Consider the following 50,814-nt stretch of genomic DNA (forward strand, 5'->3'; position numbering starts at 1 on the left):
GTGTTGTGTAGAGGGTGGTGGGCGTTGTCCAGTATGGACAGCAGTTTGTCCAGGGTCCTTCTCTCTGCCACTGTCACCAGAGAGTCCAGCTCTGTGCCCACCACTGAGCCAGCCCTCCTCACCAGTCTGTCCAGTCGAGCAGCGTCCCTCTTCTTGCTGCTTCCTCCCCAGCAAACCACAGCATAGAAGAGGACGCTGGCCACCACAGACTGGTAAAACATGTTTTTTGCCCGGGTATCGCTACTGATTTCATGAATCGATTCGACTGTGATAAACTTAATTTTGCTTAGTAATGAAAGAGATTTCCACTAGTGCTGTCATTGGTGTCAGAGATTTATCTTTAGTTGGCACAACTTGCGTATGGCTTTGCTTTTGTGCAGCTCTTCTCTGACGTCATACACTTTTTAAATTCAATCAGCATTCAGTGCTCCCGTTGTTGGAGTTTCTGCCAAGTTTTGGATCTCTCTCTGACGTATGGACTAATTTTGCTCTGGGTCCTGGTGTTCATGTGGATGTTGTTGCAGACCAAGCACACACCCCCATGACAATGGCAAGGGGGTGTTCTTTGAATCCTGGTGCCATATGTTCACCAGCTATGCAACGCACAAACTCCCAGCCTTTCACGTGATGTAAAGAAAGATAAAGAAATACATTGATCCGTGATCCAGTTCCATGTATTGACCAGCGCGTTCTCTCCCCACGTGGCTGCCCGTGACCCTCTGGTTCACCCCTTTTCCTTTCTTGGACCTCGTTTGATTGATAGTGACCTAGTGACCACTGCGGAACAGGACCACTGGACCTCAAGAGCTGCAGTTTTGGAGATGCTCTGACCCGGTTGGTCCTTGTCAGAGTCGCTCATATCCTGTCACTTACAGTGTTGCTGCCTAATATATTTCAGTGCCATGATAACCAGATAATCAGTGTTATTCATATGAACAGTGTTTATAACCAGTGGTCATAATTACATGTTATGGCTAATTGGTGAAAAAGCGTGTATTTAGAAGGCGCTATAAAAGTATAAAGAATGAAATATTATCCTTTCAAGTCTGACAAAATCATTAAAATATCTGCACAGTCGAGGGGAATGTGTCCTCATTTGATAGCTGCCAGACTTCTCCAGCATCAAGGAGTTTAAATTTTCACCTAGCCTGCTGATTTTTGTGTCTGCTCTGACTTTTCTAATGGATGCGTCTGCATTGCTTGGTGCGTATTGTTTACCTGAAGATAGCCAGGGCTCTCGGTCAGGTTTCAGTTTCAGTTCTCCTCAAGTTTTAAAGTAAGTTGACATCAAACACCTCAGATGGATATCAGAAAACGGAGCAGATTGTCTTTTCATTATTATTTGTTGTGAATAGTTCCCTTTAGAAGTTATTTTATAAGCTATTTATATCACCCTGTTTCCATCTGTCAAGAGGAAAGACAAGAGAGATGAGAGAGCCAAGTATTTATTTTTTTTCCTCTCTGTCTCCCATCATCCCCTGAATCATCACAGAGATTTTATTTTAAGCGACTGTAAAATGTTTTGATGTCAAGGACAGGTGCTGCATCCTTCATGATCTTATTTATTAAGATTTTATTATAATATTTGCGCATTTTGAAGACTGGATTTCCTTCAGTCGCTCGACTTGTGTGGCTAAAGAGGAATTTAAAGGGATGGGATGTGTGAAATCAGCAAGAGTTAAATTGTGAACAGGTTGGAAATTAAAAATGTGCACTTCCATTTTGGACGGACATGCAGATATCACAGACAACTGATTTTTTATATTGTTTTCTTGGTGTTGCAGGGCGTCGGGCGCGATGGCTAATGCCTCCCCAGACCTGGACAACGCGGAAGCCCAGCGCCAGCTCAACAACAACAACCGACCAATCAGCTCTGGGTTCTGGGAGACAGAGTGTACTAGCTCCAAGCTGTTTGAGTGCTCCCGCATCAAGGCCCTGGCAGGTCAGGGGTCCCACACAGATTAATGCACAGCTTTACCCACATCTACACACACCACAAAGACATCTGCAAGTGTATTAGTCCAGTTCTTTGTTGATTTAGTGATAATAATTATACTACTCCTCCAAAAACACACAATACATAGCTTATATTAAGTCTAAAAGAGGAATTTGTAGTTAATTATATTTAGGATCATACTTGATTTAGTTTCTTAGGAATCAAATTGTTTCGTTTGTTTCTCGGGTTCCCCTCAGATGAACGAGATGCAGTGCAGAAGAAGACTTTTACTAAGTGGGTTAACTCCCACCTGGCCAGAGTCTCCTGTCGCATCTCCGACCTCTACAACGATCTAAGGGATGGCTACATGCTCACCAGACTGCTGGAGGTCCTCAGTGGAGAGCTTCTGGTGGGAACCCTTTCTCGCTGGCAAATTATGATGGGCTCTGTGTCAGTTTTTATAATCTCCTTTAACTGAGATGTCTCAGGATGGTGAAAGCGCCGTATGCAGCCTTTCTGAACATCAATAAGTGATGATACATTTTGCTGTTACCTAACTCATTACTTCACTAGATGTATGGTTGCACATTTATGTAAATGTTATAGGGCTAGTGACTGCTTCTCTGGAAGATTTTTATGTTTACTTTGCAATATATTGTTAACTACAGATTTGTCTGTGTCTTATTTGCTGCAGGTGTAAATACAGGGTAGAAAGAATTAGCTTTTTTTTTTAGAATTAGTCCTTTGAAGCACAGTTTAGAACAGTCTTTTAAAAAGTAGAACTGGATGATATGTTAATTTGTTTTCTTCTCTACAGTAATGAGAAAAAATGTATCTCCTGTTTAGTCTCCTTTTAAAGTTTGCAGTTGTAATTTGATCCTCTGTCCTCCCTCAGCCGCGGCCTACACGGGGTCGTATGCGGATCCACTGCCTGGAGAACGTTGACAAAGCCCTGCAGTTCCTCAAAGAGCAGAGAGTTCACCTGGAAAATGTTGGTTCCCATGACATTGTGGATGGAAACCACCGCCTCACCCTGGGCCTTATCTGGACCATCATCCTACGCTTCCAGGTAAACATAAAGCATGTGTGAGACAGCTATATATTAGATGACATTTTAATGATTAGGAGTGAGTCGCATCCAAAGGTAAAAACTAAATATGTTGTTTGTTTTATGAACAAAAAAGGATTTTCTTTTGTGTTGGTGTTTATTTTTGTGGATACCCAGGCTTTAAGTGCGCTGAGATGCTGGCACAGGTTGCCCGTGTTTTCTTAGTGAAGCACAAGGTTGCTGTGATCAGCAGTGGCATCATTAAGGACGAGCTGCCAGCGGTTCAGTTTGGGAAAGGCTGTCACAGCGGCTACGTCATCCGTGTGCGACCGCGACAGCCGTGTGTAGTGGATAAAGTCTGAATGTCACTCAGTGGCCTAGAGGTAGCGGTCTGCTCTTCAACAAGGACGGAGACACACACACACACACAAATCACACACAAATACCCACGGCACGCATGGTCCGTCCCACACAATCTGTCTCTCTGTCTGTCCGTCCATCTTATATAGTCAAACACAACTACGATATCTGTTCATATATTCCTGCTGCTCACACGCCCTCACTCACACGCACACACTTTTCGAGGCTTTTGCAGCAGTGATACAGGATCAGTTCCCTCCATGTAAGTACAGCAGAAGCCCACAGCTTCTCTCTATAACGCCTCGGTGCTACAGTGTGGCCTTGGCTCAAAATGCTTATATAGCACTATTGCTTCTGTAACATTCACGGTGGACAGTCGCCTACTAGCTGTCTCTTGGGGCTCTGTATTGTCATGCTAGGCTGGGCTACCTACCACAGAAGCACTTTTAACAGCACTGCTAACAGAATTATGTTGTAGTATGTGTGACCCAGAGCTGAGGAAGAATGTTCTGTGTATCATTACTGAAATGAATGGATGTGATGTTTGGAATTATTGACGTTTATGGTCATTTAGTCCTAAGACCACACCTTGCATAGATTGTCACAAATGCAGGGTAATCTTAATGACATGCTATTGGGTCATTTTTTTAGCAGACTTTGTAGAAAGTGGTGAAGTTCCTCCAAATTATAGCTGCAGTTCAGTGACACTTAAGAGAATAACACACTTGATAGCCTTGTCTGTTTATGTTTTTGTTGCAGCCTAAACAACTGTAACTGTACAGTTAAGAGTGGAGTAGTGTGAGCTGACTACTAGATCTGTGACCATTACAGTAGCTGTGAGCTTGGCTGTCGTCATGTTCTCCCTGGAGACACCAGTCGAAGGCCTCTTCAATTTTGCATGAGCTGAGAAAGGAGAGCAGTGGAGGACACTGGCGTTTAGGAGTGTGTGTGTGTGTGTGAGAGGGAGAGAGATATAGTAATTATGAAAAAGTAGAGGTACAGGGTGGTTGGATGATGGGAAACAGCATGGGTGCTACCTAACTGTGACCTTCAGTCAATTTTAACCATCAGTGATGTGTGCTCAGTCAAGTTTCTGACCAAATAAAAATCTGATTCATTGGTTTACAAAAAAATTGGGGCAAACTTTACGTCTGGATTGGCTTCCAGTTATTTTTTTTCTGTCCATCCTCATCTCTCTTCCCCCTTTCCTCCCTTCCTCTGTGGTGAAAGTGAGAGTTTGCTTTGCCCAGTCAGCAGGTAGGGCCAAACCACTGCAGTGACTGCACACAGGCAGAAAGAGGGGGAGAGACAGAAAGAGAGAGGGGGAGAGAGGGAGTAAAGAAGGGAGAGGATTGACAGGCAAAGGAAGAGGTAAACCTAATGTATTTACAGGACCATATACAAATAATAACAGACTGTTATTATTTGCAGCAACTTCAGTTATAGTGTTATATATGGTTGGCTGGGTGTCCTTGTGTTGTGTGCATTGTGTGTGCGTTTGCTTACACTGCCAGCTCATTTGTTGTGTATCTGAATGGAGACACGTTGATCAAGCTTTTCTGTATATTTGATATACTTAATTAGATGTAGGTTTAGTTAGAGATATTCAGTTTCAGTTGTTTACTGGGAGCAGATAACATTTTAGTGTTGGAAATCGCTATTTCTGACCAAAAACATATTCCTTTCTCACTCTTATTTATGTATCAGCTCCATAAGTATTTGGACATGGACACAAGTTTTATCATCTTATCTCTGTGTGCAACCACAGTCGATCTGAAACGAATAAAGAAATTAAAGAAAGAAAATTGTGATCAGTGCACAAATATTTATGGACCCGACTGTCAGGCTGTTTCTAAGAGTAATATTCACTCAGGATAGACAAAATCCCAAACCTCATCTGTGAACATATTCTTCTTCATGCACAAACACATGTTTATCTTTTGGACGAGGTTTCATGCAGAGACTTTATGTTTGTGTCTCTTTTAATATTCACGTCTGTGTGTGTGTCTGTGTATGTGTCTGTGTATGTGTCTGTGTGCAATGTTGTGCCTAGCGACGTAGGCAGCAGCTGATTCCAGGGTGTCATGTCCCCAATTACCTTAGATCATGTCACTGTGATGTGATTGGTTGAATGGCTGTCGCTGTCACCTATCATCAGGCGTTGTAATGACTCTACATGTCGTTCTCTGGAGACACACAGTCCAGTGTGTGTGTGTGTGTGTGTGTTTTTTTACACTGAAATTCTCAACTCATATTGCTCTTGTCTCTTTTTCCTTCATGTTTTTTTTTTTTTCTTCCTGTATTGGTCCAGTTTAGTTTTCATGAATACAGTCAGGACAAGGTGACGTAAACATGAGTGTGTGCAGTGATTTTAGTTTTCAATAAACATCAACGATTCTTCCCAAAAATAAAGCAGCACGCTGTCTAACAGAAACAGAAGATGCAAGGTCTCACATTATCTCCCCAAAAACACTGAACACTGTTGTGTTGCTCTGTTCTCGTTCAGATCCAGGTGATCAAAATAGAGACGGAGGACAACAGAGAAACTCGCTCTGCCAAGGATGCGCTGTTGCTTTGGTGCCAGATGAAGACTGCAGGGTGAGCAGTGACATTAAAAATACAGGAAACTCTACAGGATCCTTCACCAAGTCAGTGTGTTTGTAAGTTGTGGCTTCTTCTTGTTCATTTAAGAAACATTTTTTCACGTTGCAGGTATCCCGAGGTCAACATCCAGAACTTCACCACCTGCTGGAGAGATGGCCTTGCTTTCAACGCCCTCATACACAGACACAGGTAGGACACGTCTGCACACGTGGTATACTAATGTGTTAAAAATATATATATATTATTATTATTATAAGATTGCAGCAAGTGTTCAGCCTTTATTTTTAGTAGTATTTCTCAGTTTTCTAGGGTTTAAAGAAATGTGACTTTGATGTATAAACATGACCAAAACTATACAATATGCAGTTTTAGTATTGTAGCCACACACACGACAGATTCTGTTTCATCATCTTGTGGCATCCTCTCCAGACCTGACCTGATAGAGTTCCACAAGCTGACGCGATCCAATGCAACTCACAACCTCCAGCAAGCCTTCAATGTCGCAGAGCAGCACTTGGGTCTCACCAAACTCCTGGACCCCGAAGGTGGTGGCCCTACCTCATTGCATAAATATCCATAATAGTTCATAAAAAGGTGAGAAGTTTTGAAGATGTTAATGTCTATGCTCTTTGTTTCAGATGTGAACACAGAGAACCCAGATGAAAAGTCCATCATTACATACGTGGTCTCCTACTACCACTACTTCTCCAAGATGAAGGCTCTTATTGTGGAGGGGAAGAGGGTTGGCAAGGTAACAAATGCGCTCTTCAATTATGCATAGGGACACTGCATCAGTATGATAAAAGCTTACAGACCAGACAAATTTCCTCTCTGAATCTTCCCCAAACCTTCTTCCATCATGTCTCAGGTGCTAGACAACTGTGTGGAGGCAGAGAAGATCGTCAACCGCTACGAGGCTCTGGCGTCAGAGCTGCTGGAGTGGATAGAGAAGACCATCGCTGTCATCAGCAACCAGAAGTTCGCCAACTCGCTAACAGGAGTTCAGCAGCAGCTGCAGGCCTTCACAACCTACTGCACTATAGAGAAGCCCATCAAGTACGTTTGGATATAGAGCTAGTATATGTAATTCAGAAGAGATATTGTCATGTGTTTGTGTGCCATCTGCTGAAGTGTACATGCACATAGAAATATATAAGGAACTCTTACAGTCGCATTAGGAGCAAAACAAGTTGTAGAACAGGTCTGGTGAGGTCTGTGTGAACATGCAAACATTCATGAAACACATTCAACTACAGACTCACGGAGCCTTGAGCTTTTTGTCCAGCATCATCAGGATCAGCGTTACAAACAGCCCAGTACTAAACCCATGATCCCACAGTCATGGGAGTATACTGGCAGCTACGATGATACCCACAGACACACACACACGTACTATAATATCAATAGGCCTGGTTACACTCTGCATTACTGTCCAGTTGACTGGCTCTGGGTGAGTCAAGTGTTTGTGTCCAGCAGTTGACTTATGACCTATGACTAAAATGCACACACACACACACATAATTCTGATTTTTTTTTCTTTATTTCACATATTTATATTCAACGCTTTTTTAAATAAAAGACAGCAGCAGAGGGACATCCATGCGGTCACACAGTCGACTCTCGGTGAGTGATTAATAGCTGTCAGAGACGTCAGAGTAGCAGAGAGGTCACCCTTTAAACAGAGTCCTCAGACCGAGCTGTCAGCAAGCATTCATGCTGTTTGAGAGTCCTTGATCAACCCCGACCAACTTTCTATCTGCAGCTTCGGTGTTTGACCTCTGTTTTTCTTTGAACAAAGTTGGAAGAACTTTTACCGTGTACTCTACTGGAGAGTGCTCTTGAAAGTTATTGTGACGCAGGATCAGTAAATAACTGTTTCTCCCCCAGGTTCCAGGAGAAGGGGAATCTCGAGGTCCTTCTCTTCACCATCCAAAGCAAACTCAGAGCCAATAACCAGAAACCCTACGTGCCTCATGAGGGGAAGCTCATCTCAGACATTAACAAGGTCATACACCCAGCAGCTGTGTTGTTTTTATTTTAAATACAGCATGTCATCTTCATTCCTTTACGTTACAGCTATTAAACACATTTTAATTATTGTCTAGGCCTGGGAGAGGCTGGAGAAGGCGGAGCATGAGAGAGGTGTGGCTCTGCGTAAGGAGCTGATTCGTCAGGAGAAGCTGGAACTGTTAGCTCAGCGCTTTGATCACAAAACCACCATGAGGCAAGCGTGGCTCAACGAGAATCAGAGGCTTGTATCACAGGTACTCGTGTGTGAATGCATCCAGTACCTGAACCCATCTAACCTCATAAAACTTCTTCTGTTGAAGGTTGTATAAGCAAATGTGCTTTTCTGTGACTGACTGAAAAAAGAGATGCACCTTATTTCAGTTCATTTTTAGAAATTCTATTAAATGTTTTATGTAAACTCAAATGTTGAAGTCACATTGTACACATATATCATCTCTGCCGTCATAGTTTCTTTGTTTGATCTTCATCAGTTTTGTGTCTCTCCTAGACTCAGCTGAACACTTTCCACCTTTTTCTCTGCTTTCAGGACAACTTTGGCTACGACCTACCAGCAGTCGAGGCAGCAATGAAGAAACACGAGGCCATTGAAGCGGACATCGCCTCGTACGAAGAGCGAATCGGCGTGGTTGTTGAACTTGCTGTGGAGATGGAGACGGAGGGCTACTACGACATCCGACGTATCTTGGCTCGTAAAGAGAACATCCTGGGTCAGTGGAGTCTGCTGAAGGAGCTGGTGGCTGGGAGGAGGACCCGGCTGGAGAAGAATCTGGCCTTGCAGAAGACTTTTCAGGACATGGTGTACATGATTGACTGGATGGAAGACACACAGGTACTAGAGTGTGTGAAAGAGAGAGAGAATAAGACACAGTAGATGTGGAGAAATGTGGAAAAGGAGTCAAAGGAGAAAGGCAGAGAAGATTTATGATGTCCATTGTATCCTGTTATACCTTCTTTCCCATCCATATCCTTCTTCTTGTCAGGTCCAGCTGCTGTCAAAGGACTTTGGGAAGCATCTCCTGGAGGTGGACGACCTGCTGCAGAAACACAGTCTGCAGGAAGCCGATATCACTGTGCAAGCTGAGAGAGTCGAGACGCTCAACACTGCTGCACTCAAATTCACCACAATAGAGGGTACACAGTCACACACACACTTGTGTATAGTGTTTTATGCTTCTCGAGGATAATGTGATGCCAGGAGTCTTAACTAAGTTCCAGTCTTTTTAGGGTTATCTGTTATGGATTGTATTGCACGGTGTTCACAGTAAGAGTCAACAGGATTATGATCAAGAGGGAGCAGTTGTTTCTGAACTTTTCCCGGGTGCTTGTTGTCAGTCATGACAAGGCAATGATCCATTATTGACTTAATTAAGTCAACTGAAGATGTGTTTAACCTTGGCATAACAGGAAAATTGATTTTTAGAACTTGATATCGGTAAGGTGATCTGCTCAGTGTGCCAGTGTGTGTTTATTTAAGCAAGCTGTATCTGCTGCGTTTTATTTTTATGTTCATCAAGCTCATTTTCTGTCTTCCAGGTTACCAACCATGTGACCCGCAGGTGATCTGTAACCGTGTCAACCACGTGTCTTCCTGTCTGGAGGAGCTGAAACAGCTGGCAGCTAAAAGACGAGCTGAGCTTGAGGAATCAAGACAACTGTGGGCCTTTTTTCAGGTAGGATGTGCCGAGAGTTCAAGGCAAGAGGCGCTATTTTGTCACTTTAATTATTCCTTGCAAGTAAAGAGGCCAGTGTGTTTTCTTGTGTTGCTTGCTGAATGCTTCTGACAACTGTGAATGGCTTTTTTACGGCTGGTGCATGAATTCAGTTTTAAACATAAATATCTACAAACCAGTGGTTGTTATATTTTTGTTACTTTAGGACTTTCCCTTGTAACACAAATTCAATAGTGGCACTTTTTACAAAATGTTCTGCAGTGCTCATCGCCTCATAGCTGAGAGTTTGTTTTCACTGCATATGTGTACTTAAATATTCATGAATAACACGCCTACTGTATTTCAGTGGGAGAGAATAGTAGGGTGGGTCACGATAAGCTACTCTAGCAAATTTGTCCTAGTGCTGTGAGTGGAAGCCGTTGTTTGATTAACCCTAACTCCAACAGAAGTTCCTCATACAATTAATATAATTTTTATTGGATCAACCTTTTGAATCACGTGTGTTATCCTATTTAAATAATAGTTTTAAAACTTGTTTTCCTGTTTGTTGTCCCATCAGGAGCTGGAGGAGTCGGAGGCCTGGATCAGAGAGAAAAGCTCCATCCTCGGTGCTCAGGGTTATGGGAAGGACCTGAGCAGTGTGCTGAGGTTACTACAAAAACACAAGACTCTGGCCGGGGAACTGCTGGCTCACCGCTCGCTGCTGCAGGTGTGTGTTTTTGTCTGTGTATGTGAATCAGCACCTGGAGTTTCTGTTCTGAACTTCCTGTACTTCAGTGAATCCAGAGCCTCCCTAAAAGAAAATGTTTTCGTAATAAAAGTTCTGAATACTGCAAATACAGCTTTTTGTCCAGAAATACAGTATATGTGGTTGTTTTTGAAACAATCTGCTTTTAAATTCTAATTATTAAAAACTACAGTTCTTTTAAACAATTGCTCTCATATTTGATTTCATAGATCTGGTCTCATGTTTTATGAACTCAAACTTGTTTTGATCCATTATCCAAGACTTTCATATCTCCTGGAGAACGATCCTGATATTATTGCGTTGTTTGACTTGTGGTGACATTTTGCAGCATGGTTTTACAGCAGTGTGTTGATACACACTCACTAGGCAGTTCGTTTGATGCACTAGTGACAATGATTGCATTCTAATATAACAGTCCTGCAGTAAATCTTAGCTTTATAAGTGCATTTTTAACAGCACCACAAACTACATCCTCCGGTTGAATCACCACCTTTCTGATGCTGTTTCAACATCAACTGAACGTTATCACAGTCAAGAAGGAGGAGGACTGTTATATTCGAACAAATTTTTACTTTTGTACCTAATGTTTTGTTGATTTTTGAAAGTTCTGAAGCCCATGAAAATGTTGAGAGGATGTGTTATAGACAACACATCCTAAAATCTGCAAATTAAAAATAAAAAACCCTGCTCCTCCAGAACACCATGAAGCGAGGGAAGCAGATTCTGAGCGATAAGAGCTTCGGCACGGCGGGAATCCAGGAACGCATTATGGAGGTTAAAGGCGAGTGGAAGAGTCTGGAGGACCAGGCTGCGCAACGTCTTGGCCACCTGCAGGAGGCACTCAACTTCTTCCAGTTCTCCACGGAGATGGATGACCTGGTGGCCTGGCTGCAGGACGCTTACCGCCTGGTCTCCAGCGAAGACTTCGGACACGATGAGTACTCCACTCAGTCCCTGCTGAAGAAACACCGAGGGGTCAGTGAGGCTGTTGACAAACATCGCTTGCATGTGGTGACTCTGCGCAAACACATGGTGGCGCTGCCACTGCAATACCGTGAACAGGAGGTGGGTAAAGATATAACAATCTAAAAGCATAAAAATGTTCAAGTTTCTCAATATCAATGTGTTTGGCCTCTCTTTGTGACTTCTCCTCTCTGCAGGAGGTGCAGATGCGTATGGGAGAGGTGGAGCAGCTGTACACAGAGGTTGCTGAAGTCGCCGTGCTCAGACAACAGTGGCTTCACGACGCCCTCGCAGTCTACCGCATGTTCAGTGAAGTCAACGCCTGCGAACTATGGATCGATGAGAAGGAGCAGTGGCTGGACAAGATGGAGATCCCTGAGAGACTGGAGGACGTGGAGGTGGTGGCCCACAGGTAAGGAGGTGGAAAGGAAGAACAATGGAATGATACAAAAGTACTGATTGCTGCTGGGTGAGAAGTTAGGCTTCTTGGTTAACTGGTAGCGTTTCAAGTCTGTAGCTGAACGTCCCAACACATCCTTTGTTGCCCTTGTTGTAGGTTTGAGAGCCTGGACCAGGAGATGAACAGTCTGATGGGAAGGATCCTGGACGTTAATCAGATAGTTCAGCAGCTGCTGGATGGAGGCCATCCATCTTCTACAGAGGTCAGAGGTTGCCAGGACCACCTCAACTCCAGGTACTGAAACAACGTCTACAGTTACCGCTAGTGCCGCCACTAACATGCACCAACTTTATGAAACACGCTAATGCTAAGACAGACAGTGTGGTGCTTCTACTACTAGAAGCATGTACTAATAACATAACAGGATGCTACTAACACAACATTTGTCTTGTCAGTCTCTGTCTTGGTAAGATGTTCAACTCCTACCTGTGTTATCATCTTCCTACATAATTATCTAAGTGCCTGAGCTGCACCTGTAAAACAGTGGTATCTCATCTGAGTGCCTCCTGCACCAGTCCCTCTCTTTGCTTCAGACACGTTTGATCATATTAATGTCTGACGAGGTCGACCCTGCTCTGGGTTTTGCTTTTCTCTCAGTCATGTTCATTGACTGCTGCTACGTCTGGCAACAGAGTCCATGACAGCCGACTGTCCGTGAGTCTTGTGACCTTGGCACATACTGTCTGTCTCAGGGTGACCATCTGTACCGGCTTCCTCACTTGAGAGCACTTGTCCTAATAATAAAAAACCAAAAAAACCTAAAAAATGATCAGTTATCTGTACTCATATTAGTTATTTCAATTTTGTTCCAGTTGTGGGACGTTAACTGCGTAATATCTGGCTGTTGATATGTAGCACACAATATTAGATTCGGTCCAACACCGACAAACTCCAGTGGAACAAATTCATCTACAGTAGTGTAAATGTCAAAGCTACTATTTCACTCTGTGATGCACATTGTTATAAAATCCCCTGAGATTTGTCTGCTACGTTTACAGCTCGCTAAACTTTACACAGTTTCTTTGTCAGATCGATTTCTGTTTTTCTTGTTTCTTAACCGTTAACATCAACAGTTAACAGCAATTAAGATGAAGAAATTAGCAGAATTACTCAGGTTTGGAACTGATATAAATAATGCCCTAGTTTTAAGATATGAGCTGATGACTACTGTACAATTAAAGGGTTGCATTATGACTCTCTTTATGATTGATCTTTTGATTTAAAATGGCCACCATCATCTTCTGTAGCTCTGAGGTCGGTTTCACCAAGCTGTTTTCCCGCCTGCCCGCTGAGAGCTCTGTCTGCCTCCTGGTGAACTGACCATTACCTCATTACAATCACAGGGATCCGTGTTTGTGTGTGTCTGAGTGTGTGTGAGTGTGTAGATCTTGGCTGAATGGGCGTACACTGAGACATGCTGGTCTGGAGGAGATTCAGGAGAACATACTGTGTGACGGTATGGTGAGCAGACCAGGCCTGGGCTGAAACCACAGCAGAGCAGAGAATAAACAACTGTCTCACATGAGAACAGGTCCTGTTGGGTCACAGAGAAAGTCTCAAAAACAAAATTACAAAGAGGACCACTTCATTAGTGTCATGTCATTGAACTCTTGCGTTAGCTGTGTTACTTTTAGCTTTTACGTATTTATCTTTCCCAACTAGCATTACAAGTTGTATGGCCTTAGGCTGATTGGTTTATTCTGCTAAATTTTATGAATGATGAAAGCCTGATAGTCCTACAGTCTATATTTTATCAACTTTAGTTGGATTGCAGATGACTGCTGTTGAATGAAAGGAGAGTGACTCTTTACTACAGATGTACATCACCACCATTGCATATTTCTCCTTAACAGTACCCCACTCTCCTCCCTAAGCGTTCAGTATTTTTCTCTCTGTCACACTGCACCAGGTGGAACAGCATTGTGGAGCTGGTTGAGCAGAAGAAAGATCAGCTAGACTCGATGCTGCGCCTGCAGAACTACTTGCTGGAGTGCGCCGAGATCAAGTCCCAGATCCAGGACAAGAGAAAAGCCATAGACGCCACCCAGTACGTCAGCAGTGATTTGGGAGGAGTCCTCGCTGTGCAGAGGCGCCTCTCTACCATGGAGGGAGCCCTGTCTGTCCTGGAGCCCAAGCTACTGCATCTACAGGTAGAGACTCCACAAACGTTTAAGGAGATCAGAGTTTAGGTTTGATATTTTCACTTCTGACCATTTTCGTGGTGTCTAATATTTGCTATATTTTGCTGTTACTGGAAATTTAGAATGTCAGAAAGTGTTGAAATATTATGCAACATAAAAGGCTAGAGTCACGATAAGGGTGTTTCTCTTTGGTGATGTAGGAAGAGGCGGAACATCTGGCCACTGCTCACCCGGGTCGGGCCATAGATGTTCTGGTGTCGTTTGATGGCATCAGTGTGGAGTGGGAGGAGCTGAAACGGACCCTGCAGGGATGCGAGGACTCGCTGATGGTGGCTAGCAGGCTGCAGAGCTTCATACAGGTAGAAATTCATGACTCAGGACTGCTGGACTAACAAAAAGAATAAAGCCACTCTTTGAAATCTGAAATTGTTATACTTGCATAGGTATATGAAGATTTTAACCATGTTACCTAAAACAACAGAGATTCAGAAAATAGTAGTTGGTTATTATAGGAAGTAAATACTTTATCTACTGGTAGCTGGCTAGATAAGCAGTGGTGTCTGACACAAAAGATGAAACTGTAGTCTAGAAGCTTACTGCCTTTAATTTCAACTTGAAAGACAGAAGCTACACACAAAACTCTAAATATTGTATTAATTGGATGTAATCATCTAAATCGATAAATTATTCAGTCTGCAGAAAGTGTTGACAAACTAAATAATCGATGAGATGTGAATCATCTTCCGTTACCTGTCTTTTTAGGATCTGGACTCGTTCCTCACCTGGTTGGTCCAGACACAGACTGCCGCCGCCTCAGACCAGCTTCCCAACAACCTGGAGGAGGCAGAGAAACTCATCAACAAGCACGCTGCCCTCAAGGAAGAGATTGGACGGTAGGTGGCAAGAAAAGTTTTTTTTAAAAAGAAGCTGTTTTATCTAATGTCTTAATGACTGGACCGGTCTCTGCTGTCGCTCACGCAGGTACGAAGAGGACTACGAGCGACTTCAGGCCATGAACGAGCTGCTGGAGTCCGAGGAGGCTCCTCTTCCTCAGGCCGCTCTGCAACAGTGGCTCCAGAAGCTCGATGTCGGCTGGAACAAGCTGCTGGAAATGTGGGAAAGCAGGAGAGAAGTTCTGGTCCAAGCTCACATTTTTCATTTATTCTTGCGAGACGTCAAACAGGCCGAGTCCTTCCTTAACAACCAGGTGAGAGAGACAGAGGATTAGCAGATGGTTGAAAAGGAGCTTCTCTGGTCAACTTGTGTGTATTCACATTATCTACTTCATGCACGTGTTAAGTGTTAACAGTTTACAATTTTTTTTCCTATTTTCAATGCACCACGGGAAATCAGCTTAACCTTAGCGACCTAATCATTAGAAGACATGTCTTTAATTATGTTTTATTAAAGCAGCTGCTGCTTTTGTGCAGCTTTTAGTTGATATTTTTCAGAGACTGACTGGCTGCCACTGAAGGAGTCAAATCCTCTTTGCCATGCTTACATTTTCCTTGTCCTCTTATCTTTTCTTCTGATGGAGGCAGACCAGAAGTTGCTGTACCGTGTACCGCACACAAAATCAGAAAAAAAAAGAGTCAGACGCACAAATAGTGCTTCACTTCATTACTGTTTTGGGGATGAAATAAAAAACATATACTGTGCATATAGTATGTTACACTCTTTATCAACCATCTACACGAGCTAATAAAAAGATGAGATATGAGGCGTGTAAAAGAACTTTTATCGTGATAAATCTCGCACTGCCTCTGTCCTTTATTCAGTTTACATGACGGCCTCAGTGTTCAGGATCATTTTAACACATCACATTAATATCACAGCGTCTGCAGGAACACTATCTCTCTGAAACCGGCTTAATGAGGCCTTGTGACTGCAGCAGAGTGTCAACTAGAGACTAGACTGGGCGTTGGCTTACAGCTCTGCCAACAAGAGAACAGTGGAGAGTGTGTTTGTGTCAGCAAGCATCTTATTGCAGTGTGTCTGTGTGTGTGTGTTATGTAGGAGCTCTTTGGACTGCAGCTTCTAGTAAATCATCTTACATCTACGGTACATTGTGGCTTCTTGGTGGAAGTGTGGGAGGAAAAACCGTTGGCAGCCTCCTGACGTCTGTTTTAGTGTGTTAACAACATACAATGTTATTTATAGTCGTGTGCAAAATGTGTTTTTGCTTTTAACTAATTTAAACTTTGCAATAGTTTTATGAAATATGTGAGCCTTAACAAGATTCATAGTTACAATTATTATATGCAAAGTAGTAGCTTCAACTATAAGTGCATTATAATTGCAGTTTAAAGTACACACATTAAATCACATTTTCACTTGTGGGACGATTTAAAACACAGAAAACAAGACATTTGTGGAAATATATTTTAGTCTTTAAAGTAGGTCAAAAAACTAGCGTCTGTCCACTTTGAGGGACGACTGGCTCCAATGTTTACCTGTGATGATGCTCTGCTTTTTACATCATCATACATATCATATAAGAAGCCAATTAGTGGTCCGAGGACCGGCGACCTCTACTTTCTGCTGCTCCAGTCCAGCGGCTAGGACAACACAGAGCAGACCGTGTATCTGGGGCTTGAGCCCATTTTGTGTAAATTCACATTTCTAGCTTCATCTAATCAGCTTCTCTGATCGGCCATTATAGAGGTCGCAGATTAAACTATTTACGTGGAATATCAGTCGATACTAATCCGATTGATCAGAGCATTCTTAGATCTCAGTATTACCTTCAGAGGTTGTTGTTTTCTAGTCTGAAATGTCACAGGCAGAGCTGACCCTGCCCTCTGTGTGTGTGTGTTGGCCAGAACGTCTCTTTGGGTTTGCTAACCGATCTTTACCAGGGACCAGCTCTCCTTATCAGCCCTGGAGGGGTTGATGTAGAGAGAGCAGCATTTCTTCTTCAATAACTATCAAAGATGTTCCGGGCCATTGATCTCTGTCTGCTTCTCCCTGTTTTTCTCTCTGCCTCAGTTTTAATTTATTACCCGGAATCCAGGCACATTTTTAATGCCGCGGTTTACTTGAGCAGTTTTGTTTTTAAACTCACAATTTTTACATTTTCAAAACAATGTTGATGGTTTATTAATGCTGTAGTGCTTGAGTATTGACTGATGCTGCAACTAATAATTGATTAATCTGACAGAAAACTATTGAAAACAACCCAATTTCAAGTTCCTGAACCAAGACACCTCCTCACTGCTCCTCATCTTCTTCTTCCAGGAGTCGGCCCTCGCTCACGTGGAGCTGCCCACCACCGTAGAAACAGTGGAAGCAGCCATAAAGAAACACAAGGACTTCACCACCACCATGGAGCTGAACCTGCACAGGATCAAAGCCGTGATCGAAGCTGGAGAAAGTCTGATCAGCCAGAGCAACATCTACTCTGATCGCATCCGAGAGCGCATCGACACCCTCGCCAACAGGTATCGGATACATACATACATGAAAACAATGAAAGGAAAGGAGAAAATAAAGAAATTAGACACTCTATAGCCTTAATTAAATAAAAGCAACAGCTTAAAAACCAGCACATTCGTCTTTGAGGATTTAATAATATTCTAAATCTGTGAATTTCTAAAATTAGACCTGTTAGACTGATGTGTTAAAGTATTCTGATAGGATTTACTCCAAGTTTTAGATGATAGCTGCTTTTTAAAAGCGCCCAGTAGTTTTCTTTATTAAATAATCAACAATTAAACCCATCCAAATGTTTCACGCTTCTTGTACCGCTACACTCTCATACGTGTTCGTTGAGCTGATTTTAAAGCACAAAAAACTGCGCAGCTGTCCACGCCCAATGCAGCACAATACAACACAATACAACAACAACAAAAAAAAAAAGAATAATAAAGAAAAGAGACTCACAAGTACAAATGAACAAAAGACACAAAACAGAGCCTCGTCTGTTTGACACCTGACCATGAAATCTGTGTGATAGCTGCAGCGGTGGGGTGTGTTTTGGGCGGGGGGTTGTGGTATTTATTCATGTGTGTGTGTGTCTTGACTATAGCAATGAAGAGAGCCATATGTTTTGGGGGTTTTTTTTAGATTTAATTTACATGAATTAAGGCGGTGGACATTTATTTTTCAGCCACTGGGGACAAATAAATGAGCACAGTCATTTTAACCTCTTGACGCCTGAATTGGTTTACAGTTATATAAAAAAAAAAAATTGTTTTTGCTTTCAAGCTGATTCTTAATTAATTGAAGATTGTTAATTTGTCTATAGTGCATAGTATAGATATAATTTATTGAAATTACAAAATCGATATGTACAAATACATGACAGATTACACACTATACACTGTAACACCAATTATTATAATCCAATTTGAAACAGAGCTCAAGCTTTTCACTTAGGACTTAAAAACGTTACTTTGTCCTATTCGTTAGCTTCCATTAACTGGATGTAGTTCCCACTCTGACTGGTCCTACGAGAAACTAGTGCTTGCAAAAGGTTCCTAGGTACGTATTGAATGTGCACAAACTGGCACTGAAGGAATACATACGTTATTTCGGCTGCAGAGTTCATCAAGGCGTTAATGGATGATATTCTGATTCCGTAATCAATCATTTTATAATGTATTTTGTATATTTATTAAGGTTGTCTTAGATAAACTAGGAATATCTGGTTTTGTTTGCTCTTATCCACAGATATCCGTTGTCGACCATGTATGTACTCGTCAGTTCTCTCTGATAGTGAGTCAGGGGTCAGTTGATAATTTTAGTTTTGATGTGTTATGTTCTCAGTCTGGCTACAGATGAATCATTGTATTACGACGACGATCACTGTGTAACTACGCTTACCAAGCAAAATCAAATGTTGAATCATGACTCAGAAAGTATCTCCTTTTGTTTTTCTGTGGTCATGTATTAACAGTATTCTTACATAAAGAAAGGTGCAGCCATTAAATAATTCATCAGAAATATTCAGGCTCAATATAAACATAGATACACACACAAATAAATATATTGAAGCTGTGTTCATTTATATTTATTAGCAGTTTGAAACTAAAGCTTCAATCTCTCACTCTCTCAGGGGAAACCAGAACAGAGAGCTGGCGCAGCAGTGGCTGGAAAAACTCAACGACCAGTGGGAGCTTCAGAGGTTCCTCCAGGACTGTCATGAGGTAGGAGACTAAAGTTGGATTTATGCTTCTGCATTGGATCTGCACTGTAGCCTGCACCACAGCCTTATGTGCAACTTTACAGAAATGTAACTACACATCTCAGTGTCACAACTCCAAAATGCGTTTCTCGTCCACGTCTCTCAGTGAACAAACAGTTCTCGCTCCTTCCACCATCACCATCTATTCAAACGTCTCTTTTGTGCTGCAGTGATTTCACCACTTATCGAGATTTATTAATTTCAACATGAGCTGCTCACTTTCAAGTGACACAGACACTAGGTGCTGAATACAGTTTTAGCAGAGTAATTACAGCATGATGCTGACACACCAGTGCACGAGTATAAATGCTTCCACTGATGTAGGCCACTTGTGTTGGCTATGACATTTAAGACTTATGAAGAAATGAATTAAAACAATTTAAGACCAAGAACAGGGGAAAATAAGCGGATGGTCTGATAACAAACATTAATATCACCCCTTTCATAGATAGCTAGGTAGTTAGATATTTACTTGTTACAAACAGTTTCCATTGGCTGATATAAACCTATATACTTCAATGTCTTTAGCATCTTATAATAAGATAATGGTTTACATCTGTAGATATTAAAACAAGCATTTTAGTGGGAAATCCTGAGCACATGTAGGCTAATTGGTTGAGTGACTATGTAAAGTATATGTTTGAGTTTATTTTATCAGTTCAGTCTCTGCTCTTTATAATCAACGCTGGACTTTTCCTCCCTCTACTGTATGATGTACTGTACTGCCTCAGTGGCATGATTTTGTGAGTGCTGTGCGAAAACATGTCAGCAGTTTTATACGTTGAATGGCTATTTTTTGTTGAACTATAGTCCACCCCTTCCTTACGTGTGCTGCTCGGTGCTCACCTCTTCTCCCTCCTGCAGTGTTTTCTGTCTCCCTCTGCAGAGTCACTGCCTTCTCTCTGGGCAAAATAAATCTTGTTTAGTTTCAGCAACTTTCTCTCTTTGGCTCTCGTGAATAATTCAGCAGCACGCTTCCTCATCACTTATTCAAAGGAGGAACACTAATTCATGTGTACATGAGAGTGTGTGTGTGCATGTGTGTATGTAGTGTGTGTCAGCCATATATCTGTCCAGCTACTCACATGTCTGCTTAAATACAGTATGCATGAGGAGGTCTTCCTGTGTATGTGCGGACTTCGGTGGATGAGTGACACTGCGTCAGTCTGTGTGAACCTGAGCTGTCAGGGTGTGTTCCTCTGTTGAAGCCAGGCTGCATCCTCCTGATTCCCTCTGCTCACTGCTGCTCTCTGTCAAAGTCAGATTGTTTCACAGAAAATGATCATAGCTACTCTGATCAAGTAAAGGGTGTGTGCAGCAAAAAAATCATTCTATTCCAGGGGCCATAAACTGGTTTTAAGTGCAGGAACATTTAGAAAGCCTTGATATTTATGGAACATAAAATGTTATAGTGTTGGCATACTCCTTACTCTGTGAAGATGCTGCAGAGTTGCCTTGTGTGCCACCAACAAGGGCTGTCAGTGAATGTTGACACAGTAATCTCTCTGGTTTAGCTTGTTGTAAATGATACTGAAAAGTACTAGACCCACATAAACCTTTATTTTCCACTTTATTTTGTCTTGAGGACAAAAAGGAACTCAAGGAGTGAGCTGGGTTTGAGATCATGCTGTAGCCTCTTACCCAGATTCACTTCCTAGTTTGTTTCAAGAAAAGAACAGGTGTATGCCCACGGGCAAAACTGCTAAATACAGTGTGTGTCTAGTGTGTGTGTGTGTGTGTGTGTGTGTGTGTGTGTGTGTGTGTGTGTGTGTGTGTGTGTATATATATATATATATATATATATATATATATATATATATATATATATATATATATATATATATATATATATATATATATATATATATATATAAATGTGACACATTCTATGTCTCTCTGTGTAAATATCCTCTAGTCGTTCGGTGCTTTTCCTCTATCAGGTACGCTAATATACACTCACCCGCCAGCTCATTAGTAACACCTCACTAGTGTCGAGGTAGACCCCCATTTGTCTTCAGGACTGCCTTAATTCTTTGTGGCATAGTTTCAGCAAGGTGGTGGAAATGTTCCTTAGAGAGTTTGGTCCATATTGACATGATAGCTTCATGCAGCTACTGCAGATTTGTTGGCTGCACATCCAGCTGCACGCATGATGCAGACGGCAGTAAAGGATCCATGCTTTCATCACGACCCTACCTTACCCTGCTGAGACTCACCAGACCAGACCACCTTTGCTGCTGTAGTTCATCTTCTTCAAGGTTCAACGTGTTGAGACTAGTCTGGCTATTCTCCTCTGACCTCCACCATCAAAAAGGCATTTTTGTCCAGAGACCTGCTGCTCATGAGATGTGTTTTCTTTTTCAGACCTTTATATGTAAACCCAAGAGATAGTTGTGTATGAAAATCCCAGTAGATGAACAGTTTGTGAAACAGTCAGACCAGCCCATCAACAAACATGCGTCTGTGAAGGTCATTTAAATAAAACTCTATTCCCCATTCTGATACTGACTTAGTTGAAACCACAGCACTAAGTTGATGTCAAGTTCTTTGATGCTAAAGAGTTTCACTATTCCTGAATCTTAATTAAATCCTTCTAAGGTCATCTTCAATCTCTTATTTTTCTTTGTCTATTTTTATTTTTTTGACATTGTCTACATATATGGCAAACGGAAATAAATTCTGAGTCCTAGTCCAAACCTTCTCCTGAGTTCCAGAGCCTTAAAACATGTATAAAGATTATTAAAGGTTGTTGACAGCCAAATGGGGATTTATATCATGACAGCGGGAATCATGATTTCCCAGATGTCAAAGTAAAGATTATTTAGTTTGACCGGAAATCTAAAACCCCAAATTTACACTAGAGAAAATATGTAAATTATCAGTTATCAAAATAGTTCATGAACTCCTCAAATAATAGATTAGGAGATTTCTTTTCAGCTCTTTCTTTTTTAAAGCTCTTACTGCAGTGTTGTCACACAACTGTGGATTTACAACAACTTTTTTTCTTGAGGTGTCGTCTGTTTAATGTCTAGAGACCAACGTGATGATGACGTCTGATGACGTGATGATGACTGTAAGACTGAGGGTCCTTGTCTTTCCGCTGTCATTGTCCTCTCCTCCTCTCCCTCTTCTTTTCTGTTCCTCTTTTCCTCCTCCACCCTTTCATCCTCACCCCAGTGCTGCCCCCAGTGCTCTCCCACACACTCCTCCTCTCCTCCTCTCCTCCCTCATTCAATTCATTTACAGTCTCAAGGGGGGAATCAGACTGCGACCCTCCGTGACCTCTGCAGTCGTGAAGCCTCTGTGCCGTCCTTACTGTATGAGTGCACACATTGTCGCCTGCCTCTGCATGTACGTGTGTGAATGGTGCGAGGCGTGTTTACTCACATTGGCCAGTGTGTCCTTAACCTCCCTGTACAGTGTGTGATTGTGTGTGATAGCTCTGGGAAGAGGAAACAAACGGAGGGGGCGTTTATCTGAAATGTAGCCTTGATGCGTTAAAGAAAAGAGGAGCGGTAAATCCATCAAACTACAGATACACCATTGAGGATAAATCACTGCCCTGTCCAGTCCTTGTCTGCCGGACTCTTCCTTCCACACTGTTAAGCCTTTCTCTTTTCCAGTGTTACTCTCTCTCTCTCCTTTTTTTCTCTGCTTTACCACTGCAGCAGCGTCAGGCAAGCTGGAGACAGAGAGTACAGCTGCCTGGGACTGCTGCAGAGAGGAAGAGAGGGATGAGAGAGGGGGGAGATGTGTGTTGGAGTGGGAGGGGAAAGATAAAACAAAAGCAGCTGTAGACGAGTCGTGAGCTCGGCTGTTAGCGGAGCCCGGCTTTCTTCTACGTCTGTTAAAAGCAAAAAAAAAAAAAAAAGAAATAACGAAAAAGCTTCTGTTTCTGAGCCTCGCACTCATCCGTCCTCCTGCTCTGACACAGTTTAAAGCCCACCTCCCCCATCCACCTTCTCCAGCTCAGCATCATTAGCCGTGACCGGTGAGCCTGGAGGCGTTGCCTGCATCCCCTGCCCCCCAAAAAATCACAATCCCAGGCTTTTTGCTCCTCCCTCTCCTCCTTCTCCTCCACTCTGTCTCTCCTCCAACCAGCCACTTGCTCGCCTGCTCGCTGAAGGTGTGGGCCAGGGGAGGGGCGGCTGTGCACCGGCTGGGCTGCCTGCCATTTTATTGTTTTGGGGAGGAGGGTTTTTTTTCTTCTTCTTCTTCTTCTTCTCTCAGTCATCCTTATTCTTTCCCTCTCGCCCGTCACTGATCCGCCCCCGCCCCTCCTCTCTCTCCTGGTTGAGTGTACAGCGAGTCCTCAGCAACACGGCAAGAAGAGAGAGAGAGAGAGAGAGAGAGAGAGAGAGAGGAGAGCTCAGCCTCAGCTGGAAGTCTCCAGTCTGTCTCTTTCCTCCTGTGTTGTTGTTATTTACCCTTCTGCCTGGCGTTTTCCTCTCACCTCCGCTTCGCTGCCTTCTGCTCAGCTCATCAGAAGGATCTCTCCTTTTTGTTCTCCTTGTCATTTTTCTCTCTATCTGGCTCTGCGGTGAAGAGTATCTTTGCATGTGTGTGGCGGCAGACCAGCGAGGATGCGGATACCAGCGGCTGCCTGCAGCTGCCACAACCCTGTGGGCTGTTCCCGTTAAACGCTGCCGGTAAACAGATCGTTTCCTGTACAGTTGGGTATGGAGAGAGGGAAGGAGGTGCAGGTGGAAATATTGCATGCAGGTACGAGGCTGCTGCTGGAGGAGGGACGAGGGCGCTGATGCTGACCTGAATATTTTGGTGACGCTAAGGTGTTCTCACTTTGTGTTTGCCTCATGCAAAATGTGCAGAATGTGCAGGTTTTACTCTCTGATGGAGAGAGGAGGCGTGCGTGGGTGTGTGTTGATGCTGTGGACCCTGTGATCTGTTGTGCTGTGTGCACATGTGAATTCCTGCCGCCATGCTTGTTGGTACACGTGTGTCTGCCTACATGCGCCTGCGATGCGTCATTAAATATTAATGGTTGTGTGTTTGACCTTGTGTTTCCCACTGTACGCTGTACTGTTGGTCTGTTGATCTGCAGTACACTCTAGTTTTTCGTTAAGTTCGTTTACTTCACAGAAGCTAATGAAAACTTACATGGGTGAATTATGATAATATAGTGTCTGTGTGTGTCTCAAATTTGGGAACTTGACACAGTTTCGCAGCAGTTAGTTTGTGTGGATATTTGGTGTATCCACATCCTCACAACAGCAACAGTTACAGTATTTCTAACAGTATGAGTCCAGTATTGACACCTCTCTCTCTTTCTCTCTGCCACTCTCACCCAGCTGGGGGACTGGGTGTATGAGAAGATGCTAATGGCGAGGGACAGCAGCAGAGACGAGACCCAGAAGCTCCACAAGAAATGGCTGAAGCACCAGGCTTTCATGGCCGAGCTGGCCCAGAATAAGGAGTGGCTGGACAAAATTGAAAAGGTGAGTGCTGCTTGTCGTCCAAAGTTCTCCTGTGTTGCAGATTTGTTTCTCTTTCGTGGATGTTTGCATGTAGTGTCTGGTTTTAAATCTTTCCAGGCTGAAAGGAGGTCGTCAGGACAGAGGCAGGACATGTTGGTTTGGATTTTATATGGACTGTGGCCTACTGATCCACTAGAGAAATTCTACATATCATTATTTATATAATGACACTGAAGACAAAGCAAAAATATCCACATTTAGTGAAATGGGGTTTTAATGAGGTACCATCACTAGTGTCTGGTATCAGTGACGTATTAAATCCCCGTCTAGACAAACTATCATTGTTAACGCCCTGTCTGCATATGTCCTGTGGTTTCCATTTTTCCACTGAGTCTAAAGATGAGAAATTAAAGAAGAACAAACGGAGTAACACATGGCATATACTGTACATTAGATGCCAATTAGCTTATTGTGCTAATGGCTAGCAAAATTAAACAATTTGACATGTTATGTTCGCTGACATTACCAAATATTAAGATTTATTTATATTGTCCTAAAGAGAAAAGGGACCTCTTATGATTGTTTCCCTTCAAACAGGCATCCCTAATCGCCGCCTGCACAGCCTTTCACTACCCAATGTCAAATTGACAACAGTCCTATTAAGCACCCAAGCGCTAAACTTATTCGATCAAAGCGTAACGAAGACATTAATGAGAGGATTGAAATAGAGAGGGGAGCGCTGTTACCCTGCTCTGTGTCCCGATATGATCTGCTTCTTTTTAAGGCGATTTATACAACGCATCAGTCTCACGTCTGAAGCTGCAGTCGACACAGATGTAATTGGGTTAGCCAGTGGTTCCCTAGCTGCACGTCTCAGTTGCACAAGGTTGTCTTTGGGCAGTTGTGTTCACACCTCTGACTGGCTGCACTGACATGAGGCTGGGTGTGTAAAATCATTACTGCTGAGTAGAACTGTACCTCACTGCCACGTTTCTGCAGTTGTCTCAGTCGCATCACTTATAATTGTTATCCTTTATGTTGTGTTGTGCCTCTGCCTGTTACGGTGATACTTGAGAGACATTTGCTCAGGTTGAAATACCACAGAGTTGATTTAAATTGTTTAGTTGTCTTTTGGGCCAACCTATTAAATGCCATGATCCCCAATTAACATGAGCATTAATTAGATGCTTAGATTAGTTTAATTTTAGTAGTGGGAAATATATAAAAGATGATACAAGACCCATGTTCTGTCAGTTATTGTTGAAATGAGTACCAAGCGAAGACAGGGTAACTGATACCAAAGCTAAACGTGTCTCTTTATGTTTCTACTTCTGATCTACTGCTGATTCACTTCATCAGTTCATGTGATTGTCGTGTTCGGCCTTCACACGGTTCCTGTTTCAATACAAAATTAGATATTGCACTTGATGACCCTTCAGATGATTCGTGAGTAACAGTGAGTGGCTGGAGTTTTGACAGGACACATGGACCCATATGGGCTGTTTGTAGGAAATCAAACGTGTGACTGTTTAGTTAGCAGGCTGTGATTCTATCTGATGGAGTCTATGGTATAAACAAATCATGGCGGTGCATCTGTTCAGAGGAAAGCCAAAGAGAAACTTTATTTCTAGCGAAGCGACGCTACATTTATTATCATAAATCTCATGGACAAGGCGGAAAATTAGCCGACAAAAGTGGAAACGAAGTGAATGGAGCCAAGGAACAACACACTTACAATTAAACCACTAATAATCAGAACGATAATAACCCAGTCAGAGTAAAAATAACCATCTCCACCGTATCAGAATGGCTCGATCATAAGGTGTTCAATAGGAAAATGTTAGCCCCTACTAGCCATTTAAACATTTGATCTGATGGTTTCTAACTGGTTGGAATAAAGCTTTTCTTTCTGAGGATGTTATGGATCACAAACAAAAAAAACAAGTTTGCTTAAAGGCACTGCTGGGATTTGAACCCAGGATCTCCTGTTTACTAGACAGGCGCTTTAACCAACTAAGCCACAGCACCCTTACTTATGGAAAATGGCATTGTTGAAAATGTGGAAACGTCTTGGACATAGTCTATTGAGTAACTTCAGGGTTGTTAGTAAAGTAAAAATTACTTAGCCTTCTTCTTCTTGCATTATATTTCCAGCTGACTTGCTCCACAGCAGCAGAACCACTTTGTCAAGTTTTGTTCGGAGCATGTCAACAGAGCAGTTTATTTAGCATCCATTTAAACAGGCACAGCCACTATGTTATGTGTTATCTCTGTTCTTACAGTAAAACTACCTTTAACACGGCGAGACAAGAACTAAAATCATTAGTTGAAAGACAGAAGATGAATCACACTAACATAAAATTAAAAGATCTGATGGTTCCAGCTCTTTAAATATGAGAAATTGTGGCCTTGTCTTACGTTATTATAAACTGAATTTCTATGGGTATTTGGACTTCTGGTTGGACAAGTCTAACCACTTAACGTGGGTCCTCCAGAAAATAAAGATGTTTTGTCACTAATCCTGACCCAACATTTGGAACAAATAAAATGGTTGGCTAATTAATCCACTACAGTGTTGATTTTCTGGTCAAAACGTAATAATATAATATATAATGTTGAGAGTGCAGCATGGACGGAGCTCGCCGGGTTGTTTCCATTGTACAGTCATGGGTCGTATACTTATCTGACGGGAAGACTTAGGTTTCTGAACATGCTTATAGGATTATAGAGAGATAATGAAGACACAGAGGAGAGACACTGTCGGCTGTAGCTGCTTTTCCATTGTTTTTCTGCAAGTGATAATATTTTATTTGTAATATGAGGATTTTCGGATTCTATTATAAACTCGTTATTTGTAAATGGGGAACTTTTAGCTTTAGTTGGTGCAAATTAAGCTCCATAAATATCACATATGTGGCTCCTCTGATGTGTAAAGCTGAAGTATTAGATTAATGTTAAGTGCATGACTTTGTTTTCCCCTCATGATGAAGGTATTGTTTGGAAGCCAGCTTGACTCTCCCAACCTAAGACATTTTTGCAGCAGAAAGTTGGTCTAGATTAACTCTGTTGGGATCTACTAATTAAATAATGTGGGCGGACTTTATATGGTGATGGACAGAAGAGTAACGGCAACGTTGGGGCGTAATTTTAACATCTGTTGTTGTGAAAAACATTTTAGTCCAAAGAAGAACATTGTTTCGTCTCCACTTTTAAAGAATCTGTTTAAGTTTGAAGACTTGGTTTTAGGGTCCATGTTAAAATTAGAAATATAAGGTTAGGTGGTTGGCAGGGAACATTTTCTGCCAGTGTAATCCTATTGCTCTACTCGTCCCAGCTCATGCTCTCCGGTAGCAGACTGTAGTCACACCAGGCTGTCTAGTTGTTGGCAGATAGACAGGGTTTAGCTCCTGAACTCATACGTGGCAGCCATGTTCACCCCACAAGCCTTCTCTATGGCGGTTGCTTAGCAACTTGCAATTTTTTTTTGCAGTTTTTTGGCTTTGTTTCATGGCAATGCTGACTAGTGTTTGATTTTTTTTTTTTTCTTGGAGCATCCCATAGTCTAATGGTTGAGGCTCATACAACATAACCGGTTTCATTGCAGACGGGACACTCTTGCTGCATGTTATTGTCACTGTCACTTCTAACTGTCAGCTGTCAACTATGAGTTAGATGTTTTATGGAAAACCCATTAAACAAATTAGGTTAACCAGAGAAAGTGGTTTGATGATGAATCATGATTGCTTAAGGTAAAAATAGGGCTGTAGTCTTCTAAAATAAAATCTTGGTAACATTGCAACGACTCAAATCAAAGAAAATCTGTTTGTCATGTCTAAATTAATTGAGTCAGTCGCCTGGTAGACATTAATCACCATGATTTTAACTTCATTATTTTACGCTTAAATCAGCAAACGACTCAGAGCGTGAACCTGTCCTTATTTCTAATATGTTCATTTTAAAACCTTGAGCATTAACATAAAAATTAGCGATAGCAACGGGAGCGAGTGTACATACTGTGGTCATACAGTGCATTCTTTGACATGGTGTCTATTAGTTTCAAACAACTGAGTAAATGTTCAGTAAATGTTGAAGAAGTTAGACCGAGCAGAAAACTTCCCCAGGCCGTCTGTTCCTCCACCCACCTGAAATAATCGATTAATCCCAGAAGGCTGCTCATGTAGCAGTTGTCCAACCGGTGAGAATCTGGTCAGATATTACCCTCATTTTATATTTGAGCTGATGACGATCCTGTTTTTGTTGTGATTCTTCCTCTCACCATCAAACTGCATGTTGTGTCCTGGTTGTGTCTCTTCGCCGGTGTCCTCTGAGACTCTTCGGTCTATTTTTGTGTGCGAGGTAAGAAACCTTCTCTGCTGTGACGAACTCTTTGAATCACATTGCATATTTTTGGGATAGCGTTCGCCATCTGCGAGTACATGTGTCTCCGTACAGTCAGCGTACACTTTGTCTTTGCATGAAATTGTTTTGCTTAAATGTCAAAGAGAGTCCGTGGTAGCTGGATGATATTAGTCTCATTTTCACATACTTTCTTTTATTAGTTCGTCTGTTTCTCTCTTTAATGGTAAGAACATTTATAGACCAGACACACAAGGCCATTGTTTTAGTAGATATTTATATTGCTAGTGTTTTTTTTTTATCTTCTATCTAATGAAATTTCAGATTTGCAGATAGTTCTTGTATGAACATGTGTTTTAACACGTACAGTGTAAGGTCAAAGACGGATATAACAGCAAAGAGTGTGGCGAGCTTTTGTTAATCTTTCAAGGATTGTAAACAAAATATTTCCCCCTACATGAAGTGTTTATGCGTCCTCGTGGGTGTTTAAGTGTTTCCAAAGACCCTCATGAAGTTAAACACAAATAGAAAGTATGGTAAATTCTGTGTGTTGAAGCACAACACAAAAACGGATTACAGTTCAGTAGAAGTTGCTTAGACAAGTACTTCATCTATGCCTAATAATATAAGGAATGTAATGGTCTGAGTGTCACTGGTGAAACTGACTCTAGACTCAGTAGTGATAGCGTGCCCTTCATCAACACCATCATGTTATCACAGATTGGTGGGAGTTTGAAACATGTAACAGTGTGAGAGTGTCAGTGAAGGGGACATCCCGGCAGAGGACGCCTTTTTGGTTGATCACGCTGAACACCGCGTGCTCGGCTTGTCGTGACGTCAAGCGGCCGGCAGCAACTGGAGCAACCTCTCCTCTTTCCTGTGCTTTTGGTGGTTGCCTGGCAACAGCTGCTCAATCCCCTCTCCCTTCTCCTCCTCCTCCTTCTTCTTCTTCTTCCCTCCCCTCTTCGTACAGCTCGCATGTGAAGGTCATCCCTCCATCCCTCCCCTTCTCTCTCTTCCCCTTCTCTCTCTATCTCACCTGGGGTGCTCTCCATTCTGTTAATTCTGCTTCCTCCCATCCTCCTGTCCCAGCCTATGACCTGGAAATTGATCAAGGTCTGCCGTTATCTAAAATGTTTTTTAATGCTTTTACTGTTTTGAGCGAGAACACACGGGTTCTTTTACCGGACGGCAACGTTCTTTTGATCAGAATCAGTTTCTTAATAGGTCAGTTGATCTGATAGGACGGTACGACGAGCAGCAGGGCTGTTCTAAAAACAGTAGATCATACAAACTAGCAGTGGAAAAAGCATTGGTTGAACCGAAGGTAGCGCTCATGCATGGTTATATATGATGTGGTTACATATTATAGATAAATAAATACTGCGTTTGTAAAGAACTGTGCAAACAAGTCCTAACTTCATTTTGGTTATTTTACCTCCTCAGCACATCTTCATTCAGGCAAAATAGACTATAGCTTTATAGTTTGGTTCTTGTGCACAGTTGTGGTTATTATTGTTAGTGCTTTAATGTCATATATGTCTCTCATAAGCCAATTAGGTTTTATCCTGTCAACAGTTGTTGTTGTGGACATGTTAGTAACAGTTTCTCTTCCATTTCTTTCCTCTTGCATTTGTATATGTATGTATATGTAGGAAAAAACTGCAATTTAGTGCACACAATACATCATATTACCAGGAAAACACAAGGATGAGATTTCTTAGGAAAACTTAGTCACGTGAAACCAGTCTCACGAGACTACAGCAAGATTTCTACTGAGCGGATGCAGGAAATGGCTCATATTTAAAATATTGATTCGAGGATTTTATGAATCAGTGTCTGATCTCTCATATCTGGATCAATTTGAACCAGAAAATCAATTTATAAACCTTGAGATCCAGCCTATGACACTAGATGTTAATGTAGTGTAGTACACAGGTCCAAATCTAATAAGCTGAGCTTTGCAGTGTTCTCAATGTATAATGCAGTGTTCAATCAATAACTGCTGATCTGTCGCTGCAGGATGAATGGGCCTCCTTAACGACCCTGATAAACAAATCTGAATATATGTGGATGATATCTCTAGCGTGAAACAAAGTTTGTAAATAACGACCTGAGTGAAAGTGTGTCGAGACTCATAGAATAAAGATTAGCAATTATGAAGAGGAAATGAAGGAATCATTTTTCTTGAAGAACTCTTGCAGGTTTTTGATTTCAAACCTGAAAATAGAACCAGAGTTTTTCTATTTACAGACTTAGAAATCGATGTAACAGTAGCCTACTGACTTTTAGATGATGTGTTTGTAGTAAAGACCTGCCGAGTCATTCTGTAATGTCAGTAATGTAACTCTGTCGTGATTGAGACCAAATAGAAGCTGCTTCCCGTTAGGGGTGATTTGCTTCAGTTGCAGCAGATTGTGTTTGTGTATGTGAGTCTGTGGGGAAGCGTGTGAGTGCACAGTGAAAATCTAGCTTCAACTCATACAGCTTTTGATTTGACTCCCATCATTCTTGATAATTAATTGGCCTCATTAACGCGCTGGCAATGACAATCAGTCTCTGCTGCTGTGATCCCACTTTTACTCTCTCTCTCTCTCCGTGTATCACAGTTTAGTGAGGAGGAAGTTCAATGAAAACAACGCCCTGAATGAACATGATCTCAGTGACTGTTGATCGTTCTTGCTAGCGTCACTTCTACCTTGTTATAATGTTCAGTTTATGTTGAAACAACGTCAGAAATGTGGTAAATCAGCTATTTACTGCATGGTGCTGTTAAACTTGATTGTATTAAACACTTAAGTGTTTCTGACGAATAATAATTGGAGTGCATTCAGTGTACCTAATGAACTGGCAGGTGAGTGTATATTGTCTATTAAATTTCACTTTCTCACTCTCAATGTTAGTTTGGGTCATGGTTAAAGCTAATTTGCTAATCTTAGCAGTTTAAAATGCTAATATGCTAAATGCATATGTAACATTGGATGCTAACATTAAATGCTATGTCAGTGTTAGTGTTTCTGCATTAAAATCCACGGGTTTCCCCAGTATTTTGTTATTTTGCCAGTCTTTATGTAATAATCTCACAAACAAAGATTTAACTTTTCAAAATGAGTTGTATTAATATATATTTTTATGCACATTAGTGCACCTATCTACTTTCCCTTTTCTGTTTATGCTATACTGTATGCCCTCACTCACAAAGCCCTCTGTGCATTAAGCTTTGACCTGCAGGTTTGTGCTGGCTCTGCAGTATATGAGAAATCGTGCTTGTGAATGAGGAGAGTGTGTGCGTAGGTTTGTGTGTAGGTGTGTGTAGGCGGATGTGTAGGAGCCTGCGCTGAGAACATCAATGAGGCTTCTCTTGCTCTGAGCAAAACAAACAGAGATATGCTGTTGTATTTTTATTGCTTTCAGTCAGTGCTAGTTTTATTTAGATACTTTGGCAACGCTGTTCATACAGCACAGCTGCCAGTAGAGGACACAGAATTAGACTGAATGGAGACAGTGATGATGAGGAAGATTGGAAGAAAGGAAGAGAGTCAAAGTCTGGTTGCATTTTCCAGACAGATGCTGTTTTAGAGCTACACTAGTTAAAATGTGTGCAATCTAATATCTTAGAAGTAGACAAAGACTTGCTTTTCACAGAAAAGATAAAGGTCAGTTGCACTTAGTAATCACTTACTGGAGCTCATTTCTGATTTATCCCTGCAGCTAATCTGCTGTGTCTGTCTGAATCTGTGCCTCACAGTGATGCTAACCAGCAGCTCCCTCTGCCTGCACTGCAACCCCTTCAAAGAGAGCTCAGCTTTGACAGGCCTGCACGTACACCAGAGGGGCGTAAACTGCTAAATTTCTTTATTATTTCAGCGTCTAACAGCGTCTCATTTATTTTCACAACACTGAACATCTCGTCGTCTGATAAAATTCTTATTCTTGTTTGGAATCTGTGGCCGTGACCGAAGCAGCTTGGAGTTTATTTACTTCTCTAGTTATTTACCTTGAGTTATTATTATCAGACCGGAAAGTGCAGAGAAATGAAAAGAAAACCATCAGAGTGTTTTTCGCTGTGTCTCTCCAATCCTGGGGCCCTCTTAGCTTTCCGGTGTTGTCAGTACAAAATGATGTTCTCCTGAGGACTGAGAAAGACAGACTTCTCTTCCTCCAGTCAAACTGATGCTTTTACAGCAGAGCAGAGGAGGAGAGGGGGGCGCTTTTAACGCAGACGGGACAACAGCTCTTCTCTCTGCTTCTGGATGGCCACTTTCTAGAAAATATCTTATCAGATGTCTGCCTGTGATTACAGTGATTACGCATCTCTCAGTCCTTGAATCTTGGTCAGAACTTGGCTTTTCCCATTGTTTTTGTTCAACAACAGTACGAGTAGTGAGATTCAGAGGCCACTGAATGTTGTGTTGCATACATATACGAGTTATATCCAATAGATGGCATGTACATTGTGACTTTGGAAACTATACCCTGCCAAAAAAAATTACTTCACAACATCTTTCCTAAGAATTAATGTTTTTTGTTGTTGTCATTGTTTTCAAGGCTCAAGCTGGAGCCCTGGCACTAGCCTCCCATAAGCAGATTCATTGAACTCGATTTCAGAGAATAGTGTGCATCAGTAACACACTTCAAAACATCACATACTACAACCTGCTTTTAATTAAATGTAAAAATGCATGTGGGAATCCCTGCAGGATTCCTCTGAGTAAAGAGTGATGTACCAGATCATTAAAACATGTGAGAACTTTAAATTGGAACGTGCCGAGCGAGCAGTTGTTCGCGGATTTCTTTTTTTACATGTGGAGTAAATATTGACACAGTAGCTGCAGTGGCCTGAGCGTGACAGACCCTCAGAGTGTCAGCACTGACACCCAGGAGCAGATGTCCACTGTGAAATACACAGCAGACAGCAGAAAGAGGCTGACCCATCTGTTACTGTTAGCATCAGTGCTCTGTCAGGAGTCGTCTCTCTCGCTCCTTGAGGTCTTTTCCCTGTTCTCTCTCGGTACCTGAATCGTCTTTAGTTGCAGCTGTATTGTTTTCAACTTTCTCTTAAGTTATTTTTGCTTTTATTGAACAGTTGATAATATATAGACTGGGCATTGGCTGGATTCATGCAGAGGATATTGTTGTTGTATCCATCCAACCATCACCAAGTCCAGAACACTTTCTGAAATCTACACATGCATAACAATAATAATTCTGAATTACTTTTGCCACTAAAAATGTGCACATTACTCACAGTGATTTTATGTTATGCCTGACAGACTGCGGTTTTCTGGTGTCAGGTTGTCGCACTAGCTTATCTAATGTGTTCTGAGCTGGTTGCACTTCTTGGCTAATTATCCACGTTGAGTCAGAGAGTTTGCTCCGATTTTGTTCTTCAGCTTAGAGAACGAGAAGAAAAACAGAAGTGACAAAAGTAGTTCAAAGGGCGCACTTCCATTTTGCATCTTCATCTCACATCCGCAGATATTTTAACCAATAACATGATCATCTAGAATCACTATGATTGAGGAGAAGCCAGTTCTGTGTAATGGTTTGTAGCTCCTCCTAGCCCGTTTCCTGGAAGAGCTATTTCTTCCCATGCAGGCACAGACCTTACTGTTCTTTGGGATGTGTTCAAGTGCACATTTATTACCTGGACAGAAGTGACATTAGGCGTCAGCATCGTAGATTTAGTGTGTCCCTACCTTTAAACTTTCAGAAATTTAGGTGACTTACAAGAACCGAGAGCGTCTGTAATATGGGTCAGGCTCCAAAAATACCTCATCCTTTAATTCCCATAATGCAACTTGATAGCATCTTTCATTTGACTCTCCCTACTGGGTAAACGCAAGCTTGAAGCTGAAGCCAAGATAGCATTAGAATACATATCTTTCTTTTTTACATTCTTCTAATGGTGAGTAAACTCATCTTCATGTGTAAAGGCAGCTTAACCAAAAGAGATATGGGGACATGGATTTTCCTGTTTGCTGTTGGTTCTCTGATGATACTGTTTGCACGAGCACAGGAAAATCAGCGTCCTCTTTGAACTGCAGACTGAGTATACTGTACATGAGTGTGGAGTAGCAGCTCTGAGCCCACACAACCCTCCCACTCACCGCAGAGGACGGCATGCATCAGCAGCCGGACGGAGAAACTCTTCACTAGAATGAAAGCTGATGTAACGCGCTAACAGTGCTGGTGTGTGGTCTGATTGTGCTGGTCCATTGTGTGTTAGTGTAATGCAGGTTTGTGTGAAGATACTTGCTGCAGTTTGAGAGAAAATCAACATCCTTCCTCTTTTTTGCACATATAAACTTTTACCATAAAGTAATGCACAGATTTCCTCAGTCCTTGTCACTCACACTCCCGGTCTAAGCGTCTGTACCGGAAGCATTCTTATCTCATCGGTGCCATCCAGTCTCCGGTCATGAGGCAGCGCTGTGTGTGTGTGTTTGTGGATTTTATGATAACCTGAGTGAGTCAGGACAATGACTCACCGCCGGATACTTTACCGTCCTGGCGAGATGTCTTGGCAGAGTCTGAAATGACCACCTGCCATGCGCCAAATGGTGGAAAATTTTGTCTTTGGCTAAAAATAAAAGGGTCAGAGTTACCAGTCGGACGGAGCAACTTATTTGTTGAAAATCTCTGGTAACTTCAAACAGTTGATATTGATATTTAGGAGCATCCTTGTTGGATGAATATAGAGCTCATAACGACTTAAATTATATTATTATTGGTTTACATAGAGGCAATGGCACAGATTTATAATGCCCATCAAATGTTTTTTCTTTGTTCATGTATTTTTGCAGCTCTAAAACACACATTGAAACACTCAGGCTAAACAAGACGAATATCAATTGGATGGGGGAAAGATTTCACTATGGGGGAGGTCAAATGGAAAAAAAGAGGCAGGGAGCAGGTGAACATTGGGAATGGTGGTTTGTGTGTGTGTGTGTGTGTAGCAGGGGTTCAGAATAGGATGAGGTACAAAAGGGGGCAGAAATATGAAAAGGAGAGGACGAAGCGAGAAGGGGGAAGGGGAGTGTGAGGTAATTTATGAGGCATTTTAATACGATGCGGTTTAATCTCTTCACACACACACACACACACACAAACACCACACATAGCTCCTAACCCAGCTCCAGTGTGTCTGTTCCTCATTATCCCAAGAAAATATTATTATTTATGACATTTTTACATGTAATTGTTAGGTCAGTGTCTGCAGATTGTGGTTCTCAGTTCAGTCAACCCAAACCCCGAACCCATAATCAGACAATATTCACATTTAAAAATCTGAAACCAGCAATAGTTTGGTTCAAGTAATTATTCTAACAATGATAGATTATCAGAATGGTTCCAATTTAATTATCCGTTGATCAACTGATGAGTTAATAGCCCAGTTTTACAGTCCATTGTCTCGTTTCATTGTGTTAGGTTAATAAGAATAATAGGTTTATTCATAGAGTTAAATGTAAACACGATGAATGTTTCATTAGTGTAATTACAGCTTCTTGAATGGGAAAATTGGAAAGGGTGTTTGTGGTTTTTATGTATTAATCAGACAAACATGGTTGTAAAGATTATTAACAGAAAAATACATTAATGATGAACCTACTAAAATGAGATGATGCATGTCAAGTGGTTCTTTTTACGCATCCATTTTACACATTCTGTTTATTTTATATTTACTTTCATTGTACAGTCAGCTGTTCTTGAACTGGTGCTGCTTATTTTAATAATAGTGTTCACTTCTTGTTCTCATCGAAGCTTCTTTCTTCTGACCTGAACCTCATTAGCTCGTTTTATCAGGGCGGGGGAGCTGATTCCATTTTGCAGTATTTCTTGGAATAGATTATCAAAGTGGTGAGGAAAGAGAGGTTTACATGGAACAGGGGTATGTTTAAAGATTTAGAGTTTATCATGAGACTTCACTGGTGCAATGTAGAGACACGATTAATCTAGATAATGACCTTATCATCATTGCAGCCTGTGTTTATTAACTCCAGCATAGACATTCTGGAGTGAAATCTGGAAACTTGATTGTTTTTTCTATTAAATCCCATTATATGTTCTTTTGACTTTGCTCTAATTATAGGTGGGTTGTATTTCTTAAAACACCTCTCCCTCCGTTCCTCTCTTCTCCTGTTCCTTTCCAGGAGGGCCAGCAGCTGATCCAGGAGAAGCCGGAGCTCAGCCCCGTGATCCGGAAGAAGCTGGAGGAGATCAGGGAGTGCTGGCAGGATCTGGAGAGCACCACTCAGGCCAAAGCGCGCCAACTTTTCGAAGCCAACAAGGCCGACCTGCTGGTGCAGAGTTACGAAAGCCTTGACCAGAGACTGAGCCAGCTGGAGTGTCAACTGGCCTACGTGGACCAGGGACAGGACCTCACCACGGTCAACAAGCAGCTCAAAAAACTACAGGTATGCACAGTTCAAAGTGTCCTTCACTCGGTTCCTGCAGCCAGTTGACCCAGAAACGTTTCTGAGTTGTGATCGTGTAAAGCTGGACATCATTCACTGACTTCCTGAAGAGTGGTTTTGTAGATCAGTGTGGTGTCTCTGGCCGTCGCCATCTTGGCTGTGCCTGACTCTGTTTAATACATAAGTGGACAAAGAGGTGGAACATGAATGGAGATGAAGCGGCCTTTATACGATTTAAATAGGTGCGTTCTGTAAAACTTCTCCCCTGTACAGTTGTCATAAATGGAGAAATTATCTCTAGAGACCAAAACAGTCATTTGTACCTGGTTGTAAACATGTTTATTTCTGCTGTAAAGTTAAATTTTTAACATTTTGGAGCCAGCTTCGAGTGGCCATTTGAGGAACTTAAGTGTTTGCTTCATTTGCTGTTTGGTTGTTCATCAGTTCTCAGCTGTTAGTGTCTGTTTTTTCTTTTATACCGTAACACTAGCTGAAGTTCAGGCTTGCGTAACGTTGTTTTTTGAGAGTCTTTAGCACGTCATTGTTACCAAAGAGCGGACGTTTGTTTCTTTTCGGATCATTTGCCCCTTTTTTTTTTATTGATTATCACTTTTTGCTAAGTTTTGACTCACAGTAATTAGTAAATATGATTCTGTGTCTCTGCTCCTTGGCATGTTGAACTGTCTCACACTGATTCACTGTTTATGTTATTATCTCTACACGGTCATGGCCTCATCTCATTAATATTCAAACAAAACATCATGTTTGAAAGTGACCAACTCATCGCTGCCTCATTGCAAAGCTTTCTGCTCAGCTTCTCGTCTCATTTCAGCAAAGTCAGACTCTTCTACTTTTACGCCAGCATTAATTTTTAAGTGGTGTTGATGGTTTTTTGGAATCACTATACGCCATCGGCATTCATGCCAACGCGCATCCAGCTTCTGAAGAGTTTCATCCCAAGATCATTTTAAAATACTGATGACTGGAAGGTACTGAACAGTATATTTAACCCACGGCTGCCAGCAGCTTGAGTTTTATTTGCCAACTAAATCATCAGGTTTCTTGTTATTTGATAATTGTATTTTATTTGTGTTTGACGTGTGTTATTATTATTATTAATTAACTATAAAACAAGCAAATGGCACATTCGTTCAGTTACACACTAGCTCTGAATTGTTCAGAAATGCTGTGTCATTTAATATTAAACAGCTGATTTGATTGTGGGCAGAGAAAGATTACACCCCAGCAGTGATTATGCTATTGTGAGTTTTAAATCTTTGTTCACATAGCAACACATAATGCTGGCCTCAGACTACAGGTGTTTAGGGCAGAGTCATCCCTGTATTTAATGTAGTTTATTGCCCTGCATGTAATTTTGGGATGTAATTCTTCATTTGCCCTCCAACACTGGTTGTTTGGAGTCACATTCATCCTTTCATTACCTCATCATTTCATCAGACATCTCTCCTCTCCCGCAGCATGCAGCTTACAGCTTCCTTTAACAATCCACCATTAGCTCTGCTTTACCTCATCATCCTAACTACACACCAGACTCCACTAACCAGTATCCATCCTGGCAAGGGGTACAGTAACTTTCACTACACTTCATCACTGTCAGACAACTTTTGTTTTGCTGTTTTGGTTTCAGTTTAAGTAATAAGCGACAAACCAGCAGTCACTTATGCTTTTCTGTCACACTCTCATCTCGCTCACTGCAATTTTATCTTCTCTCCGGTAATGATATTTATTTACTCCCACCCCGTGCACTCTCATGCCTCCTCTCCCCTGACCCAATCCCGTTTTCCATCCGATAACTTTCACTCTATTCCCTGTCTCTTCTCCACCATCCACTCCCCCTCTTCCTCCCCTTCCTCCCCTTCCTCCCCTTCCTCCCCTTCCTCCTCCTAAGACCATGGAGGCACAGATGGAGGACTGGTACAAAGAGGTGGGGACACTCCAGGTGCAGGCGGCCTCCATCCCGCAGCAGACGCAGGTCAAGGAGACGGTTGCCGAGCGACAGACCACAGTCGAGGCCAGGATGGTGCGTTTGATCGAGCCGCTGAAGGAGAGACGACGCATCCTGCTGGCGTCCAAAGAAGTTCATCAAGTTGGACGGGACCTGGAGGACGAGATTGTGAGTTGAAGGCCGTGAGCCAACAGCACAGATTCGTCTTCAGTATTTCGTTATTTACTGTTGCTACTCTTTGCACTATTTCCACCCTTTGTGTAATTAATTACAATAAAAGGTAATAATTTAATAAATCCTTAAATGTTTTAAAAACCAACCGTACAGTTCAATGTTGATGGGGGGTCAAGATGCATCCAGTGAATGCATCTTCAGCTAAATGGGATTCCACATGCTGCTGCTCAGACTAAAACGCTCTTAGCAGTCCCCACTTTGAATCCCACCTGAATATCACTTAAAATAATTTCGGTAAATATTTGTTTTTTCACTTGGTCTGATCAGATTCTGATCAGTATGCCCAGGAGTGCATGTGATTCACAACAGCAACATCTGTTAAACTTACAAATTACAAGTATTAATATTCAGTTTTGTGTTTCATGCTGTTGTTGTTGTAGTTGTGGGTCCAGGAACGTCTCCCAATGGCCATGTCTCAGGAGCATGGTTCTAGTCTGCAGGCCGTCCAGCAGCTCATGAAGAAGAACCAGGTAAGACAGTCAGAATAGCTGACTACAGCTTTAATCTCACAGAGGCTGAGTCACACAAAGGTAGCAAGGTGTGAGAAACACAATGTCCAAGTTTATCTCTATACATTCTCTTGTCTTCCTCCTGTAATTAAACTATAAATCTTTTCCTCGTTGTTGTATTTCTGTTTTCAACGTCTAAAACGGCCGCATGCTCTGTCCTGTTGTTTTTCAGACCCTTCAGAGGGAGCTGCAGGGCCACAGGAGCAGAATAGAAGACGTCCTGGAGCGGGCAGCGATCATTGCCTCCATACGCAGCCCAGAGGCCGACTGTGCCCGGGCCGGCCACGACCAGCTGGCCCACTTTTGGGCTCTGCTCTGGGCCGAGACCGAGAGGAGGCAGCTGGTTCTGGACGCCATGTACCAGGCTCAGCAGTACTACTTCGACACAGCCGAGGTTGAGGCCTGGCTAAGCGAGCAGGAGCTGCACATGATGAATGAAGAGAAGGGGAAGGTGAATTTAACCCTAACCCTAATGTCATCATGGGTCTATACAGATTACTACACAAGGGCACAGGCTGGCTGTATATGCACTATGTTAGAAGTATAACTCTTCCTTCTCTGTGCTGTTTCCTCCTCTGACCAGGACGAGCCAAGTACACTGCAGCTGCTGAAGAAACACTTGATCCTGGAACAGACCATAGAGGACTATGCTGAGACCATCGGCCTGCTTTCACAGCAGTGTCGACAGCTGCTGGAGATGGGACATCCAGACTTGTGAGTGTGTAACAAAAGCAAAACCACACACAATCCAAGGGAGATTTTCTATTGTTGCAATTTAGTTACCAAAATGCAGTTTATTTTGTCCATTATGACACTTTGACAAAAGTCAGTTGGCAAAGTTAACCATAAAAAATACTTTTTTGTCAAATTAAAACTTCATTTAAAAGGCAATTTTCACATTAAGACCTTGCTCGTTCACAGATTTGGGTCAAGATGCATGTCTTTGCGACTGCAATGCAAAAAAATTTGAGTCATTATTTATTTAGGATTTTGACCTGACTCTCTTTCTCCTCTCTTCCACAGCGAACAGATCAGCAAGCGGCAGTCCCAGATAGACCGTCTGTACGTATCTCTGAAGGACCTGGTGGAGGAGAGGAAGAGTCGTCTGGAGCAGCAGTACTGGCTCTACCAGCTCAACAGGGAGGTGGACGAGCTGGAGCAGTGGATCGCTCAGAGGGAGGTGGTCGCCAGCTCGCCTGAACTGGGTCAAGACTATGAGCATGTCACTGTAAGTGTATTGCCAGATGGTGGATGGAGGTGGATGAATAATAGATTTAAGTCACAAATTAAAATAACAACACTGGTCTAATTTGAATATTATGTCAAGTTATGTCAAATGTTACATGCACCAATTTCAACACCGATGTTTCACCTGTAATATATCATATTGAGAATAATAAATGTGTTTTTTCCTCTTATTGTTCTTCTTACCTCCACCCCACCATACCTCCAGGTCCTGCAGGAGAAGTTCACTGAGTTTGCATCAGAGACGGGCAGCGTGGGGCAGGAACGAGTGACGGCTGTCAATCAGATGGTGGATGAGCTCATCGATTACGGCCACTCGGAGGCAGCTACCATCGCCGAATGGAAGGATGGGGTGAACGAGGCCTGGGCCGACCTGCTGGAGCTCATGGAGACCCGTGCGCAGATGCTCGCCGCCTCACACCAGCTGCACAAGTTCTTCTCTGACTGCAGAGAGGTAAGAGATGTGAGGAACAAAGCTCGAGCACGGATACGGTACTAGAGATTTATTTAGTTTAGACAGTTTTTTATTGTTTTCTTGTGCAAGTTGATAGTTTACCTGAATTTATAGTAACTTCTGTGGTGAAGACAGTTAGAAATATGAGGAATGTTTGAAAATGTAAATCAGTTGCTGTTCACGCATCAGTATCCTTCAAAATAAGCAATTTATTTTATTTTCTTGGCCATGAAAAAAGCTTTTTTAACATAACCAGTTTGCAATATTGCTTTTAGAGTTACGTGTGCATGAAATATATATGCTAGATTTCTCAGTTCTTTTTTTCTACTAAGCTGAAAACATATTTTTTTTTAATATATAAAACTAAAGATACTTTCTGCTTCTTAGGTTTTGGCTCAGATAGAGGACAAACATCGAAGGCTGCCTGAAGTCCGGGCTCGGCAGGGCAGCACTGCCAACACCAGCACCCTGCAGAGACTCCTGCACAGCTTTGAACAGGACATACAGCTGCTTGTCACACAGGTACAGCAACACACACACACACACACGTTCCAATATTCATGTAAAGAAGCAGCAAGTCAAGTCCACGTCGTATTTCTAATATGACTTCATCTATTTTCTACATGTAGTTGCATGTGACGTTTGTTTAGTGTCCATCCTGAATGCAACGTGCTTCATAATTCATAGTGTTACACACGTAAGTTAGAAGTGGTTAAATACTGTCCTTATTTTATTTGGACTAAATTTCTAGAATGCTGATATCCTATTCTTTCAGCCAGTAAAAAAAGACCGAATTTAACTAACTTAATATTTATGTGATTAAATTAAATTTGGTGATTTGTGAGTCTGAGTCAGCCATTTCCATGGCAACACTACCTTCTTACTCTGCATTTAATTTTGCTTTATCTAGTCTCTGTAAAGCACCTGGGGAACAGAGACAGTGGTACATTTTACAATATCCTTACATCGAAGAATGATGAAAAACCACAGCTGCTCTTTGTCTGCTCTGGTGACAGAGCCTGTGCTATATGGCCCTGACTAAACACAGCTGTGTTTTGTGCGTCATTCGGCCAAAACAAACGCTTTCTCTTTCCACTTCTTAATTTGTTTCTTCCTCGTTCAGTTTCTTAAAATCTGCTCTCCCGCTCTGTCAGGTCCGTCAGCTGCAAGAGAGCGCAGCCCAGCTGAGGACAGTGTACGCCGGCGAGAAGGCCGAAGCCATCGCGTGCCGCGAGCATGAGGTGATGCAATGTTGGAAAGAGCTGCTGACGTCCTGCGAGGAGTGTCGACTGCAGATCACCACTGAGACGGACAAGCTGAGGTTCTTCGGCATGGTCCGAGATCAGTTGATGTGGATGGACTCAATCATCTGTCAGATAGGGACGGGAGAGAAGCCTAGGTATCCACGCTACACTGCTACTACTGTTGAATCAGTGTACGGCTGTCAAAGGAAATATAAGCAGATGTTGGTGCTGAGCTAACTGTGTGTGTGCTCTGTGGTTCCTGCAGGGACGTGTCCTCGGTCGAGGTGCTGATGAACTATCACCAGAGTCTCAAGAGTGAAGTGGAGGCACGTAGCCGGAGCATCCTTGAGTGTATCGAGATGGGAAAGACCCTGCTGGCTGCCAGAAACCCTGCAGCTGAAGAGGTTAGATTATGAACTTCAAACTGTAGCGCTGCACAGCAATAACAACATATACTACAGCTACTTTAAAAAGGCTGTTATGTGGACTGTTGACCAGGATGAACAGTCCTGAGGGTGTAACTCACATGACTAGGGTCTGTTAATGACAAGATATTTACCTGTAATCTGAGAAATTCAGGTGAAGGTGAAATGATTTGCCTTGAAAAAGCTTATTTTTTTATCATGATACACCAGATTTATCAAAATGCAGATTTATCTCTTATTTGTACAGCACAGACTAGAAAACTAACCAGACCTGTGGTGTTGGGACCCTAACCCTAATTTTGATTTTCAGATCAAGGAGAAGCTGGACAAGGTGATTGCTAAGGAGCATGAAATGTCTGAGAAGTGGGACAGGCACTGGGAAGTCCTACAGCAATGTGAGTACACATATACTGTATACAGATATACTTATAGTGTGACAGGGAGAGACAGGGAATTGAGAAGAAAAGTTTCCTCATTTCCCTTTGAATATTCTTCTTCCGTGTTCCTACTATCAGTGTTGGAGGTTCACCAGTTTGCCCAGGAGGCGGTGGTGGCAGAGGCATGGCTGACTGCTCAGGAGCCGGTCATCAATAGCAACGAGCTGGGCGACAGCGTAGACGAGGTGGAGCAGCTGATTCGACGTCACGAAGCCTTCCGCAAAGCCGCCGCCACCTGGGAAGAGCGATTCAGTTCACTGCGACGGCTAACAACGGTAATAATGTCATCATACACAATCTAGCCTGAATAATTTGTTACAAAATGCTAAAATTGTTTCCTAACAATCTAAATTTAAAGAAAATACTTCAGAAGACTGATATTAAAGCTGATTCTGTCGTCTTTCTGCAGGTAGAAAAGTTGAAAGCAGAACAAAGTAAACTACCCCCGACCCCTCTCCTGGGGCGTAAAGTCTTCCTGGACCCTCAAGATGCCTCACCTACTCCAGCCACTCTCCCCCGCCTACCAATCTCCCCTGTCATGAGACAGACTATCTATGAACAAAATGAAGCCAGTTCACCTCCCTCTCCCTCGCCTGCCACACCGACACCCTCTCCATCGTCTGTGGTTCGGAGACTGGGCTCAACAGTCGCCAACTACACCCCTGTGATGAACGGCTCCAGTTACCGCCACACCCTGGAGGCCCGGCATGCCGGTGTCGTGGGTGTGGCCGCGGGACTAGTCCAGCCTTCTCCTTCCTCGATAGCGTCTGTTGCCACAGCAGCGATGCTAGTGTCAGCTAACCAGGTACGAGAAAGTGCCAGCACAGCAAGAGACCAGGGGGCAAAGGTGATGAGCCACCTCCTGCCAGTTCAGGCAGCAAGGGAGCTGGAGGTGAAATCGTCCACGTATCTACGTCAACCTAAAATCAAACACCTAGATGATGCTGTGACGCCGCTGCTTGTAGCCAGTCGACTGGAGAAAGCAAGGGAGAGGGAGAGGGGGAGGGAGAGGGAGATGATGATGGGAGAGATCGGGACAGAGAAGGCAGAGGTGGCTGTGATGGCAGAGGTGGTGCTCCAGGAGCCGAGCCGGGAGCGTCTGCACAGCGAGCCCACCAGAGGGTCTCGCGGATCCAGGACTGACCCGCTGGGCCACGCTGAGCCCCAGGTCCAGACACACACTCACCACCGGGACCACAGGATAGAACGGCAGCTGTCCAGTGAGCAGCTGATCCAGGCACGCAGGGACGAGCTCCCTCAGGAGGTGTGGAGGGAACATGCCGAGAGGCGGGACAGGCGAACGCTGGAGAGGCAAACATCTAGCGAACAGGAGGGCCACGGGGGCCACGACAGTCGGCGGAGGGAGAGGGACAGACACCGGCTGGAGAGACAGGAATCCAGTGAACACGATACGGGGAAGGAGCACTCAGACAGGCGCTCAGGGGGAGGGTGAGACTTTGACAGTACTGAGGTCAAAGAAAAAAAAAACATGCAAAACCATTATTGAACAATTTTTGGTTTTCCTAATTGATATTCTTTTTTCCCACAGAGAAAAAAGGTCAACCATGGCAGAGATTGTAGAGCAGCTGCAAGAAAGAGAAGCAGCACAGGTTTGGAGATTTAGTGTTTGCAGAAACTCACTTCTGTTTGTTTTATATTTTTAGTTCATTGAGTGAAGTTTTCATCACATGACAAATATCTAACCAGAGAACACTGGGTGATGTAGAGTAACATGTACTGCATAAGGATTGGATAATAATGGTAAACTATTAAATGTGCTCACTGGTTCAAGTGATTCCTGATGACCCTGATGACATTAGGAATATAAAGAACAGCAAAGGTTGAGCAATGTTTTCTACTTTTACACTAAGATCCAAATTTCTTCTGACTCCATCATCTGCCCCCCCCTCTCAGGCCCGTGGTGAGGTCCCCCGCCTGCCTAATGGGATACCAGAAAAGTCTTCCCGTTCCGACCGGCCTCGAGCTCGAGACCGACCCAAACCACGGCGCCGGCCGCGACCCAAAGAGCCAGGAGAGACGACGCGGAGGTCCAGGTCTGCTCCAGCCCAGAGCAGCCCAGCTGTCCCCCAGCCGCCTACACACACAGCACACCACGAGGGCTTCCTTTTCCGCAAGCTGGACATCGAGAGCCTGAAGAAGAGCACCAATAGGTGGGTGTTCAGGGTCATGATGATAATCACAACAACTCTAGCACATGACAGGAGAGATAGAGAAGGAGGCTGGACAATGGCGTCATGGGTATCAGACTAGAAATTCTGATTAGTCAGTTTGGTTCCTCAGTACCAGATTGTTGGTCTGTTTCTCATGACATCGTTGCCCCCTCCATTTACTGATTCAACAATGATGACAGGGGCATGACTTTAGCATGCTAAGCTAAGAAGCTAACACACTCCGCTGACACTGCGTCTGACATGTTGAGCAGATGCATGACAGACACCGGCTCTGACGACACGTGGTACCTCACAGGTTGCCCCGGCGTGTTTGTTCAGCATTTTAAATTCTCAGCCTAGGTTGGATTTTCTCAGCAGACTTACTTTATGTTTCTACCTTAGCTTTCATACGTGTTGTACTCAAGAGATGCAAACTTATTGAGAAACGTGTCTGCAGATTGGAAGTAAAGCATTGTTTAGCAGCTCCCAAATATTTGACAAATTTGTGGCACATCTTATTGTTTCCTATAACTAACCGAAACATTAAGAAAACTGCGTTGGTATCCCCTGAAAGAGTTAAGTAGCTAATAAGTAATATATATTTAAAAAGGAACATTATCTTTGTCGACTTATTAAGCAACACTGCTAGTTGTGAGTTTGTAGTTCAAGATTTTCCTCCGTAATTAAGCAGTTTAACATCGGGTATCGGGTTAAACCTAAACAACCATATGAATGTATTCTGTATGTCATCTCTGATCATTAGGATCAGAATATGAAGACAGCAGTTACATGAATTAGAACAGCAGCCTGCAGATATCCCACCGCATGTGAAAACTTCATGCATGATGCTTTCAATGCCTCCTGATCTAACACGGAATAAAACACAGCAGAAGCTGGCTCACTAGCAGGCTGGCTGATGGGTGCCATGGGAGTGGCGGCTGACGGAGCTGCTGCCGGTCACATAACCATCCACACACTCACACACACACGTGCACACAAATGTTTCCTGGCTCCTCAGATGACCACTGTGCTTCCTCCAGAGAGACACCAGCACTGCCCTCTGGTGGCTGGGCTGACCACACTCACCTAAAAGCTCATCCTCTTTCAGCTATGGATGAGTCCCACCCACGCGCCCACTCAAGGCAATGGATGATTGTGTCGTATGTACATGCCCTGTTATGTACATGGCCAGGTAAAGCATAATCGAGAATGGCTTAAGTCTGGACAAGTGTGAATCTCCAAACTGCTCCTTGTTTGGCTTATTGTATGCTCTTGGCGCTGAGAAACAGAGGATACACGCAGCCCTTTAAGGAAGGATTGAGATTCAACCTGTCTCTGTTACATCTCTACCTGATGAGACACTGAGTAAGTTGATGTGCATGTTAATATTCTGGTGTTACTCAGGATAGCCACGAATTAGGATGTGGTGCATGTGAGCGGTGTCAGCCACTAGTTTCGTAAGTTTGATGTGACCTTTTGTTTACAGCGATCATTGCTATGAAATTAAATCATTCATCAGTTGTTAAGATAAAGGAATATCAATAAAAGAATTACTATTTTGTTTGAACACAAGTCTTATAGGGTGTCCACTAGACTAGAGGCCAGCTTGAAGTTCCCCCACCCACAAAATTGTTAACGGGCGAATTGGGGGATGTTGTTTACAACCTAATAGCTCTGATTGGCTGTGGGACTATCCAGTTGTGTGCAGTGGTACTTTTTTGTTTTGTTATAGACTGAAATACACCCCATAATGAAATCCAAATGACGTGTTACCAGGCTACGTCAAGTTACGCCCCAGTGCACCGAGTTTGTGCAAGATGAGTCTACTAAATCTTAATCTGAGTTTTATTTGAAGTTTTTTGAAAATGTTGCACACACAATGAAAAAAGCTTTAGCCAGACTGAGGTACAACTATATCAAATAAATGTATTAGCCAAAAATGGTGTGATCCTTTGCAGAGAACCCCTCTCATCAACTCATTAGCCTTTTACAGTGTTTTGTCATAACATGTGCTTAAGAACTCGTGACATTATAGGTTAAGTGTGTTTTTTAAATTAAAATTATGTTAAATGAGCTCTTGCAAGCGCCGTTGTCGTATCAGCAACTTCCAGACCTTATTTTCCCTCAAATGTTGGTGCTAGCATTGTCAGTGTAGACACCTTATCACATGCGCCATCGGTCCTTCTAAGTCCAAGTTCTGTTTCCATCGTCATTTCAGTGTTTGAAATCAGGATATTAAGCTGCACAGAGACAGCTTGCTCTGAATAATTCCTACAGTACTGTGCATATGTTTTCACATTAAAGCGAAGATGCTTTAAAACGAGTGTTTAGTCATCAGTTAACTTCATACAAAGTGCAGTAATCAGAAGAATCTGGAGCTTAGTATTCGGTGTGAACAACGTTTTCCCTTAAAGCAGCGTCCTCTGTATTTTGTTGAGAACGTGTCTCAGTGTCCTCTTCTCCTTCATGTAAACTTACTCAGTGACATCTGATCTGTTTCAGGACTTCTTGTTCTTCCTGTCTGGAGATAGCTCTTTATATGACTCTGGCTCTGTGATACTGAAGAGTCAATTTGGGACTGATCAGAATCTGAATATCTAAAGTGCCTTACATTTTTGCACAGTACTGTATATTTCAACGGAAGCTTTTAACTGGAATGCTGTGTGCATGTCAACACGCTCACAGTGAGAAAAGAAGCATGGCTGCTCTTTAAGTTGTGTTGATGCGTGTCAAAATGGCATTTAACCAAACTCCTCTTCCTCTTTTCTCCTCTCTCCCTCGGTGCTGCTCCTCTTGTCTCCTCCCAAGGTAAGTCAGACAGAAGCGCGCAAACTCTATGTAGCCTCCCTCCCCATCCCTCCATCCCCCATCTCCTCCGTCTGTCCGTCTGTCCGTACGTTCGTGTGTGTTTGTTCAGCAGTGTGTTTCCTCCTCCCTTCTTTGGGGCTGGTCCATCCTGCCTACCTACCTGTCTGCTCTGGTCAGGTGAGTGAGGTGTTAGCTTAGCGACAGTGACTCTGCAGCTCCTCTTGACTCCTCCCATGTCCCCCCCCTCCTCCACCACCACCACCACCTTCCCTCCTCCCCCATGCTCCCCCCCTCCACCTTCCCCTTCTCCTCCACTCTCCTCCACTATCACCTTCCCACACCACAGCAGGTCATGGGTCAACTTGTACTGCGTGCTGAACAAAGGGGAGATGGGATTCTACAAGGACGCCAAGAACACCAACACGCCCTACAACAACGAGCCACTGCTGAACCTCTCCCACTGCCACTGCGACGTCACCAACGGCTACAAGAAGAAGAAGAACGTCTTCACGCTCAAGTAAGGAGGCAGCTACTTTGCAGTTACAGTCTGTCTTCAAATCCGCTTTCTTGCACCCTAGCATAACTAAGGGATGGTTCAGTCCAGCCCTAACTATAAGCTTTATCAAAAAGGAAGGTCTTAAGCCTGACCTTAAAAATAGAGAGAGTGTCTGCCTCCCGAACCCAAATTTGCCACCTCCTAATTCATCTCCTCTCGTTGCAGGACAAAGGACGGCAGCGAGTTCTTGTTTCATGCAAAAGATGAGGTGAGCCATTATCTGTGTTTCTAATCCCATGTCAGAATAAAGTATTTGCAACAGTAGTTTTGATTTCACTCATCGCGCCTTGTCTCCCTCTCTCCCATCGCAGGACGACCTCAAAGCTTGGGTGACCAGCATCACCGCCAGTATTTCGGAGCACGAGGAGATTGCCAAATGGGGTCAGCCCCAACCAACTACCTCATCCACTGACGAGGGCACGCGCCGCGACGGCAGCAAGGCGGACAACAGGTCAGAGCGAGGCGGCGAGCGCTCGGACAGGGCTGACCGAATCGAGCCGGCAGACAAGGAAAAGGAGAAAGAGAAGGAGAGAGAGAAGGAGAAGGAGAAGGAAAGGGAAAGAGGCGAGCGGTCGGAGAGGTCGGATCGGGGCGGGAAGTCGGACGGAAAACGCTCGGAGAAGTCCAGCAAGAAAAAGTGAGCAGGGCGACGGATTGGTCGGAATTGAAGCATAAGAACTCCGGGTGGGAGGCCGGGCCGCAGACTGGAAGTGTACGCCCCCCTCCTTCTCTCCGCCTCCAACACTGTCAACAAAGCAGTTGTGTTCGGATGGAAAGTGAAGGATTGACCCAGGCTCACTCATAGGACGGACAGGACGGATTTGATTTGGAGCAGGAGACATGTCTCTCTCTCTCACTCTCTTTCTCTCTCTTCTGTGTCTCTGTGAGAACACGCAGAGTCGGTGACGCCCCCCCCCCTCGGTGGCTGTTTCAGAGAACTGCAGAGGACGGAGGTTTTTTTTGTGCTGCTGAAGCCCGGGGCAGCGTTAACACGAGAGAGAGACGGGACACGCATCACGTTAATTTGAAGGCTGTTACTGATTGCTGGTAGTGTGATAAAACGTAGCTCATACTGTTCCATGTTTGTTTTTTCTATGAGATGAGCTGTATCTGTATGTATTTCCCGTCTGTCTGTCCTATCTACTGTATCTATCTGTCCGTCTGTAAGTCGAGACATCCTACACTCTGTCTTATTACTCCTCGGAAAGAGAATGAAATTATGCCAAAACGTTTTACAGACAAACATTTTTTTTTCGTTCTATCCGCTTTATCCCAACTTAATCAAGATCTGGCCGTGATAAAAAAATAAAAAACTAGTTTTACTTTGAAAACAAACAGCACTGTTAACACATTCATTCAAACTCAGCTTGTATGGATCAACACTGATCTTCGGGTCTGTGCTGAACTGAAG

At 43.0% G+C, this 50,814-nt stretch overlaps 1 protein-coding gene across 1 annotated transcript; it reads left to right on the forward strand.

Moving 5' to 3' along the window:
- Positions 1–1,764: 1,764 nt before the first annotated feature.
- On the forward strand, positions 1,765–50,044 carry sptbn4b (spectrin, beta, non-erythrocytic 4b; the record flags this gene model as incomplete). The annotated part of the gene is made up of 42 exons (XM_084558422.1): positions 1,765–1,942; positions 2,194–2,345; positions 2,832–3,005; positions 5,851–5,942; positions 6,057–6,137; positions 6,378–6,493; positions 6,587–6,699; positions 6,817–7,004; positions 7,836–7,953; positions 8,054–8,212; positions 8,506–8,808; positions 8,960–9,110; positions 9,513–9,649; positions 10,209–10,358; positions 11,094–11,462; positions 11,558–11,772; positions 11,917–12,054; positions 13,730–13,970; positions 14,162–14,320; positions 14,724–14,854; positions 14,943–15,168; positions 17,199–17,401; positions 19,018–19,108; positions 24,456–24,602; positions 37,091–37,354; positions 39,264–39,488; positions 39,935–40,024; positions 40,236–40,514; positions 40,647–40,777; positions 41,087–41,291; positions 41,517–41,762; positions 42,150–42,284; positions 42,917–43,161; positions 43,272–43,410; positions 43,742–43,826; positions 43,947–44,143; positions 44,278–45,317; positions 45,418–45,478; positions 45,783–46,039; positions 49,194–49,364; positions 49,569–49,611; positions 49,715–50,044. The coding sequence occupies exons 1-42, from the start codon at positions 1,798–1,800 to the stop codon at positions 50,042–50,044; spliced, it is 8,142 nt and encodes a 2,713-aa protein (XP_084414548.1). The 5' UTR covers positions 1,765–1,797.
- Positions 50,045–50,814: the final 770 nt, after the last annotated feature.

Source organism: Chelon labrosus (assembly GCF_963514085.1).
Source record: "Chelon labrosus genome assembly, chromosome: 13".
In the NCBI taxonomy this organism is placed as follows: domain Eukaryota; kingdom Metazoa; phylum Chordata; class Actinopteri; order Mugiliformes; family Mugilidae; genus Chelon; species Chelon labrosus.